General features: G+C 26.0%; 5 protein-coding genes and 1 long non-coding RNA gene across 7 annotated transcripts; 2 read left to right on the top strand and 4 right to left on the bottom strand.

Annotated features, from left to right (window-relative positions):
- Positions 1-4,273: 4,273 nt before the first annotated feature.
- Positions 4,274-5,217, top strand: LOC135925303 (ras-related protein Rap-2a-like). The gene is made up of 2 exons (XM_065460555.1): positions 4,274-4,376; positions 4,420-5,217. Exon 2 carries the CDS (start codon positions 4,476-4,478, stop codon positions 5,124-5,126), a length of 651 nt encoding a protein of 216 aa, XP_065316627.1. The 5' UTR covers positions 4,274-4,376; positions 4,420-4,475; the 3' UTR covers positions 5,127-5,217.
- A 6,015-nt stretch (positions 5,218-11,232) lies between these two features.
- Positions 11,233-15,139, top strand: LOC135923518 (uncharacterized). Its single transcript, XR_010571237.1, has 3 exons — positions 11,233-11,308; positions 11,361-11,405; positions 15,066-15,139. It is a non-coding gene; the product is annotated as an uncharacterized LOC135923518 (long non-coding RNA).
- A 2,957-nt stretch (positions 15,140-18,096) lies between these two features.
- Positions 18,097-19,013, bottom strand: LOC135924860 (large ribosomal subunit protein bL20-like). Of its 2 annotated transcripts, XM_065459986.1 has the most exons (6): positions 18,869-19,013; positions 18,717-18,827; positions 18,596-18,673; positions 18,491-18,556; positions 18,374-18,446; positions 18,097-18,220 (listed from the first exon to the last, which is right to left on the bottom strand). In XM_065459986.1, the coding sequence occupies exons 1-6, from the start codon at positions 18,989-18,991 to the stop codon at positions 18,198-18,200; spliced, it is 474 nt and encodes a 157-aa protein (XP_065316058.1). In that variant the 5' UTR covers positions 18,992-19,013; the 3' UTR covers positions 18,097-18,197. The 2 variants fall into 2 exon arrangements, with proteins under 2 accessions (XP_065316058.1, XP_065316057.1); XM_065459985.1 differs by lacking the exon at positions 18,097-18,220 and having other exon boundaries at positions 18,237-18,446.
- A 13,913-nt stretch (positions 19,014-32,926) lies between these two features.
- Positions 32,927-44,284, bottom strand: LOC135925421 (microfibrillar-associated protein 1-like). The gene is made up of 10 exons (XM_065460725.1): positions 44,150-44,284; positions 44,055-44,106; positions 43,752-43,997; positions 41,171-41,348; positions 40,669-40,967; positions 36,253-36,361; positions 34,626-34,840; positions 33,570-33,729; positions 33,407-33,496; positions 32,927-33,224 (listed from the first exon to the last, which is right to left on the bottom strand). Exons 1-10 carry the CDS (start codon positions 44,229-44,231, stop codon positions 33,051-33,053), a joined length of 1,605 nt encoding a protein of 534 aa, XP_065316797.1. The 5' UTR covers positions 44,232-44,284; the 3' UTR covers positions 32,927-33,050.
- A 14,607-nt stretch (positions 44,285-58,891) lies between these two features.
- On the bottom strand, positions 58,892-59,593 carry LOC135924371 (piggyBac transposable element-derived protein 3-like). Its single transcript, XM_065459427.1, has one exon. It carries the CDS (start codon positions 59,591-59,593, stop codon positions 58,892-58,894), a length of 702 nt encoding a protein of 233 aa, XP_065315499.1.
- Positions 59,594-59,685: 92 nt separating this feature from the next.
- Positions 59,686-60,612, bottom strand: LOC135924370 (piggyBac transposable element-derived protein 3-like). Its single transcript, XM_065459426.1, has one exon. It carries the CDS (start codon positions 60,610-60,612, stop codon positions 59,686-59,688), a length of 927 nt encoding a protein of 308 aa, XP_065315498.1.
- Between the last annotated feature and the right edge of the window lie 3,246 nt (positions 60,613-63,858).

Genomic DNA, 63,858 nt, shown 5'->3' with positions numbered 1-63,858 from the left:
AAGTAAGAGAATTACCATCTACCAGTTAAATAGAAAGTTAGCAAGTGTAATGATTCAAACTTACACCTTTTACGACAAATCAGAAGATATTTTGAAATGTTATTATATATGAATTTCATATTCGTTGAGATCCGTAAAATGCCGAATATTTTTTTAAAACTACGACCATAAAAAAATTTAAACAGCCTGGTCGATTAAAGAAATTATGACGGAAAATTTTTTTAAAAAATCTGGGTGTTTGGGCCTGAAAACATTAATCTTGCCAAGCCAAAAAAAGAATTTTTTTAATTTCGGGTTGGGCCATACAAATGATAGCAAGTCTCTTCATCTTTTGAGATTTAAAATTGTCGATTCTCAATATTAAATCTCCTGTTTTAAAGTTTTAAATATAAATTAAAACAATGTTTACATTTCCTTTTATTTTGGTTATTTATATTTCATTTTTATTTAGTTACATTTATTTTATATTTCTTTTTTCGTGTTTTCTATTTTATTTTATTATTTTCGCTTTTTATATATTTCATTCTATTTTTTTAAAAAAATCAACCTAAATTAATCGATATATACTACATTCAATTTATTTAAATAAGTCTATAACGGGAGGTAGTGTTGATGAAAAGCCCTATTTGTGTCAATTTTAAAAACTCGATTAAGATTTTAGCCAAAATAATTTTATGTGAACTGGGGATTTTCTCATATATGGACCTCTATTTGCCAAATCTCGAGACTTACATAATATTTTTTTGGTTAAAATCTTGATCAGGCAGTCTTTAAAAATCGACCCTAATTAAACCGTTTGACAGGCGCTTTGCATAAATAACATAATCGACGTGTTCTCAATCAAACGAATTTAAAATCCTCTTAACCCTTTATTATAATTCTCATTACTATTGAAAATACTTTAATTATAATCACTATTATTATATTATTTGAAAAGACACTAAGATTATTTAGATAATTGTTCCTATTTCCTTCTTTTTTTATATTGCATTTTATGCTTTTTTATATTATTGCATGAGTTTCTTGATCATCTTAATAATAAATATAAAAAATTTAGTATATAAATAAATATTATGTACAAATTATATATTCTTCCATATTAAAAGTTTGATTTCTATAAATAATATGCATATAATTTTTTATATATAATTATGGACTCTAATATATTACAAAGATTTTAATCAAACTAATATTAGATATATCTAAAAATGGGAAGTAAATTCAATGGCAAAAATTATAAACTAACAATAATTAGGGGATGTGCTACAAATTAAATATGAAATGTGCACTTTAAACTCTTCCTTCACCGATAAGAATTGCAATCGAATTAAATTATTTAATAAGTTTAATAATTATCTTTTGTTTTTACAATTCATATATATATAGTTTGAAATAAACTTATTTCAAATCAATACATAAATTATGTCCACTTAACATAATACAATATAAACCTAACGCCTTAAACAGTATAAATAAACATTAAAATAAATATTAAACCAGATAACATAACATGCTACCACAGAAAAAAATTTAATAAAAAAAAATCTCCAAAATCCAATACCATTCAAATCTAAATAATATATATGACAGTGATAACATAATTTATGATGAAGTAACTAAAATAATGCTAGTGGAGAGCTCGGTTGGCATGAGAGAAAAAATAATTGTATCTTTATAATATTGGAAAGGAGGGAAGTAAATCTAATGGGAAAGGGAAAAATTGCATAATTTATAATTTGTTGCTTCCTTATTTGGAATGCAATCATTAAAATTGGGGAAAGGAGAGGAAGAAATATATCTTTATAATATTGTTGTTTCCTTATTTTAGAATACAATCATAATAATTGGGAAAAGGAGGGAGGAGGGGAATAAATGTGTCTTTATAATATTGTTGTATCCTTAATATAGGAATACAATCAATGAATACATTATAATGGGAGGACTAAGGAATTTGTTGTTTACTTCTTTGGAATCCAATCATTAAAATGGGGGGGGGGGGGGGGATGTATCTTCATAATATTGTTGTTTCCTTATCATAATAATTGGGAAAAGGAGGGAAGAGGGGAATAAATGTGTCTTTCTAATATTGTTGTATCCTTAATATAGGAATACAATCTATGAATACATTATAATGGAAGGACTAAGGAATTTGTTGTTTACTTCTTTGGAATCCAATCATAAAATGGGGAAGGGGGGGGGGGGAATTTATCTTCTAATATTGTTGTTTCCTTTTGGAATACAATCATTAAAATTGGGGAAAGGAGGGGAAAAAATGTATTTTTATAATATTTTCTTTCCTTACTTTGGAATACAAACATTACAATGGGGATCTGAATAAATGTAATGGGAAAGGGAATTAATGCATTATTAGTTGTCTTCTTGTTTTTAGAATATAATCAATAGATACATTATAATATTGGAAAGAAGTGAAATAAATATAATGGGAAAGAGAATTATTGCAATTATATATAATTGTAAAATTAACAGGTACAAATGCATTATAAAATCTTGGTTAATACTTTCAACAACAAAAACAGCAACCGACAATTTATTGGTTAGTAATTGAACATTTAACAAGTTTATCAAATATCTCTTATTTGATTGGTGTGAGCAATCACAACCTTATGTTCTATCTTGATCTCCCATATGACATTACTGATCCTCCCAATGACAGTCCCCACAAGCCTATCTTGATATGAGCCCATACAAACAATGAGTTATCTAAAGTTAATTTTATACAATTTATTCTTTTAATATCCAATCTCACCCATTGTAATTTAGTTGAACATGTTTAAACTTTCACAAGTATTTAATATCCTTATATGAAAACAAATTTAAAAATTTTTTAAATTTAATTTATCACCTATCTCTTGCCTATTAAACTGTTAATATCAAAATTGCATTCGATTATATCAAATTCTTTAATCTAATCTTGACCACATAAGAGTGGTCCCTCCCCATCTAATACATAAAAATCTAACTATTTTATAATATTTAAGTATTTAGCTTTACTATTAATGACTTTCCCAACTACTGTGATGGGAGAACCTTAATAAGAGAATATTTCCTAGAACTTCTCAACTCAATATTTTCATGATTCGTAAACTTTTCCAAATTTTTCAACGGCAAGTAAGTCATCGGAGAACCAATATCTATCAAAAACAAAAAATTATGATTATTTAATTGCATACCAATGATAAAATCATTCATAAAATATATTTTATTTCTTGGCCTCAGATTATACGGTATCTGTATAATATTTTTTTTTATGTTGTTATTGTGTCGGTCCCCTTAAAAACATATTTATTTTCTTTCGATACCGAATTATTTTGCCATTTCACTCCATCATCTCTTCTCCGTAAATCTTTCTCTGCGCAGGTTTTATTATCAGTTATTCCCATTGATTGATATTTGACCACAATATCATCAATAATGTTTAGATCTGTCTTATTATCCTCTATCAATCTTACTTTAAGTTTTTTATTCAGAGAGATTCCGTATTCAGCCCCGAACCACAGCTTTTAAGTCGATCGGATATTCTCTGGAACTCCAACCTGTCAGGTTTTGATTAAAATTCAAAGATACGTGTATTTTTTTTTCAACCTTTTATTATACTATATCATTTATTTGATACGATAAATTGTCCATATTATCCATAATTCTAATAGCCATCTCTTTAATTGTTTTGAACAGTTTATATTTCTTGTGACTTCACAAACAATATTCACCGCTAAGAATTTCAGGTCCAATGTTTAGAACTTTGACTTTGATATAATTATTATCCTCCACCATGTTACACCGATAGAGATTATAATCGAATTAAAATTGCATTAAAATAAAATCTAATTTTATTTAATAAGTTTAATAATAATCTTTTATTTTTACAATTCATATATATATATTTAGTTTTTTGAAATAAACTTATGTCAGATCAATTTAACATAAACTAATGTCCAATTAACACAGTACAATATAAACATAACGCCATAGACAGTAATAAATAAACATTTAATTATATATTGACCATTACCAAATAATATAACACCATTTTTATTTATTAGTAGAAAACTACGCTCTTTATATTTTCCTTAGTTAACCTTAATATTATACCAAATAATTATTAGATTAGAAATATTAAGTTTATATACGTTATTAATAATTGTATTTAATATAATCTAAAATATTTAAATGAAAAATTTTAAATTATTTCTTCCAATATTATTGCAAATTTTTCAGTTTTTAAAAATTAAATTTAATTTGCATAATTGTAAAAGAATTTAGTTTGCTCGTGACAAACCTTTTATCATTTTTCATTTACCATATGTGCTTACTTTAACGGTCTAATACTCGATAACACCAAACTATGACACCCTTTGGTAAATATATTTATATTTTTATTAGTATAAATTTTTTATTAAGATATGATATTTCGAAGTTTTACCTATTTTCGGTCATAAAGATTTGGTAATTTAAATATGCGAGAATACAAAGTTGTAGTTTTAGGCAGTGGAGGTGTTGGAAAATCAGCCTTAACTGTTAAATTCGTAACAGGTACCTTTATGGAAAAATATGATCCTACTATTGAAGATTTTTATCGCAAAGAAATTGAAGTTGATAATGCACCATGTTTATTAGAAATTTTAGACACTGCTGGTACTGAACAATTTGCTTCGATGAGGGATTTATATATAAAAAATGGTCAGGGATTTGTTATAGTCTACAGTATTACCAGCTCACAAACTTTTCGTGATATCAAAAGTATGAGGGATCAAATTATTAGAGTAAAAGGTGGCAATGATGATACATTTGTACCAATTTTATTAGTTGGTAATAAGTCTGATATACCACATTTGAGAGAAGTACCATCAAGTGAAGGGGCTTACTTAGCTGAAACTTGGAATTGCCCATTTATTGAGGCTTCTGCTAAAACTACACATAATGTTAATGATGTATTTGCTGAAATTGTTCGAGAAATGAGTTTTAAACCCCCCAAAAGCCACAAAATTAGTGGATTCTTCTTATGCTGTCAAACTTGTGAGGAACAAATTTGCTGGAATTGTAATTATCATCATCAAACTAAATCCAAATATAAATCAACTAAAAACCATTGTTGTGCTATTACTTAGCATATTCTATCTAGTATATAATTGCCAATATTTTTAATGCTCAAAGATATTTAGAATTACAAGATAGAGTATGAAATTTGTATTATCCACATTGAATATGCATTTTCCGCATTTATAATTTTTTAATATATATTTTTATATATTATTTTTTATGATATTTTATTATTATTTATTTTAGATCATTTTAATTTTGTAAATATGACAAATAAATTTTTATTAAAATCACATATTGGATATCAATTTACCTTACCTTTATATTAAAATAATTAACCTAATATAGGCCTAATAAATTAAGGGCTGATGACTAATCTAAGGGGCATTTGACCAATGTTTTAACTTATCCTGGGATTGATTATTTTTTTTTATCTCCTTTGGTTTAATTAATTGTATTTGTAAGGACTTGCATACAGAAACTGAATTCACCTTATTCTTTACATATGGTGGTCTAAACAGAACTGATACTCACAAACTGGGCCAGACCTTGGTACTCAAAATTAGCCCAAACTTAGTAGCATTTAATACTGCACACGCCTTTTACGTTAAAAATAGATTATATTATTTTAAATGTTTATTAAGGCATGTGCTATATTGGATGATACTAAGTTAGGACTATTAAATCAAATACTAGATAATTAAGCAATTTATTTGAATATAGATAATATATATATAATTTTTAGGAAAAACGTAAATAGTTATATATAAATTTGTATCATTTAAAAATTTATTTAAATTTGACATTTTTAATATTACGTAAATAAGAATTCTATATATATATAAATGTGAGAGGAAGATTTTTTTCCAGTTCTGGGGATGCTCGTCTTAAGATCCCTCCATAAACGCTCAATACGTTAAATATGGGTCGATATATCATTTAGGTCTAAAGTTTCTTGTGATTGACCGAGTAATGATCATACCCATTTTCATTTTGTTATAACTTGAAAATATATTAAATTTTAAGATTTGTGCAATCGCATTATTATTTTTTAATAAAAAAAAATATTAAAAATTTTCCCGAGTTTCATTGAGTTACCGAATAATATATCAAAATAATCAAATATTTAATTTGAAATTAAAAAAGTGGTTATTAAATGTCTCAGGCCGTGCCCTGGTTCGACTTTTTTCTACTTAGCCTAGGCTAGATATTTAAATAGGACACCCTATTTTTTGTTAGTTTAAGTGTTTGGTGGCATTGTTATATTTATTTTTCTCATACTTTTTAGAATGTTAAATCGAAGCTATATAGCCGGTTATTTGGAAAGTCGAACCAAGACACAATCGAAGTACTTATAAAAATACAAATTCCTGGTTCTGATATATAGAATTCATATGTCAAATAAAGCTATTTGTCAAGGCCGTTGCAAATGGTGCAAGATAAATGTAGTGCTGTGAAGTAACATCACAATAGTAACGTGGTTACTAACGGCGTTACTTTTTTTGAAGAAAAGGAACGCCATTCGTTACCTTCTTGAGGTAACGGTAACGCGTTTCTTTTTTTTGAGTAACGGTAACGCAAAACGTTACTCGTTACTTTATATTTTTACTTAAAAAATATCAACATAAAGAAAAATATATTTTATTGTATTATAAAATTAGCTTTATTTATTTTTTAATTCTTAATATTAATAATTTAAGCTGAGTTTTAATTCATATCAACCACTTCCTTCATTTTTATTTTAAATTCTCGTTAAATTTTCTGTCGAAATTAACAATCAATCAAAATTCAAAGTAAATGTTAATAATGATATTGATATTCTTATAATTTATTTTATGAATATTATGTCCATAGTACTTATTTCTTCAGATGGTGATGATTTAACCTTTCCTTGGCCCCAATTTGATATATTTAAAACCAATAAAGAAAATTAATGGTACCAAGTCTACACTTTGTAAATGTAAATTATATCCCAACGTAAATATTTCAACCTCAATATCCAGCAGATCAAACTTTAAAAGCATAGGTAAAAAGATTAATTTAATAATAGAATAATATTCTTTCATAATATTTTGAAAAGTTTAATCATGGAATTAAAATATAAATAGGGCTGTGTCGATATTAAATATCGGATCGGGCCGATACCTGTAAAAAACCGATCCTATCTTATTACCTTTCTTTTTTTTGTTATTTTATATTATGTATATTTATTTTATGTTATTTTAATATTTTTTTAATAATTTTTTTTAAACAATGCAAATGCACAACACCCTCTAAATTTTATTCTTTTTAAAATAGATTTATAGTATTTTAAAAGTTTTTTTTATAAAAATAGAAAGGAACACCCAAAGTTTTATTTATCTTAAATATTTTTATAAATAACGCCTATTTAATTATACTTTAAATAAAAGAATTTTTTTAAATATGGTATCTGAATTTTGGAAATATTTTATAAAAGACATAGATTTTGCAAAATGCGTTTACACTGGAATCATATGAGTCTGCCTTCAGTACAGCAGGGGATATAGATAGTTCATATCGTAGAAGCTTATTGCCAGAAAATTTAGAGGCTCTCATATTTATTAAAAAAATCTAATATATTATAATTTTATATATCAAATATTACAATTTTATAATTTTACAAATAATACCAACATAAAATGATGTTTTTCTAGAAATAAAGAAATTAAATTAAATGCATAATTTAATTTTTTCCATAAAAAATATTGATTTCTTAATTACATTCGGTTCAAAGGGGGGTGGTGAAAATCAATATAAATATCGGATCAGTATCAGATCGGATCGGTGACAAATATGTGGATCGGCACAGCCCTAAATATAAGAAATTAAATAATACCATAGTATTGGGCCTAGAACTAACATTAAAAACCCAAGATTAGCAAAATATTGGTTTTGGTTCAAAATGTTATATTAAGTTTTTTAAACAATATCTTCTATTTCTTGTTTTAGTATTGCTATTGGTTTGACTATAATTGTTAATAAATTTAAAGAATAATTTAATAACTTTGTTTAAATAATATATATGGAATAGTGGCGTAGTCAGGATTTATCCAATAATAAAATTTTACAGAGAATTTCATTATAGATTTTATTTATTATTAAAATACTATATATATAACATTCCTATATTTAACGCTGTGTTGAGCACTAAGCGCTCTTGTTTGTCTGATCAAAATTTTGAAATCAATTGTTGCTTAAAATATAAAAAAAATTGATACATAAAAATGTTATATTAGAATATATTATTTTTGTATAATTTTATTTATATTATAATTATATATATGAAAAATTTTTTTCATAAAACGATCTTATATATTCTTTTTGTTTAGTTTTATTTTATTATAATTGTCGGAAAAAAATAAATAATATTTTTGTATATATTTAATTTTTTTAAGTAACGAGTAGCCCGTTACTTTTTGGAAAATCGGTAACGCGCGTTCCTTTTTTGAAAATGTAACGAGTACCGGTAACGCGTTTCTTTTTTGTAGTAACTTTTACAGCACTACATAAATGTGATATACTGATTCATATACAATGCTTAAAATTATTACAATAAAAAATGAACTTGATACCCTTACCATATTTTATTTTTGGAACATTCAAAAAATCATATAACCAATTATTTTTATTTGTATTAAATACGTTAGTAGTAATGTATTAATATAAATAAATGTTAACATAGGGGAATAATGCTTTCCATTATTGTATGAAGAACTATTAACTGTTCTATTGGTAGATTACATTAAGAACTGCACACCCTTTGAATAGATTCATTGTAAGGAGATTTAATGCAATATTTGTTGATAATATAAATTATCAAAAAGTTAAATATCTGATAGTGTCTAACATTGGAAAATAATGTATTCTTTTGATAAATAATTACTAATGGTTCTACTGGTAATACTCACCCTTTGAATAAGTTGATGGTATTGAGAGTTTTGCAATCTAATATATTATTTAAATAAAATATTGTATAATATAAATTATCAAAAAGTAAAATATTTTCTAAGGTTCAACATATGGGAATCAGAGTCGTAAAAACTTGACTCTTAAACAACACGATTTCTTACTACGTTAAAAAAAGATATTATTTTTACTTCGTTATTATTTTACTGCGTTATTATTTTACTAGTAAAAAAATTATGCGACAAGTAAATTTAAAATTGAGGTTCGGTTTTCCGGTGCAAGTGGATGTTACAAATGCAAATAATAGAACAAAAAGATTAAAAACCATGTTAATTCAAGTAGAATATTAAAATTGAGAATCTTATATAACCAGAAGTTAAATAATATATATTAAATTTTGTTCTTCAAGAATAAATCGAAATACAATAGATATTAACCATAGGCGTAGCCAGGTGGGCCCCCCCCCCTTCAGAAATTTATCACCTTTTGTGAATATCATTTCAAGCTAATAAAAAATATTTCCCTTAGTCCTCCCCTCACTCCCTGACCCCCAAAAATGTATGCATATATCTTAAACAATAATCTGAAAGAAGGAATGCAAAAGTTCATATATTTTATCAATTACAAGACAATCAAGTAATTTCTACCAATATAGCGAATTATATATTTTACAGGAAAATATAAAATATTGATAAGGACATCAGAAAATATCGTTAAAAGAAATTGTGGGAAGAATAATACAAAGATTAATTTTTAATATAACATGTTATTTAAAATAAATAGATGGCGTTAAATAATTAAACGCAAATTGTTGCAATATTTATTATTAAGAGCATTGTTAGTAAAATTTGTTAAAATATTAACTATAATATATTCTCTAACTGTTAAATATGTCTGTAAAAGTGGGATTTTACTAAGTATTTTGTAATTAATTCTATATAATAAAATAATATCAACTATATGTCTACTAACTTTTTATAAATAAATTTCTTATACTTGTTTGGAATAAATTATTACCATGCTTTTATATTAATGTATATACAATGAATTTATTATATATAAACAAATAAAAAAATAAAAATTTATTTCATATTTGTTCCAGGCTTATTTTTTTTTATTAAAATTAACCTCCTATCTTGTAACAATATTTTATGACTATATATAGCTAAGGCAACCCGGCCGAAGGCCTGGCAAAAGCGGGCCGAAGGCCCGCTCCAAATGTGGTCTTCCCCCTTATGAAATACGTTTATGATATTAATATAGTAATCATTTTAAGCTTGCACTAAGGAATCTAAACTTACAGCCACCTCCCACCCGTAATAAATTATACTTAAGTTCTCGGGTATAGGCTTTTGTTTTGTCAAACTCTTTTTTTTTAGCCTATGGTCGTTTAAATAATAGTTCTCGAACTGTTGTGCCTACAAGTACGTGCGGCTTGCCCACAAACATGTAGAAGGCTCTAAACTTTTAATTTTTCACTTAGCTTAATTTAATCCAGCTAGATAAAATGAGAAATACCTAGCATAGCTCTGTTGAATGTTCAACGACAGAGGGCATAAGCGTTATAAATCACGTATCACATAATTTGCATATTTTTTAAATTAAATGAAAGAAAAAAATTGCTTATGGTGTAATTTTATATTACTTTAAAAAAAATAAACATTGGGGAACGAAATATTTTTATTAAAAATCAGAAGATAAATGAAAATTGTGTAATCTTATATTTAAAAATAAGCGTTGGGGCAAATAGAAAAGCATTTTTTAATTAATAACTGAAAGATAAAGAAAAATCTTTATATTTTATTTTTAACCTTTTTAAAAAAAAAATCTTCTTTTTAAAACAATAATTGATTTCTTGAAAATTTATTAAAATTATCTTTTAGCTCGAAATATTTTGATATAAACTATAAAGAAACTGTCTAGAAAAAGGAACAACACCAACTTTACAAAACTTGAAAAAGAAATCAAAAATTTTTAACCTCTTTGTCTTCATCAACCGCAAGCTAAGATCCGGGATTTTATTATTTAAAAAGTATAAAATTTTTTATCGATTATCCAATATACTTCAATTGAAAAAAAAATTGAAATCTAACAATTTAAATCTTGTACTCAAAAACCAAGACGAGTTCCGCTCATTTATAATCTTAATATTTTGTATGGTTTGTTTAATAAAAATAAAAGGTCCATTGCTTCCCTAGTAATAAATTCCTCGCTTCTTCCCTGTACGAAGATAATATGGAGAGCAACCCGAATACCTATACTACCTATCAGAGTTGTTAAAAATACTTTTTTTAATGGAACTAGATACCGATACAGATACATCGTCTAAATACGTGTCTAGATATAGATACAATTTTTATTTTACTTATATACAGGGTTCGCTTTTGTTCTCGAATATAAACCCTTAGAGCACAAAATACGTAAACAACATTTTAATATTTTGTTCTCATTCAATTCGAACACCATATAAAAAAATGTCAATACCTCTATTTTTATGGTTCCACTACATTGCAGAGAATGTATTTTACAGAAAAACTTTTATAAGGAAAACTAAAATAGAGAATGCACTTATAGAGAAAACAATTATAGAGAATGTCGCTTATAGAGAAAATTTTATAGAAAAGTTTTATATAGAGAATGATGTTTATATTTTAGAGAGAACAATTATAGAGAATGTCGTTTATAGAAAATAATGTTATTGAGAATAATTTTATATAGAATGATTTTATAGAGAGAGAATGATTTATAGAGAATGTATTTTATAGAGAATGTATATAGAGAATAATTTTATAGAGATTGTATTTTATAGAGAATTATTTTATAAAGAATTTTATTTAAAGATAAAAAAATGTTATATCTATATAATATATAACATTTTTGTGTAATTAATACTTAGGCTCTTATATAGTCATAGGGAAAGAAAAATTACAGTATTTGAAATAATATTAAATATTAGAATTACCTTATATAAGCGAATAATTGGGTAGTTTTTATTGTAAGAAAATTATTGCAATCGGCGCAGTGTTTGATTATCTTTGCAAGGTTTTTCGATTATTAGAAGAATTAATGGTAGAACAAAATTTTGACATGATTTGTGAGGAATTAGCAAAATTTATTTTTAAAGATAAGAATAAAAAATAAAATAGATTGTTGTTAAAAGTTATTTTGGCAATGTAACTGTAACTAGTTAAGTTAGTAATTAAATTTGGGAAAATATAACTAATGTCAAAAGAAGCGGCAGATTAGGGAATTATGAGCATCATTTATGCTTAGGGCATGGACTTCATAATTTGGTTACAGTTGATGGCATAAAAAAGTTACCAAAATTGATATTCTCATTTAAAAAATTAGAGAAATATTTCAGCCCTTAGATATCGAGTAGATTTGGAATGTGAAATTGAGGCTGAACATCGTAAAGTCTGCAGTCAATTTATGAGACAAGTAATATCTTGGATATTAATTATTCTGATCCATACCTTGATGACCATTTTGATATGTCTGATGAATCGGATAATAGAAATGACATTACACCAACCAATCTAATTAATTCAAAAACTTAAAAATTAAATTGCCCTACTGGCATAGCATATATGCCAGAAAGTGTTCGCAGTGTAAACAAAATTCTATAAATAATGTTCTAAATAAAATAGGAAAACAATCTTTAAAAACCCTTTAATAATGAATGGGATATGATTGATGAGCTTTACGCAGTATTAAATCCCTTCCGAGAGTCGGTGGAATTTCTTTCCTCTTAAAAAGGATCGACAATAAACTTAGGGTTATTATTTCGCAGTGAAATAGAAGCTTATATACAAATCAATATATCTGATTGCTCAGATATTATATGCTTAAAAGAAAATATGGAAAAAAAGCTTGACCATAGTTTTCCCATTACTGAACTTCAAGTTATTTTATATTTTTATTAATAAAATTATATTTTAAATATTAACAACGCTACTTGATCCCAGATTTCTAAAACTTAAAGTTGTTTCAGAATATTTAAATTTAAATTCTACGACATCATTGCAATTTTTAATTCGACATTTAAAATTTTTAGAGCATGATAGAATTGCACAGAGTGAAATTCAAGTTGAGTGGTCAAACATCAAGCTCTTTATATAGCTAAATTAGCTTGTAAACATTCCCTTCCAAGTAAAGATTATAACAATATTAATAATCTAGAACAAGAATGCCATATTTGCTCAGCCAAAATAATATCCCAGAAGAGGGCATATTAATCTTTTGGAAGAAAAAGCGACTGAAACTTCCTATGCTTGCTTATGTAGATAGGAAGGTTCATTGTATACCTGCACAGCAAAAAATTCATTGCTGGATTAATACTCAATGCTAAAAAAACTTCTTTATGTCCCACAAATCTTGATAAAATACTGTTTATCAGAGTTGTTAAAGGATCTAGATCCTATATCAAGATATAAAAATGTGGTATCTGTATCTAGATAGATTTTTTATTAAAATATCTGTGATACATTTAAAAAGTATCTTTTAACAACTCTGCTGTTTATTCATGACAATTATAATTTTGCTAAATCTGAATTCTGACTTATTATATTTTGCTTGCAATCCAAATTTATTTTAATTATAATAAAAATCAATAGAATATTTCTTATATGTGTTGGATGTGACTCTGATATGAGTAATGCAATTCCTTAGTCTATTTCTGAGAATGAGAAAATACATAAATTTAAATTGGAGTGAGACAGGAAATAATTTAAGATCAACTAAACTATGTCCAAATAAATTATAAAAAATGTAATACATTAATTTATAAATTTATTAAAAAATAAATTGATTTATTAATTAAATTCATTAAAAAAATTTTAAAATAAATATTGTGCCGCCGCCGCCTATAATTTAGTAGACGGCGGCGAAATCGGCGCGCTGCCGAACGCCGATAAAAAAATTTTAAGAAACCGCCGCCGTTGATCGAGACATCGGCGCACAGGTCTTATTAAAGCATAGGGACCAGGAAGCTCTTTAGATAACTGGAAACTGGCTTAATTAATTTTTATAAATATCAATTGCAGATAAATTTTGTAATATATTATCAAATATTTTCAATTTCATATATTTACAAATTATTAAATTAATTGTATTTTATATTTTAATTATATAGGTAATCAATTTGAGTCAATTTAAATTTTCTATGCAAAAATAACTTTTATGCTATAGACAAAATAAGAAACGCTGAAATTTTCCGTTTATAATAAGGCGATGGTGCATTGTCATATATAATTAAGTGTATTTTGTTTTTTTATTAGCCCTAATTTAATCATCTCATATGGACAATTATCATGTGATTCATTAAATATTTTCTAATTTCTTGTTCTAAATAATATAATATAACAAAGAGAGCAACACATTTTAAAATAATTTGAAAACATTACAATAAATTAAATTTTGCTTTCTTTTATTTATTTTTAGTGTTGATAAAAGCCTTTTAAAAAATAATCAAATCAAGATTTTCGCCAAAAAATTATTACCCTTTCGATATTTTTTCAAGACAGTCATACCTTTCTCTTCTCGGTTATCTCAAGGCGTAGCTAATATTATAGCTAAAATCGAGATTTCAAGAAGCCATACCTTCTGGTTATATCAGAGTGTAGATAATATCGTTTGGGAGTATTAATTCAGCCGTTTTTAAGAATTGGGATTAAACACTATTAGACTAATACTTAAAATAAACAAAATTATTAGTGTTATTAAATGGCTCGATTTGAGCCTAATTTTAAAAACAACTTGTTTTAGTTAAAAAAATATTGCACTCAATATTTTATCCAAAAAAATATTATGCGAGCCTGAAGATTTTGCTGTATTTTTTTTAATTAAGAAAATATCAGATTAAATTTTTAAAAATAACAATTAAAACATTTGTTATTACTGATGCTCAGTTGTGATATAATTCATGAAAAAAAAAATTAAATTCTAAATTTTTTCCTAAAAAATTTTGGTTCTTAATTTGACAGGTTCCCTGATTCCAATCTTTGAATAATCTGTAACTTTATTATAATGTTAAAAATATATCAGGCTTATAAATTTTTTTAAAAATAAAATATTTACAGATTAAGAAAGGCCCTTTAATTACACTGTGTGACACGAAAAATGGGAGAAGAAAATAAAAACAAGTTTTGGTGCAGAATTTGACGCTGAGTTCTAATCCGTTTTCCAAATTTTCCCTACACGTCAGGTTTTAAAAATATTACTGTATAAAGACAACTTTTCGAAATCTCAAAAATGGTAAAATTTAGGTCTTTATACGGATATATTTTAAAAAGTATCGAAAAAATCCCTGATAATTGGTGATAGTGTTAAACTTATATTTCTTTATAAATTTACTAATTTTTTATCGATTGGTTTTTGAGAAAAATGGTAATTTCGTTTTGGGGGTCTTAAGTTTTCAATTTAAATTATATCAAAATTATTAACTTTAGAAGATAAATTTTATATAATTTTGCTTCAAATATGCTCAAGATTATATATTAATTCTAATTATGTTTCAACTCTATGCCATGAATATTCAATCAAAATCTATAAATTAAAAAAGTCGGTACAGATATTTTCGAACTTTTAATTTGTACACTTTTATTGAATTTTCTCTGCATAAAGCAACAAAAAGGTAATATTTATCTTTTTTAGTTGTATTTAGTAATATTTTATGCATTTATGATCAATTTATACCAAAATCAGATATATGTACCCACTTTTTTAATTTGTACTCTTTTTGAATTGAGCATTTTTGAAGCAAAATTCATTTAAAATGCAATAATTGGAAATTTTTCATATTTTTTTATTAATATTTATCTTTTTTAGATGTATTTAAGAATATTTGCTTTTTTAATCAATTTATATCAAAATATATGATTTTCCAATGGAGTACCGCCATAACAATTAGGAAGAAAGGAGAAGAATTATTCTTTTTCGCGCTTAATTTTTCATAAACATTTAATTTCTTTCATTAATTTTTTTTTAAAATTGATTTTAAATATTATTCAAATTCCCTCCTTATATAATATTCTACAAAAAATTAATGCCGAAGTCCCCTTGTTTAAAATGCGTCTCTAAATTTTGTTACATCTGTGCGGGCTATATATTGCCCGCATAAAAATGTCCAATTTCTCCAATCATTCAAAGGATTTATGAAATTTATTACAATATTCCACTCTGCTATTTGGATAAACCATTTGCCCCTAATTACATATGTAAAACATGTTATAATTCTTTTAATTCAAGGGTAAATGGAAAACGGTCATATTTGCCTTATTCGAAACCTGCATTTTACACACGTAGCAAGAAATCATTCGTGGGATTGATATTTTTGCTCGATTAGTACATTTGGGTTTAACAAAAAAAATAAGAAGAAAATTCGTTATCCTGAAATTTTGTCGGTTGTTTATCCAGTAAAATATAATATGCATACAACAGTTCCTTTTTTAATAGTTCGCAGCTGGAAAAATTACGTTGCCAGGACAATGACAATATTGATCTTGAGTATCATCCCGAAGAGGATTCGCCATTTATGTCACAAGAGCAACTAAATGACATAACCCAAAATGAAAGTCCGAATTTTTAGCCTCAAGGCTTAATGATTTTAAAATTTAAAAAAAATGGAGTTCGAACTTCATACCGATTCCGTGGAGCATCGTTTAAAAATTTATTCTCTTATAAAAAAATTTTATACTTTCCAACAAACTAAGTCAACTTTTTTTTACAACTTAATATTGAATTGGTGCCCGATGAATGGCGCTTGTTCATCGATTCAAGCAAAAACAGCTTGAAAGCAGTTTTGCTTCATAACGAAAATTCTAAGCCATCAATTCCCATCGCCTATTCCAACCAGTTTAATGAATCATATGAAATATTTATTGTCAAATATAAATTATTCCATTTACGAATTTAAGATATGCTGCGATCTCAAAATGATCGCAATCTTGACGAAAGTAAAATATGAGATAGGTCAGCTTAGCATAATATATTTATTTAAATATGAGAAATATAACTATTATATTTAAAATAAATTGTTTGGGAATCGTACCGTGTGCAGTGTAGCGAAGAGAACGAAAGCCACAATAAATAAATATATTAAATGTAAGTTATATTAAAAAAGATTTTATAAATAAAGGTAAATTTAAAAAATATAGGTTGTTTAAAAATTTAGTAAGGATTTTATAAAAAAAAATTATAATAATAAGGAAGGTTTGCTGCAAAAATTATATTTTTTAGCTTTTTTTCTTCATATTCCTTTTTATTTATCATAAAATAAGATTAAAAATATTTATACTATATACCCTGTATAAAAGATAATTACTGAACCTTTATGAAATTCCATTAAATGTTTTTCTATCTTTTAATTTCTTTACCTGAATCAACCCTTAAGAACTTCATTTTCTTGGAAACTAAGACAAACTTGAAGATCAAGAAGTTGAAAACTCAGCCTTTATAATTTAATCTAAGCAAATTTCGATTTCAAATAAAAACATATAACATAGAGGGCATTATATTATAATCAATACCATTATGTTTCATAAAAATATGCCTATAATATTGTAATAAATATTATATTTGCTTGTTTGAATAACAAGCTTAGACTATTTCCTTACTAATGATAAAATTTCAATTATTTTATTTTTCTTAAATATATAATTCTTCTTAATACTTACCAGATAAGACTTAGACCTTGGGAAAAAGTTGGATCAGATCAGTTGGACAAATATATTTTAAAAAAAATATGAATCAGAAACCTGAAAAATAGTTTGGATGCTGCCCAAAACCTGCCCTAGGATATTGAAGACTTTTTTGAGGGCTAAATAAACGAAGAGATGTGCATATAAAGCTCTGATTGGCACTAAAAAAATGGTAATACAAAATTTTTAAATATAGTGTTAAATTATAAATTTATATTTAAAATAAACAAAAATTGCTCTGGTAAGTGATTAGCTATTGAGATCTATAAGCCACTATAATTTTTTTCTTTTGTTGGATCCCCTGTAGGACTAATATTTTTTTAAAATAAACCTCTTTGGTTAGGGCTAAAAAGCCAGTAATCTGAGTTTGGATTAATAAACACTAGGAATTTTTTGATATTTTTAATTGCTACAAAATAATATATAATTTTAGAATCTAACATAAATATTTTTTAATAAATTGGATTAAATGAAATCATGAGTTGTTATTTCCAACTTTAAATGCATAAATCTTTAAATTCGATTGAGATAGCTCTCTAAAATATGTATTTTATTAAAATATACAACATAAATAGATATCATTTAAAGTTTCATTTATTTTAAAGAAGACCAGCTAGATTTTTTTAGGTTTTATTTGTAAAATTGAAGATAGTATAATGCATATTAATTCATATTTCTTATATATACACCTTCTGGTGGAGTCCATAAAGCACTTTTTAAGCCAGCATCTGCTACTACTCTTTGTGATAATTTAACTAAACTCTATTATATTTTTGAAAATATAAGAAAATTCTAATTAAATTTACTTTAAATGATAGTGGTTCATAGATTGCAAGTAATGATATTGCTTTGAAATTCAATAAAATATTGGACTTCAAAATTTATTATATTTAATATAGATAAATCAATACCTTTCTTAATCCAGCAGTAAATTCATATAAACTCATATTATAATCAAATAAAGCACCACTAACTCTAGCTTTATATAACTTTATTATAATTAATTTTTTATTAATAAAATTTAAATAATACCAAATTCAAATGCCTATGTAAAATTTGACGACCATTACTTTCTTGTCCTAATTGTCTACTAACTCTTCTTTTAGCAACCCCATAACAATTTCTTTCTCTACCATGATAACGCTAATTTACATATTTAAAAAAAATCAATTTTTAAAAATAACGTTTGAAATTCTCAAAATTTGTTGTTTTTTAAAGAATCTATGACCTAAGCATTTTCTTGATGGTCTATTAGGTTTAAACCGAACTCTTCTCCATCTGAAAAGAAAATTCCCCAAATGTACCATCTTACTTATACATATAAAGTGATTGGCATAGATAACAAGTTTAGTTTTACATATAGACTTGTATAATTAAATATTTGTAATGTCTTAGATTTATTAGAAAATTCTCATTGTAAGTAAATTTAATATGTAATAATATTTTCTTTAAATTTTTTAGAAAGATACCCCTAAATAAGGATATCTAAATAAAAAATATTTTTATTATATGTTTATCGAAACTTAATAGGTTATAAGATGAAAGACGATTTCAAAATACACCCTTATCGTTCATAAAAAATAGATATCATTAATTTCCTACCCAATTGCAATTAAGGAATTGTGTGAGAGCCATTAAAGAATGGATAAATATATAAATCAATCCGAAAGCTAAATTTCAAATATTATATCAAATTCTGGGTTGACACAGAGAAACTGTCCAAAATTTATCAAATTTTAAAAATAATTTGAATTACCTAAATCACTAACAGTAACAAGCACATAGTTCTAAAATTATATTCAATGATATAATTTTAAAAACTTGTTCACTTTCACTTAATATTGTTAAAATTATATTTATAGTCATATATATATTATATACATTTTAGGGGAAGGGAGGAATTAGGGGGGGGGGGATTATTAGCTTAAGATAATATTTACGAAAAGAACAACAAAATAATTAAAAGGGGATTTCCTTTGCGCCCTCTATCATCTATATATTTATTACTTGTTACGAAAATACACATCACACATTATTATAAAAATATATTTTTCTAAAAAATTTTAAACAAATATAAGCAACTAGTTAAAATCACTTAAATTTTACTATTTCAATACAGAATATAAAAGTGATAAAGCGTCCATGGAAACTAGGAAAGCATTGCTTCCCTTAGAATTTTTCTTAAGATTCTTAATTAGAATTAATATAATCTTTATACTATAAAAAAAATGATACTAATCTGACAATTAAAAAAGTGAATATTATTTTTACAATGTTAAAAAAATTGGTAAGATTATATTTTGTGAGTCATTACCATTGGCTCTCTTTTGTTTATTTATCTGTATGATTGATCGAATTCTATTTATTTATTTTTTTAAATATTTTTTGTTGAATGATATTTTCATTATGGAAAACCATTGATTGTTAATTTTAAAATATTTTTTTTTGAATTTTTTATAATTTTTTAAATTTTTTATAATTTTTTAAATTTTAATAATTTTATTAATAGTGAGAATAAATGTTTAAAATATTTATTTGAAATAAATATTTTTTTGTGGACCCCGTTAATAGAAACATAAATTCCCAGTCCATAGAGCGTCTTTGGCACGACCTCAAAACAAAATATATTGATTCTGGGAGGTCCCAGTTTATAGAAGATTTATTTAAAGAAGATAGAAAATATAAATCTTTTGAATTTCTTTAAAAATATTTTAGAAGATATTATCCAAACATTTCCTATTACAAATATATAGAATATATACTTTGTTTTACATTTTTATATTCTAAATTTGAAAAAAAAACATTTTAAATAAAGAGTCAAATATTTAATATATGTAATTAGAAATAAATAAATAATGATATTGTTGTAATTGTTAAACCAAATGACAAAGCCGAAGGATATTCAAATCTACTCAAGAAAAAAGAATTAAATTTCGAATGCAAATGATTTAAAGAAAGAGGAATAAAAAAGAATGATTATTCAAATTAAAGAAAGTTCAAGATTTTTTTCAGTTTGTTTGTAAAACATTATGTAAATTAATTATAGAAAAGTATATATATATTCGAGGATATTTGTATAAGGAGAGATGATGATTTTACGAACTTAATTATAATTTTTAATTTTTGATTATTTTAATTTTTTTTAATTAAATTAGTTTGATTATATTTTTAACTTATTATTTAATAAAGATTTAGTATCATTTTAGTTCTAACTTTTCTGATTTGACGAATATTATAGAAAAATATATATAATCGAGGATATTAGTCTGATTTAGTATCATGTTATTTTAACCTTTCTTATTTGACAACGATTTTAATCTCTCAATCCTTTCAAAAACTCATAAAATGTTACAGATATTAATGACTATTGAGTCAGAATCAAATGAATCTAAATTACAAATCGGCATGGCATCCTTATAATCCATTAAGATTTTTGACCCATTTGCCCTTCCCTTTACTCAAATTTAATCCTGTCCTTTCTTTTCATTTTAATTTATCTTTTTACAAAAAAGGGCTAAATAATTTTCTATAAAAAAAAATATCATTCAACAAAAAAATATTTAAATAATTAAATAAATAAATAAAATTCAACCAAACATATGACAGATAAATAAATAAAACATATCCAATGGTAAGCTCACAAACCATAATCTTATCAAAAAATTAACTTTATCTTTACTATACTAAAAAATTTACTATTATTTTAACTACGTTAAAAAATGAATATTATTAAGGGAAGCAAATTTATTTTTTAAAATAAATAAAAGAAAAAAATCATCATAAAAATTGGAAAATGTATAAAATACCTTATTTTTTAATAAATGAAGAAAAAATTATGTGAATGTTGTGAAATTTAGCATTCAAAAAATGAGCGTTATGGAAGCAAATAAAAAAATGTTTATTTTTAAATAAAAAAAGAAAAAATTATTTACGTTATATTTTTATCACTTCTTTTTTTAAATAAAAAATTTCTTCTCTTTTAAGAGAATTAATTAATTTAAAATGTCTCAATTGCAATAGGAAAAATATGTTTGGAATGAAGGATTTTCGGATATGAATAATTTTTTAAAGGTAATCGGATGAAGAATTAATAGCTCATTTGCATTCAGTCAATGATTCAATTAAAATCTTTTGGCAAAAATCGAATTGAAAATATGCTAGATTCGATGTGCAAAATAATCAAAACATTACTCAAAAACAAAGACGAATTCCGCTTATTTATAAATCTTAATTTTTGTAAGGTTTGACTAATAAAAATCTTTTTTAATTGCTCTCCTATTAGTCAACTTGTCACGATTGTACTGTGTCACAAATGACAGTCCAAAATCCAAATTGTTGATCAGTTGACTATAACATATTTTATTCATCCCATAAAATATAATGAAGATTATTTTTGTTGTGATGGATGCCTAGATTTTAAAACATATTTTAGTAATAATATTATTTTTGAGGTATATTATAATTGGAGAATGTAAGTGACATCATTATTGACTGGCATAATTAAAAAGATTATTCATGTTTTTTTTTATTTATCTTATATTATTGAAATTATTTTTTATTGAAACTATTTTTTATTGTATATATTTTATTACATATAAAATGTGAGAAAAATTAGAAAATTTAAGTAATATTTTTACTCTCTGATATAAAATTTTAAATAAAGGACAAGAAAAGTGATTCTATTTTTCCTTACAAATAAAGGGATTGAAATAAACTTAGCAAATTAATAATTTTTTTATGAAAAAAACGACCATCCAATGAAGTTAAAAGCTACCATTGTGGCAGAACGCAATAAATTCTAGGAAGTTTGACTCACTTTAATTTTAATACAATTATTCATATGAATGAATACGCATAACAAATCATAAAATTATAGTTATCTAATACAACAGTAAATTTGAAATATCAAAAAATAAAATATATGTATAAAATGTAAAAAAAAGGAAAAACCACAAAATTAATGCAAAAATCCCATATAAAAATAACAGCTATCTAAACAACATTCTGTTTATTATGGTTGTCAGTCAGGCGCATGTGGCTCATTTCGACCTCAAGCTCTAAACCTTTTAAAACAATAGGGCAATGGCTATGAGTAATTACAGGCGATCCAAGGAACTGGTTTTACCAATGGAAAGAATAACCAGCGCAATTTGCCGAGCCAACTGTATTTAGTCATATTGACTTAAATTAATAGTATTTGTTTTTTTTTTAATTTTTTTTATAGGGATAAACTTTTTAGATATTTTTCATAATTAATATTATACCTTTCATGATTAAATTTTTAGCTAAAATAAATACAGAAGAAAAAAAATGTCAAAATGATTTTTACATTTTTTATCATATCATATTAAGAATGTCAAAAAGATATAAAGTACACTTGTATCATGGGCACAAACATTAGCGGTTGCTAAATTAAGGTGATAAGTATAGACCCGCATGAACTGTCCAAACCCAATCTGATCTGAATCTTGGGTCGGGTGGGGACATTTAATACGTTTTCTTCGGGCTCGAATCGAGATGTAAGAGGCAGCTTGACCCGAGGCCCGAAAATTTAATATTGGAAATCCTCTATAATCATTTTATTTTATCGAAATACCCATCAGAATGACATGTCATTTTTCATCTAACACATTACAATTTGCGCAATTTCTATTTTCCAAATTAACAATTTCCTGTGATTGTGATTTGCATTGGAGATAGTTAAAAAGCTTATACTTACATGCATCATATTCTACCAGGTTATCACCTAAATTAAAGAGAAGGAATAAATTGTGGGATAATTACTTGCTTCCTAAACCTTCTCTTATCGAAATTATACATATACCCCCTAACAAAATTAAAATATAAAACACATAAAGTAAAAGAAACAATGGTTCCTTGAAAATATAATGTTGCTAAACCAAATAGGTTACAAATAACAATTAATCCCACACGTATTAGATAAAAAAAATAGAAAGCACCAATGTCGTCTACACCTCTATCCCCTAGGCCAATGGTAATACCCCCCCCCCTCCCCATGACATATATAATACCTCCTACAATTAGCAAAAAACGATGAAAACAAAATAAGAATTAACAAAAATAATCTTACTCTACTCTTTTCTAACCACCCTTCAATTTCAATGACGCTCTTACGAGGTAAGTATTGTCTGGGAGCAATAGCTGATATGCCATAATAAACTTCTGAAGGAGGCAAGTTACTACTACTCCACCCCCTTCACTCCTCTTTTGCCTTTGATCTTTCAGTTTTCATGAACGAGTAGTAGATATATATATATATATAATAATCGTTAATAATTTTACAGGCTCTCACCCAGGTCGCAATAGAGGCTCTAGGCTGGGAGGCAGAGAACAACGTCTACATAACAGAAAATTTGTTAGGTGCAAACTCCCCTCAAAGTCTATACTTACTTTGCTAAAAAGCTTTTCCACCTTTGGCGTCAATATTCTATTAATTACTAGTTTTACAAATAATATCTTAAATTATCAATACTATACTAAAGACAATCTAGAAAGGGAAAGAAAAATTAGTAAAAGTTAATTATTCATAATTTTTAGAAAAAAAATTTTTATGTATAAAAATAGTGAAAAATTGTTTTTATAAAAATCTATTAAAAGAAAGGCCTGCATTATATAGACCTAAAGACTCCAAAAATTTATGGGGAAGAGCCCCACCTAATAGTCATAGCAAAATACTGGTTACTATGCAGCAATTTATAGATTTAGGCAATGTTTAGTTATCTATGTATGTACAATAAGTCTATTCGTATTAAATAAATTTTTTACAGCAATATATTTTCCCTTATTTTATCTAATCATTGGCGTACGCAGCGGGGGGGGGGCAGGGGGACAAATCCCCCCCCCCCCAAGCCAAAAAATGCAGATGCCGGATATATTTTTCAAAAATATTATTGTTAATATTAATTTATATTTGTTAATATTTATTCGTATCTCATATTAAATATATATTTAATTACATTTATTATCACATTTTTCTACTAAGTTATTTTATCAATTAAATTCGATTTTAAGTTTTCCGGCGTAATATTTACTTATTATTTTCAAATTTTTAGTGGCGTAATATTTATCCATTTTCAAATTTCTAGTCAAATAATAATTATTTCTGAAACTTCTTGTCCAACAGGGAAAAAGAAATTGCAAGTCCAACGAGATAGAGTCTCTGCCATCAAGCAGTAACAGCTTTTAAGGAGTTAGAAGAGCCAATTATTTGCTATTACTGAAATATCACATGGCCTGAAAGAAATATTTCCTCAGAAGTAAGAAAATTATTGGATACAATGCTTATTCCAAATTTTATTTCTCATTAGAATGTATTATTTAATTATACAACTATTTTAAGTATTACTTTTCAAAAACATGACATTGAATTGATTAAGAAAATGAGAAGAGCGGAGAGCATTTTATCAGAACTCAAGGAAATTAGGGCTAATGTTGATGAAGAATTTTATATTTTTATTGTTGAGTCAAAAGCAGAGCTATACGTGTTTAATATTTGTCTCCCTCGAATTGTAGCAAGGCAAGCTCATCGTTAAAACATTAATATAGGATCAGTAGAAGAGTATATCTTAAATCAGATACATTTATAACCCAAATAAATGAATTTTTAATTCATCATGCAAGCACTTACTAATCTGCAAATAACTTCCACAAAAGCCTTCCCAACCTTTTTCAGGTGGTGATAGAAAAAAAAATATTTGTTAGATTTATTATGTATATGTTAAAGTAGCTTATGATGCCTAACTAGCTGAATAACTATGTTTATAAGATTAACTATGGTTAATATAGTCCCAAAAAATGTTATGGATGCTCTACATTATTTTAAACACATTTTAGATTAAATTCCCAATGTATTAAAAGGGTTTATAAACTCTTCCCATTAGTAAACTAATGAGAGAACATTCTCTTTTTTAAGAAGAATAACAGAGGCCTGGAGAAGTACCATTTGCAGGGCACGGCCCGGATTTTTTTAAAGATTTTTTACGGCCCGGCCTGTATTTTTTTTAAAAAAAATTCAGGCCCGGCCCGGCTTTTTTTTAAAAAAATATTTAGGCCCGACTCGGCTTTTTTTAAAAAATTTTTAGGCCCGGACCGGATTTTTTTAAAATAAATTATATTTATTTTTGATTTTTATAGCTAATAATAACGATTTCAAATATAGGCTGTTTTAAAAAATACAGTCCGGATCGGGTGTTTTTTTAAAAATAATTTAGGCCCAGCTTGGGTGTTTTTTTTTAAAAATTTTGGGCCCGGCCCGGGTATATTAAAAAAAAATAAAATACTGTCCGGCCCGGGGGCTGGGCCTGCAGGTCTCTGAAAAACATACCAAGAAGTACAACATCTGAAAGCAGATTGAAAGGTTTGGATCTTTAGAATATTCATAGGCATTTGACGTCGACAAGCAAGGATGAGATAATTAAAAAATTAGCTCAATCACAACGAAGATTGGATTTTACATTGTAAATGTATAACATACAAAATGCGATTATTCCTAAGAAAGTTTTTGTGTAAAGGCTCAAAAAATTCAAATTTCTATTTTGGGTCATTTAAGTGATTCTTTACATATAATTTTTTTATAATTCACATTAATTTAAATTGTGTATTAGAAATAGTTATTAGTCCTAATAAATTTATGCTTGATATTTTTAAAAAACAATAATATTTCTTAAAAAATTTTATTACCCCCCCCCCCCCCATACCAAATTCCTGCGTACGCGCCTGCATCTAATAATTTAATATCTCCCTCAAAAAATTTGGAAGCAAACTGTTCCTAACGCCCCCCCCCCACCACAAGCTTACGATTTAGACGCTGGAAGAGGGGCTCAAACCTCTTAAAATTTTGAATAAACCTCTAAAATTTTAAAAAATATTTTTAGATATGGATCATATTTTTGGTACCAGATAGATTTAGCTCTTTGCAAATTTTAGAGAGAATTTCTATTTTTGTTCATTTTAGGAAAAATTTATTTGGAAGATCTAATTTGACCGGAAATTTATTTCAGCTTATGTAAAATACCTACCCTATAAATTCCAGGCAATTTTTATATTAAACTTTTTGTATATTTTTAATTTATATGAAAAACCGATACAAAAATAAATTAAAATAAACTAAAAATACTTCAAAAGTTATACACAAAATTGTCAATTATGCTGAAATACATTTCCAGTTAAATCAGACTTTTCAAATTTAAAAATCTCTCTCAGTAAATGATTAAAAATTAATAAAATGGTAAAAGCAACTATTTTTTGACACTTTGAGTTATCTAATTTTTTAAAAATTAAAAATATGATATTTATATTTTAATTAATAATAAAAAAAATTATTATTATATTTTGATAGATCTTTGCAAGATTTGGCAAACAGTTATGTCATTAAAATTATAAGCCTTTCTGATACTTTTAATTTTGAAAGGATGCATGTATAAAGATTTGTTCAAATTATTAATTAGAGCAGTTACGTCAGATCTTTTCTCGTTCCAAAAATGATTATAATGAATGTATGTCATATAATCTTTATCAGTATTCGAAGACTCCTTTAAAAGTTTAATATTGGCATTCGCAGTAATAATCGGCACTACTGATCTATCGATACAATTTAAAGCTGTGGCTACACCTATTTCTAACATTACATTGTGATAGCGAAAAAGTTTTAAAATGGGCAATATACTTGAAGACAATCGATGCGGGATGTAATATATATCCGCCTCGCCATAAAATACTCTACCTGGTTTATGCGTGCGATGGATTAATGTTTCGTAACAGGATGATAATATTGGTAAGTTATTTTTAATTTGTAGGACCTGATTTAATTCACCTTTTCTCGGGACAATTAATTTATTATATCCATAGCTTAAAGAGTTGACAGTTATATTGTTTTTTCTTTTAACTGAATGCATAATTTTGTACATATCATTGGCACTTTTTAGAATATTTAGCGTTTTCAATAAACGTTGTCTATTTTGATTTAAACGATCAATAAATAGATTTAAAGAATCTTGACAAGTTAATTTACCTTTATAATTGAAAGTTAAACATCGTTTCATCGAAGATAAATCGGCAATTTTATTTCTCTTAATAAGACCGATTAAGTCTTTAATCATGGGTTGTGATTTGCGCTCAAATGGATTGAAGCCTAAAAAAGCCATTTGAGAGATGTCAAAATCATTTAACATAGCAATATTTAACAATATATCATCACTTATGTAAAAATATCCTGGAATATCCTTTTCATTTATATTCTTGAAGATTGTCATGACTTTGATCATACACTCATAACTATAAAAACCTCTATTTGTATCCTCCACAGTTATAAAATTAACGTATTCCTCATTCAAGATGGAATTGGAATTATTAAATGAATATTGACTGGCTTCCTCACCGCAAAAATATATACTTCTAAATATATCACTATATAAATAATGGATAGTTGGTATTAAATCATAATAAGGATAATTAAATGTGACTAATAAAATTACGCGGGAGAATTCTTCCACTTTTTGTCGATTTAAAAGGTGCCTTAATTTACATTTTGTGTTATTGTAAGATTCCCGTATTTCGTTTTTAGAAAAATTATAATTTTGTATTTTTATATTTGAAATCTCTAACCCTTTACATAAGGTTCCGCTCAAATAATATTTAAATTTGTAATCATATTCATCAATAAATTGATTCCTCATCACATTATTATGCGTGGTTATAATTTTATCAAAATTTTTATCGGTTGATACTATAGTAAGATCTTTAAACCAGGAATTATACAAATATGAATAGTTGGCTAAACGTTTCTCTAATGACGGCAGCAACACAATTAAACATTTCATATTGAATAAACCTGGGCAGCTACGTATTATAGAGGTCCAATGTAAAGATACAAAATACCCGAGGTTTATATACCTCGGATTTGTTTCATTGATATCATCATCATAATATTTTGAAATAATATCCGTATTAATTTCACTATTCTTTCTTCGAGTTTTATCGTACAAAAGGATAAATGAATAATAAGAATCTTCAACTATATTTTTTGGATCCTCTAGATGGGAATAAATTGTTATTAATGGATTGACTATTTTATAATCACGAGGAAATTTTAATAGCATCCAAAAACTATCGTGTCTATATATAACAATTTGGTGATGAACATTGAAAATATCTTTGTAACTCGAAAATGAGGCTAGACGCCAATCGTTAAAAAACAAATTGGATATTGGAGGAGTAGGGTAATAAGTATTTATAATTTGCACAAAAGGAGGATTTTCCAAACACACGTAGTTATAATGGGTAGCTTAAAATATCATTTAAAAAATAATTATGTTATTTAAAAAAAAGGTTTAGTTCAAATGGCTCTCCCACCACATACTTATAAAAGAAAGTTTTACAAAATTTCTTAAATTTAGGAAAAAGATAGAACCGTTCCTTAAAAAAACATAATTAGTCTTGTAAATTGGTTATGATGGCGCTAGTTTAATTTTAAATTCATTATAAATCGTTTTTGATAAAAAAATTTTTTAGTATTTCTTTATTTACTTACATTTTATAAAATCTGAATTTGCAATGGCTAAAATGATTACTTATCGATGAAGTAAATTATCAATAAAGACATTGAAATTATAATTTTATATAAAAGTTTTATGGATAAATAGAAAATTTTAAAAAGAGTGTAATAAAATATAAATATAATAGGTATTATCTGTAAGATATGATGATTTCTATAAATATTACAAGATCTATTTTCTTGAATTAATAAGCCATCATAAAATCCTGAGTATTTAAATGTTGAATCAACTTCTTTTTCCAGCACTTTTTGAAAGATATCACTAAATCCATATGAGTCAATAATGTATTTAGCGCCATTCTAAATTATTGATAATAAATTATCTATATAATGCAATTGATTTATAATTTTTAGATAATGTCCATAAAAATCATAAAATAAATATTTTAAATAAAGAAGTAAAAGAAAAATATTATATTTAACTTGAATAGCGTATAAATAGCCAATATTCCTTTGAAATTCACCTTCATACTCTGACATAGATTGGTTAAATAGGTTCAAAATTTCATAATTGAGGTGTTGCTGAACATTTTTGGATAAATAACGAGACTTATCGCAACTTAAGACATATTTTTTTTAAAAATTCTGATTATTAAAAGTAAACTTTATCTTGAATTCTTTCCTCATATTATTAACTAAATGTTTATATGGTTTTTCAAGATTAATGATTAAATCATTTAAAGAGTTGGAATATTCTTCGATTATCACAAGACACCCAAAAATTTGATTCCAAAGTTGATTTTTAACTTTCAAAGTAAATTCAGCATAATCGTAGTTCAATATTTGGTATAATATTAGGAAATTTTTTATGAGATCTAATTCAGTTGATACAATCCATTTGTCACAAGTTAATTCATATTTAAAACAATAAAATTCGTCAATTTGATCGTTATAATTATAATTTATTTCGGAGTGAATAGAAGGATATGGTATATTGCGGCGAAGTATTTTGCAAGTTTTGTATGCCTGTAATTAGATTTGATTTTATAATAATTAAGAATAACAATTATAAAGTTATTTTTGTGACCTACATGATCCAATATGGTGATATTGCAAAAGAAATCGATTTTATGATACATACATAAGACACTCATTAAAAATATAACTCCTATGATCGCAAGTATCATCGGCTTGCGCCTAATATATCTATAAATTCAATTAAATGCAAAAGTTAAATATATTTGAACAACTTAATATTATAAATTTTGGATAATTTTTTTACTTAATCAATCTTTTTATATTCTGGATGATATAAGTTAAAGGTGTATTCATTTTTATAATAATTTTATATAAAATTTTTAAGCATATTATACAAATAAAATCTAATTTTTTTATATATATAATTGTGTTATAAAATAATTAAATTTTGGGGTAATGATCCTATGATAAAATACAAAATATACCTTACGGCAATAATTATTCATCATTATCGTGAAATTATATTTAATAAATCTGAAGGAAAAAGTTGAGCTGATATTATATTATTAGGAAAATTGGTGTTCGGTAGAATCTTGAATATATTAAATAATAAAAATGGTAGAATCTTGAATATATTAAATAATAAAAAATTAATTACATTTTCTATAAAAATCCAAATTTTTCGTGCTTTCATTAAACAATTTTTCTCTTCAAAAAACACATAGGTATGCCTATTTTTAATCTATCAAATAGAGAACTATCTTTTTCTATAATTTTCATAATATTTAGCTAAAAAACTATTTATGAAATCTATACTAAATACCTATATTTCGTTTGCATATTCGTTCAGCCCCTTAATATGCTGATTAGTTTGAAATTTAGAGTGTTGAATATTCTCTTAAAGCACCTATTTTTCTTTCCTATAATCTCAGGGATTCCAGCTCTCAATCAACATTTTATGGGATGTTTATGCTCCTATTCTTTTTTTCACTTGCAGAAAGTTAAGTTATCATAAATGCGTTCACTAATTCCCCAGTTCCTTATACAAATGCATACTTACATAAGCCTTTGAAAATTACATCTATTTTAATGTCATCAAAACTAAATGACTGGGAAGAAAATATGAATTTAAGTGCATTATTCACACTCTATTTAAAAATTTCAAATTAAATTAACTATTTTCATATGAATATTAGGATCACTATCGCCTGAAATGGACCTTTTTGCAAAATGACAACTTCACAGGGATTATTGGAATCTTTTGTGGATACAAAATTGCACTGCTGCTTTTTGGGGTTACCTATCCAAAAAGACCATATTAAGCTTTTTCCGATAAAAATAGCTCATTCTCTATCTATCTAAAGTGGCCATTTTAAGCATATCAATTTTTGCCCATAAAAAAGTGACAACTTGTAGCCGCTAAAGTATGTTTTCTAAATTCTTTTTATAAGACTCACCTTTTGCTCTTTAAGCTTAAATATTTCTATTCTTTTCACTACTAACCCCGTTGCAGAATAAAATCAGTGAAACAGAAAACCAAATATCCATGTGAATTATTCACAACTGATTCCAACAATGCAAACGACAATTAACATACACCCCAACTGCTGTATAAATAGATTGAAACATACATAGCTCTAACCTCCTACTATTATTTACCAATGAAGAATTTCTAATCATTGTTGTTGTCGATTAGGTTGCAAAATTGTTACACCAACGATAATCTCTGTAAAACCCATATCGAAGGTCTAGGCCACTACCCCCTACATTGTAGCTTTTTAAAAGGCAACATCAATAGAACGTTGAGTGGTGAATAATTTTTCGAGTCCGGACAACCAAACTAGACCCAAATCTCTTGGAACCAAGATATAACCATCGCTTTGTACTGCACCTGTGTAGACCGTCTGATGTCATTTACTTACAACTCCTCACTGGGGGCAGAAAATCAATACCATAACCTAAACAACTTTTATTTTTCTACAATAGTTTCCGACATGATTTGTTCAATTGGCAGAAGGCTTGGGGAAGGGGGGGGGAGGCGAAGCCTTAAGTTTATTTTTTTTAAATCCCGTTAACATCTTATATATCTTAATATTGTATAAATGTTATTTTTAAATAGTACCTGTAAATTTTTAATTAGATATTTATTTTAAAAAGATAGGTTAACAATAAATAATTAAATATCATACAAAATGGTTATTATTATATTTAAAAAATAGTTGTTTCTATGAGCATAAATTATTAAATATTTCTTCATAAAAACATTAAACAAGCTGAATGTAGGTGGTAGATAATGACATGAAAAAGATAAGTTTGACTAGTGGGGATGCCCAAGACCGCCGAATATGGAAAGGGAATTACAAGGGAAATGGTCTAATTTTGAACCTAGAAAAGGGCCACGAAACAAAAAAAAATATCTAGTATATTTATATAAATTTAAAAGGACAATATAAAAAGGAAAAGTCGAGAAAAAAAGATCGTGAATCAGGAATAAAGTTCTAACCCTTTGATAGAATAAATGAATACGAAGTGAATATATTAACTAAATAACACTGGAAAAAAAGGTTAATTTTTTTATATTAGTCTACCAAACCATTATCAACTTATTGTTTTAATTTTTTCTTCCTATTTCATTTTGATTTAGACCTAATTTTCAAGATTATCAAAAATAATTTCTTAATCAAAATCTTTGCAATCAATTTTACAATTTATATAAAAAAGTTAAATAGTTTTATTTCATATAATTTAAGTATAATAAAGTGATGATGGTACAATATATTTATAATTACATAGCTATATAAAAGTGTCAAATTCATTCCTATCATATTCCAAATCACTTATGGCTAGCTAACAATCACGATTATTTCGCATTTTAATTATAATTTCTTCTTAGAAGGCCTGTTGAAGATTTGCTTCATACCCCCAGATTGATTGTTGATAAATTTGATATTTTGAGGATTGTGACTTGTCCAAGGGGAATCGAATAAGGTTGTATCTTGATCCACCAAATGAGTGTATTTCGTACGCCCAGCTTTACCGAAATTTTTGACCTATAGATATATTTATTAGTTTAAAAAAAAATTAATAAACCATTTTAAAATAATATTTTAACAATATTTTCATTTTGATTCCCTCGAAATATTTTATGAGTAGGTTTCGATATTAGTATAGTATTTTTAGTAAGGTATAAATGTATATAAATATATACAAAACATAAAAAACTACTAATAACCTGCATAATCTTAGGCATAACAGTTTTATCGAAATGATCTTCGAGTGTGGGTGCGCTAACATCTCGTTTCAAAACGTCTTCTTCTTCATCCTGTTATCAATTTTAGAGTTACCCAATGTATATTAATTTCATTAAAACATAAATTACAAAAAAAATTTGTTACCAAATAGAAGGCACCCCTATGATAATATTTTTGCAAGAATCGGTATTTTCCTTTTTGAGGCCTATTGGTTACCAACTTGGGATTAAGTCTCAAGATTTCAGCTCTTTCTTCTTCCGTCATACTGTGCCATCTTTCTATCTCCATTTTCTCTCTCACCATTCTTTTGAGTTCATTTTTTCAAATAAAAATATTAATAAATTTGTCACCTAAGAAAAGTCAACGATGGAAAGAAAATGATTTGATTTCGTATTTGCATTCGGTGATATTCATTACCATAAAAAATAACCAGTATACAATTAAAGAACTTTCAAGATTCCATTAAATTTTTTAGAATCATTTTATATTGAAATGACAAAATTATGAATTGGCCACATTTACAGATTTAGTCCAAATTCTAATGACCATGTCATGGGTCATTTTACGACCCAATCTGGCTTTGTAATTTTTTTAAATGATTTATAATCCCGGTCTGGATCTCTTACATTCGATTAGTACCAGCCTGAAATTACAATCTCTAATATAAAAAAATAAACATTATGAAATTATTATATCAGACCATTTTTCTAAGCTTCTTTTCCTATATTTAATGACAATAGTCAAATCATGGTGATTGAAAATTTAGTTAATAAATGAGAACAAATTTTACAATGTTTATGAGCATGGGAGAAGGACGAGTGTATCATTCATCTATGATTTGTATATAGTATTTGACAATGATTTGGACAATTTAATCAATTTATGAAAAATAATAGCCCAATTATTATATATTTAAAAAATATGTGATTAATTGTATATATCAAAAATAGTATCACTTTTTTTTATCAATTTTAAAAAATCATGCATTCATTAAAATGCTTAAATTAATCGAAAAAAAGTAACAATAAATATTTTTTTAAAGTAATGAGATAGATTTACACATAACATAAAATTAATATGGATATACAACTATACATGTCCATAAATTTTAATTTTAATGAAATAAATATAATTCATTTAGGAGATTTGAAAAATAAGAAAAACTTCAACAGTGGCAATGATTTTAGAAAAAAAGTTAACCTTTCTTTCTCTTCTTTGTCCCTCTTAAGTCTTTCAGCTTCTCTGGATTTCCAGCTTTCGTAACTGGTTTCCTCGTCAATTTCATCATCCGTATCTATATCTTCGAGCTTGGACGTTATAGCCGGATTTTCCGGGGGTAATAAATTGTTGGATGCAATCACGTCCGTCTTTTCCGGAGGGTTGTAGTGTTCTCTTTTAATCTCTTCTTCGACTATCTGAATGAGAATGTTTTGAGGAGAATAAATAAAATTGGTTATATCATAGATTCGATTTATTTAGTTAAGAAGCTTCCAAAGGTGATCACCTTATTTTGAGGTCGGTACCTCTCACCTACCAATGCTTATCAGATAACATTGATTACCTCTCTAAGTTGATGAATATGTAACTGCTCTTGAGGTCACTTTATTAAAACGGAATTTAAGGTACAAAAATTTATCTTTTTTACCCTTTGCCGCTATTAAATAATTAGTTATTAATTAAAAACGAAGTCAATTCGAATATTAAGTATTATTATATAATTTCTTTGCGAGTAATATCATGCATAGTTTATTTTAGTCATATTTTAAGATAAAAAATATAAAGATATTACTTTTTATTGCATCAATTTGTTTAATAATATATAAAAAAATGTTTAATTACATTAAAAAGTTCATTTATAGCAACATTTATATATATATTATTCACGATATTTTTTGAGGAAATTGAGCAGTCATGCTAATTAATAAAGAACTTATTCAAAAAATCGTAAGTGAGCAATAGAGGAAAAAATATGAGTTCCTAGTCGTTTTAAAAATATAATTTTAAACTCTCAAATGGAAATAAGATTAGGGCTGTTTGGGGGATTAGATTTCGATGAGTAAAGCTAGTCTATCAATCAATTTTAAGATGTTATACTTTTGATTTGATATTGGTTATCTCTCTCATCTAAAAATCCAGATTCGGATAGTTTTTTAAAAACGATCCGATTAAGATCTTGTATTATAAGCCTCGAGATTTGGCAAATAGAGGTTCAATCCTTTCTGCCATCTTTGAGCAAAATCTCCAAGCTTAAATAATATTATTTTGGCTACCTTGAAGGAAGTGGGATCAAGGACTGGTAAAAGCTTAAGATGACGTGAATAAGAATAGGAGTAAAATGGATTTCACAAATAGTGATAATCAGGACTGGCAAAAATGGAGAAGGGGAATCAGAAGGGAAACTGGTGTACCCAGGTAAACCTAGAAATCGTTATTAAACGTAGAAGGTGATAAATATATTAACTACCGAAAACAAGTATATTATGGAATTTGGTTTGTTATTTTTAATAATATAAATCGTATTTATATTATATGATCTCTAAAATTTAAAAAATGACACTTAAATACATCAAACCAATATTCAAATTGAGGTTGACGATATTATGTCTTACTTTATGTTTATGAAACTATAATATTAAATATATATAATTTAAGTGTGGGAGAGTTTTTTTTAGCAGGAAAAAAATGATGAATCATGATTGTAAATTGAGTGGTCATAGTATTTTTAAAAAATATTAAAATTGTTTCAAACTATATGACAATTTATGATTTAATTAAATGGGGTGAATTATGTAGAAAGTAAAGCCTAAATGATAAATATATAATATACCTTTAAAGTTTCCCTACGCCGTTCCTCTGCTACCTTTTTAGCTTTGATTTCCGAAAGCCTTTGCTTTTCTTCGTCATCCTCCTTTTCTTTGATAGTAACTCTATCTTTCCTATACAAAAACAGGATTATTAAAGTATTATTTTGGCCATAGTTGAATCTCATTTATTCAATTGTTAGTAGAGGTGTGAATTAGTGTTGTTAATCGGCTTAGCCGAGCCGGCTCGAACAGAGCTGACTCAAATTTTGGGTCTCTTTCAACCTAGACCCGAGTTCAAGCCGAGAAAAACGACCTCGACTCAAAATATGGGTCGTTTTTTTCGACCTCGACCCGAGTCCAAGCCGAAAAAACGACCTCGACCCAAAATATGGGTCGTTTTTTTCGACTCAGACTTGAAGTTTGGGTCGTTTTTTTCGACTCAGACTTGAAGTTAAAATGTTTTTTCGACTCAGACTTGAAGCTTGGTTGTTTTTTTCGACTCAGACTTAAAGTTTATTTTTTTAAGGCCAATGTGTAAGAATATATTTTGCAAACATGTTAAATTAAAATTTCAGTGAAGATGTACCATAGAAAAGTGACAATTGTCTTAATCGTCATTTTTGTACATTTTAAATTTTTTTTAGACAAATACAAATGGGTAGCAAACATTTTAAAATAAAATTTCATTGAAGATGTACCATAGGAAAGTGACAATTGTCATAATCGTCATTCTTGAACTTTTTTGAATTTTTTTAAGGCAAATGGGTAAAAATATATTTTGTAAACATGTTAAATTAAAATTTCATTGAAGATGTACCTTAGAAAAGGACAATTGTCATAATCGTCATTTTTAAACTTTTTTCAATTTTTTTTAGACAAATGGGTAAAAATATATTTTGTAAACATGTTAAATTTAAATTTCAGTGAAGATGTACCATAGGAAAGTGACAATTGTCATAATCGTCATTTTTGAACTTTTTTAAATTTTTTTAAGGCAAATGAGTAAAAATATATTTTGTAAACATGTTAAATTAAAAATTGAGGATGTACCATAGGAAAGTGACAATTGTCATGATCGTCTTTTTTGAATTTTTTTAAGGCAAATGGGTAAAAATATATTTTGTAAACATGTTAAATTAAAATTTCATTGAAGATGTACCTTGAAAGTGACAATTGTCATAATCGTCATTTTTGAACTTTTTCCAATTTTTTTCAGACAAATGGGTAAAAATAACATGTTAAATTTAAATAGTGAAGATGTACCATAGAAAAGTGACAATTGTCATAATCGTCATTTTTGAACTTTTTTAAGGCAAATGGGTAAAAATATTTGTAAACATGTTAAATTAAAATTTCATTGAGGATGTACCATAGAAAAGTGATAAAAGTCATAATTATTTTTAAACTCTATTTAAACAAATAGTAAAAATCTTATTTGTAAAACATGTTATATTAATATTTTAGTGTAGAAGAACCCGAGAAAAAGATTCATGGTGGCAAACTATCTCATATAAATACTTATTTATTTTTGGAAAACTGATTTTATTTATAATTAGTATTTCAAAGCCTGTTTTTATAAGAGTGTCAGCTATTTTTTTTAATAAGGTAGCGTCTTATTATCCACTTTTTACAATACTTCCAAATTTTTTTTAAATATCTCTATTTCCACAAATAAAATAGATATGATTAAAATATTAAATATATATATATTTTTTATTATCTTAATAATAATATAGTGTTATCCCCAACTTTAGCGATGCGAAAGTATAATCCGAATAAATAAACATTCTTATTTAATTTAAACTTTTATCACTTTTCTATGGCTTTTATTGAAATTCTAATTAACTAATTTATATTTTAACCATTTTCTTCAAAATATTCCAAAAAAATATCAAGATGGCTATTTTAATTTTTTCAAGGTTTTTCATCACTGAAAAATTGATTTAACATGTTTACAGTATATATTTTTATCTATCTGCTTCAATTAAATTAAAAAAAGTTCAAAAATGACGATTATGACAATTGTCACTTTCAAGGTACATCTTCAATGAAATTTTAATTTAACATGCTTACAAGATATATTTTTATCCATTTGCCTTAAAAAAATTGAAAAATGTTCAAAAATGACGATTATGACAATTGTCACTTTCAAGGTACATCTTCAACGAAATTTTAATTTAACATATTTACAAAATATATTTTTACCCATTTGCCTTAAAAAAATTGAAAAAAGTTCAAAAATGATGATTGTGACAATTGTCACTTTCCTATGGTACATCTTCACTGAAATTTAAATTTAACATGCTTACAAAATATATTTTTACCCATTTGTCTAAAAAAAATTCATAAATGACGATTATGACAATTGTCACTTTCAAGGTACATCTTCAATGAAATTTTAATTTAACATGTTTACAAAATATATTTTTACCCATTTGCCTTAAAAAAATTCAAAAAAGTTCAAAAATGACGATTATGACAATTGTCACTTTCCTATGGTACATTTTTACTGAAATTTAAATTTAACATGTTTACAAAATATATTTTTACCCATTTGTCTAAAAAAAATTCAAAAAAGTTTGAAAATGACGATTATGACAATTGTCACTTTCAAGGTACATCTTCAACGAAATTTTAATTTAACATATTTACAAAATATATTTTTACCCATTTGCCTTAAAAAAATTGAAAAAAGTTCAAAAATGATGATTGTGACAATTGTCACTTTCCTATGGTACATTTTTACTGAAATTTAAATTTAACATGTTTACAAAATATATTTTTACCCATTTGTCTAAAAAAAATTCAAAAAAGTTTGAAAATGACGATTATGACAATTGTCACTTTCAAGGTACATCTTCAACGAAATTTTAATTTAACATATTTACAAAATATATTTTTACCCATTTGCCTTAAAAAAATTGAAAAAAGTTCAAAAATGATGATTGTGACAATTGTCACTTTCCTATGGTACATCTTCACTGAAATTTAAATTTAACATGCTTACAAAATATATTTTTACCCATTTGTCTAAAAAAAATTCATAAATGACGATTATGACAATTGTCACTTTCCTAAGGTACATCTTCAATGAAATTTTAATTTAACATGTTTACAAAATATATTTTTACCCATTTGCCTTAAAAAAATTCAAAAAAGTTCAAAAATGACGATTATGACAATTGTCACTTTCCTATGGTACAATTTTACTGAAATTTAAATTTAACATGTTTACAAAATATATTTTTACCCATTTGTCTAAAAAAAATTCAAAAAAGTTTGAAAATGACGATTATGACAATTGTCACTTTCAAGGTACATCTTCAACGAAATTTTAATTTAACATATTTACAAAATATATTTTTACCCATTTGCCTTAAAAAAATTGAAAAAAGTTCAAAAATGATGATTGTGACAATTGTCACTTTCCTATGGTACATCTTCACTGAAATTTAAATTTAACATGCTTACAAAATATATTTTTACCCATTTGTCTAAAAAAAATTCATAAATGACGATTATGACAATTGTCACTTTCCTAAGGTACATCTTCACTGAAATTTTATTTTAACATGTTTGCAAAATATATTTTTACATATTTGCCTTAAAAAAATTCAAAAAAGTTCAAAAATGACGATTATGACAATTGTCACTTTCCTATGGTAAATCTTCACTGAAATTTTAATTTAACATGTTTGCAAAATATATTTTTACATATTTGCTTTAAAAAATAAACTTCAAGTCTGAGTCGAAAAAAAACGACCAAACTTCAAGTCTGAGTCGTAAAAAACGACCCATATTTTGGGTCGAGGTCGTTTTTTCGGCTTGAACTCGAGTCAAGGTCGAAAAAACGACCCGAACTTTGAGACGGGATCGCGACTCGAGGCGTATTAACAACAATAGTGTGAATGAATTTTGGCAAAATTATAAAACTCTATCTGAACAATATTTCCAGAAACGTTCCATAAAAATATTAAAATTCTATTTTAAATTATAAGTATATAATTAGGTATACTGGTTAGTTTTTTTCTTTAATTCCAAATTAGTGTTGAGAATTTTTTTTACATTAAAATTTATATTAATACAACCGCACAAAATAAATAATAAACTATCAGAGAATGTCTTAATCAATGCTTAGATCTAATAAATCTATATTTTAAAGATTAGTGAATAAAATTAGATAAATTTTTAATAAAAAGTTCTGGAACGTTTCTAAAACGTAGAATAAACGGTACATAATTTTTTGGCGGGATGGAACAGAAACGCAAAAATATTTTTGTCCGGGTTCCCTGTCAATTTTTAGAATTTGAGTCGGTTTCGATATGTAACACGTCTGTTAATTATCTTTAAAAAAATGCGATGTATGCTATTACATTTCTAAACATTCAATATTATGTAAAAACATATATAATAATAATAATATTAATATTGGGTTCTACTTCTGAACAAATACGGGCTTAATATGTTGGTGTCTACTGAACACGTCGAATCCTTCATCTTCACTCTCTTCCTCTTCTTCATCACTTTCTTCTTCGCTTTCCTCCTCCTCAACTCCTTCATCTAAATTTTCGTCCAAATATTTGTCGCTTTTATGTTCATCCCCGCGAGACGCTTTAGTAATTTTGCTTGATGGTGGAGCTTTACGAGATAATTTTTCTTTCTCTTTCTCCCTTTCCTTAGCCTTTCTTATTTTTTCAAGTATCTTTTGCCGCAGGGCCAGCCTCCTCTTTTGTATTTCCTTTTTAAAATTAAACATTATAATTTTTATCAAAAATTGAATGTCCAGGTTATAAATTGAGCTAGCTATTATTAAAATTTGTAATTTAAGGATAATCTCTCTCGAGGGGACAATTTAAAATACATTTAATATTTTGTGGGAGGATTAAAATTTTATAAACTAAAAATGATTATTTAATTATAGTTCTAAATTTTTTTTATAACTTCTTCGTTTTCATCACTATCTTCCTTATCGCTTCCGCTTTCACTACTAATTTCTTTATGTCTGGACTTATGGTCGTCCCTCATTACGTTATTATAGTTTTTAACTCTGGATGTCTCGGTTTCCGATTCTGACTCCTTAGCATTATTTTCTTTATGCATTTGCTTGTGACGTGCCAACCTAGTAACATTAATCAAAAAATGATAAAATAACATTAAAAAAAATTAAGCATAAAGTGGCATTTTTACCTGGATTATAAACAATATATTCTAAAAATAGCATTTATATAGAAAAAAAATATGTCAATTTTTTCAAAATCAATTTTATTCCCTAAAACAGGGAATGTGATTTTAAATTTTTTTTTACCCTTTATTCAAAATTTTAAAAAATCTAGTGATTTTATCTTGAAAGATTTTCTATGCATGAAAATTACAAAATATATACTTTTAAAAAAGTTGACGTTTTTAGATAAAATTTTGTCAAAAATCTTTCTTCTTTAAAAAAAATCCTCCTAAATTTTTTTAAATATTTTTTTTTAATTCCCCAGAACTGGAAGATAATCTCTTCTCATTTATATATACGTAAATATTCTTATTTTCGTAATATTAAAAATATGTCAAATTTAAGTAAATTAATAAATTTTAATTTTTAAATGATAATATAGAACTATTTGTTTTTCCTTAAAATTATATAGTTTATTTTTATTCAAATAAATTGTTTAATTATCTAGTATTTGATTTAATAGTCCTAACTTAGTAAAATTCAATATAGCACATGCCTTTTTAAAATTTTTAAATAATATACACCATTGTTAATGTAAAATTAAAGAATTGTGAAATTTTTAGAATAAAAATTAGTCCTAACTTAATAGCATTTAATATAGCACACACCTTTTCCATTTTTAATGTAAAATTAAAGAATTGTGAAAATTTTCACAAGAAAAAATATGGAATTCTTAAAATTTTTGAGTTATGAAACTTTTAATTATTATTACATCAAAAAAATTCCATCCATATCCACATGTCGCATATTTATTATTTTTAAATAAAAATAATATTTAAAAAATAATAATATTAAAATATTTTAAAAAAAAAATATTAAAATTTTGCCCAAGTTTCAGTGAGTTACCTTAAATTTTTATAAACATTAAATAACTTTAAAGGTCTACCATTAGGCTACATAAAGAAATTTAAATAACTTTTCTAGCACAATTATTAATAAAGAAATCTAAAATTAAAGGGAGTTCATTTTGCACAAAATGCCCTATTTTTTTGACCTTTAGAAGCCAATATCCCAGCCCCTGTTTGGAGTTGGAGGTTAAAATTTTTTTTCTTAATTATATAATATATGCAAATAAAATTTTTAAAAAAATCTGAAGGGGTCAGATTGAAAATCGTTTTGTTGATTTGTCATGAAATCTGCATTTATTTTTTAAAAAATATGGTTTATAATGACATGGTTTTTGTTTAGGGAGAGGAGGATGGGAAGAGGTTATGGGAAATTTTTATTAAATGATATTTATAAATTTTACAAATTAAAGGAATAGAATTATCCCCCCCCCCATGGTTATACTGAGCCTAAGAATGTGCATAAATATCATACAATTTTGTCCAGTTTAATTTAAATTTTTACCGAGTTTCTTTTTTTAATTTTAGCATGAAGGCAGAAAATACCTTAAGGGCTTTTTTTTTATAAATCTAATATAAAAGAATATTTAATTAATTAATAAATATTTATAATTTCACTGTTATTGAATTATTTTTAATATAAATCTTATATGAAAGTATATTTATTTAATTAATTAATATTTATAATTTTACTGTATTTAATAGTAATTTTATCTATATAAAAGCTAATTTTATTATCATCACTTTTGCAAAAATTATAGAATTTAATGTTATACTCTTAAGATTGTGATATGTTTTAAAATTTACTTAAAATTTGCAAAACTTGTTGAGATATATTAAAATTTAGTAGTAAGAAAGATCCCAAATTACCTTTCTGTTTATGGTACCTCTTAAGGGTTAAAATTTAATTTTATCATAAATATCTCAGAGATCTTTGCCAAATGAAAATTGAATTTTTAAAAACATAGTTTATTAGCTAGAAAAATTGTAAATTACTAAAAAAAATCCAAATAAACCAATATCAAATGAAATGTAAGGTATAATTTACTGTAAATCAGATACCTACAATCTGGCCCATATATCAAGTATACAGGCTTGGCCAAATTTTTTTTAAAATATACCTAAGCCAGGCTTAAAATTATATATATATATATAACTAATAAATGAAATAAAATATAACATATTTAAAAATTGATGAATAATTGAATAATATATCACATTCACTCACTTTACATATTTCCAATATCATTATAATTTTATAGAAAAAATTCATACATCTGGATTGAAACAAAAATTTAAATTAAAAAAAATCTAGGTCAAGCTGATTTAAAAAATGTGGACCAAGCCTAAAAAAAAATTTTTTTTTAATCTGGGCCAGATCATATATTGATAGTCTGAAGGTTCCTGCCATACATATCCAATCATTACATATAAAATGATGAAAATTATATTCTACTTTTCCAAAATTTGTGCTTGCTTAATTTTGTTAATATCTTCTGTTCTTGTTGAACTTTTTTTATGATTTCGAGTAGTCTCCTTGCTTTGATTTTTTCTTTCAGGTCGATCTAAATCGTGAACTGATTCTGGGCTTGAATATTTATGTTGATATTCTCTAACTATATGAGTTTGAACTTTTTGAGCTTGTTCATGATTATCTTCATTACCCTCACTTTCATCGGATGAGGATGGTGCAAAATCTGGCCTAAATAAAGTAATATGTTAAAAAAATTATATAAAATAATTTATATTTAGATAAAACCTTTTCCCAGATACATATCGTTGAACTTTAACTTTCTTCATCGATATCTCGCCTAAATAATATCTGTTAATAATAACAAATAAATATCGATTTACCTTTTTCATTCAAAAATGGTATTGCTCCTGCAGTACACTGTATAGGCAGCGGCTTAGCCACATTGATATCGATTGCAGACATCAAGATATTTTTTCTAACAGAATGTGATAGCTGCAATAAAATGTTCGTACATGTGCGTCATGAAAAAACAAAATTTGATTAATACTTTCAATACTTTGCATTTTGTTGTGAACTACCTATATAATATATAAAATAGAATTTGGAATAAAAATTTATTAACTTAGGATTACTTTTTATATTAAGTAAATTTAAGGAATATAAGAAAATTTTTCTATTGGCATTCTTATCATTGGTCAGAAGTAGTATTATTAAATCCCACTATTTAGGTCGATTTTTTAAAACGGCCCGATCAAGATTTTAGCCTAAATAATACTGTGTAAGCCTGAATATTTTTTTCTATAATATGGCAGAAAAGAATAAGACCTCTATTTGCCAAATCTAGAGACTGCATTTGGCGAAAATCTTAATAAGGTCTTTTTAAAAATCGATCCAATAACAACACTTATATGAAGAAACATCGCCAAATTTAGCACATTAACTAGTAGGTTATCACGATATTTTTAAAAGTCAAAATTTTAGAAATATTTGAAATATAAATCCATAACTAGATTTTTTATGTCAGAAATTTGTTTACTTTGCAACCAGCCCATAGGCCAGGAAAAGGAAGTGTGGGAAGGAGGAGGGTTGGGAACAAAGTATCAGAAATATTTTTTTTAAATCTACAAAACTAGATTTTACTAGCAGCTAGTGTTGTTAAACGGCCCGATTTGAATCGATTTTTTTGAAAACGAACAGTTTAAAACTTTAGCTAAAATAATATGATGCAAGCCTCAAGATTTGGCAAATAAAAATTCAAATCTTTCTGCCACCTATGAGAGAAATCTCCAGGTTTGCCTACTTTGGCTAAAGTCTTAATCAGGCTGTTTTTTAAAATAGATAAAATCGAAATATTTAACAACACTACTGATAACCCAGGTCAGAGGAAAATTAAAGTACGGGCAGATTGCCAAATATTCTTTACTCAAAGGCCTGATTTTTTTTGTAGGAGAGCCAGGGTTTGCCACCATACCTCTTTCCGAGATCGCACCAATAAATCAATCTCGTTTTGGAAACAGGAAATTACAATTGTAGACCCCAATACTAACTATATTATTCATCACCCTAGATTTAATACCCTCCCACCTACCTCAGCAAAAGATTTTAATATTTCTTAAAAATCTTCACTAACAAGTAATCGCGTATTTTACGAAGAGGAGCCTATTTTAGTGAAAGGCAAAGTAGTTTGGAAAAGTTGTTGAAATATTATTTTGAATATTATTATCTTCAGGGACGGACTGGTGACGCTACGGCCTCGTGGGCATTTTTTTATACCGGTACATGATTATATTACATCTTATTTTTTGAAAATAAGTTCAAATGTTTTTCATTTTTAGTAAAAAAAAGAATAGTATTATACGATAATCATATATTTATTTTAAAAAAATGCACATCTAAAATCATATTCATTACCTATAAAAAATAATATTCATTGAAAATATATATTTTATATTAGATTTACAACGATATTGCACTATAAAATTAAATCATACATCACATGTTAAATATAAAAAAATGCATACTCAATTGATTAAATCAATTAATTATAAATATAAAATTATTGCAGTTATACAATATTACAGAGAATAAAATTGCTGCACTTTTATAAAATCAAGCACCGATCATATTGTAAATAATATTAATAAGATTCTAATAAAAGAATTAAGAAAATATATAATTTTTACGTTAATAAATCTCTCATTAACTTTGAACCTTTGCGCAAATATGCAGGAATATCTTCTAGTTCAATCTATGCTAATAGTTCTCGTTTAACTGACATCATTAAAAACGCTGCTTCTAATTTTTTTTGATCAATATTAGCTCTCAGCATATTTTTATAATTTTTAATTTACTAAATGCTTTCTCGCAATTAACCTGCGTAAATGATAAAGTTAAAATGTATTCATATGCCAAAAATAAATTAGTGTCACATGTATGTATATTGTATCTTTTAAGAATTTCATACACGCATATTAAACACTTGTTACATTTATTATCACATTCTGATTTATTGATATTGTAATATTCCACCTTCTTCATTTGACTTCTCACTTGTGCATGCGATATCATCGTCCGTTTCATTTAATTCTGCTACCAAATCTTTGAATATACTGGAATGAACATAATTTGTTATGAAATTTAACACTCAATATGCAATTGTGCCAGTTTTTCCAATGTCTTTTCAGAAATAGTTTTACTTTTTATTTCATCAAAATGTCGGATGCAAATATTGCACATTCAAGATAAGCTCTCAATTCGCAAAAAGTAGTTCTGACAAGCTGCTTATAATTTGATCAATTATAGGACGAAATAGTTCGAACCTATAAAGGTCAATCGATTCTTGAGGACGTTCATCTTGGCATTTGTCACTATATATTCTTTTCGCTCGTCCTATTCGATTTTTTTAGAGAGCATTTTATACTCAGATACTATCCGAGAGCTATATGAAAATGTTTAATTTAAATTAGCAGCCATTTTATTGCTTTATTTTGAATCGATGTAATAATCGATGACACAGAAGATCTGATTGACATTTCTTGATAATAAAAACATTTTCTTTACTCTTTAATTAAACATCTGCAACACATAGGATGTTCAATCAGGGGGTTTCAATTAGTGTTGCGTAATCGGCTAAAAACTACGCCTAAGCCTAATAAGGCTAAGCCTAAAAATCGGCTAAGCCTAATTAGGCTAAGCCTAAAAATCGGCTAAGCCTAAAAATCGGCTAAGCCTAAAAATCGGCTAAGCCTAATTAGGTAAGCCTAAAAATCGGCTAAAACTAAAAATCGGCTAAGCCTAATTAGGTTAAGCCTAAAAATCGGCTAAGCCTATATAGCTAAAATTAAATTAGTCAAAATTCTGCATCGATGCTTAGTATTAATTATTATTTATTTATTTTAGTAAAATAATTTATTTTATTTATATTTAATGTAAATATTTTATTATTATCAACAAATAAACATGATATGATTTAATATTTTTTATTTATATTATTATATTTTGAAATGAAAATAAATTTATTTATTTGATGTCATTTTAATAAAAAAAATAATATGCTGCTATATTGTAAAATTGTAATATTCTTTTTAATATAATTTATTAGTGATTTTCACAATCTTCTTTATAAATACATCTTTTATTGAGGAATTATATTGTAAATTTTATTAGATAAATAAACAATCTTTTAGGTGAAATCTTTTATAATTTTTTTATCATTTTTTTAAAATTATCTATTTTTTATTAAATGAGGTGGATTTTATGAAACTTTTTTGATGATTTTATATGATCTTTTTAAGGATAATATTTTAATGTGACAATTGTCATAATCGTTATTTTATAAGTTTTTTGAATTTTTTTGAAGAAAATAGGTTAAAATAAGTATTAATAACATGTGTAAATATAAATTTAGTGAAGATGTATTAAAGAAAAGTGACAATTGTCATAATCGCTATTTTTAAAGTTTTTTGATTTTTTTTGACGACAATATGTTAAAATAAGTATTAATAACATGTTTAAATAAAAATTTAGTGAAGGTGTACCATAGAAAATTGACAATTGTCATAATAGTTATTTTTAAAGTTTTTTGTATTTTTTTGAAGAAAATATGTTAAAATAAGTATTAAAAACATGTTTAAATAAAAATTTAGTGAAGATGTACCATAGAAAAGTGACAATTGTCATAATCGTTATTTTATACGTTTTTTGAATTTTTTTGAAGAAAATTTGTTAAAATAAGTATTAAAAACATGTTTAAATAAAAATTTAGTGAAGATGTACCATAGAAAAGTGACAATTGTTATAATCGTTATTTTATACGTTTTTTGAATTTTTTTGAAGAAAATAGGTTAAAATAAGTATTAATAACATGTGTAAATATAAATTTAGTGAAGATGTACCAACGAAAAGTGACATTTGTCATAATCGTTATTTTATAAGTATTTTGAATTTTTTGAAAAAAATATGTTAAAATAAGTAGTAAAAACATGTTTAAATAAAAATTTAGTGAAGATGTACCATAGAAAAGTGACAATTATCATAATCGTTATTTTATGAGTTTTTGGAATTTTTTTGAAGAAAATTTGTTAAAATAAGTATTAATAACATGTGTAAATATAAATTTAGTGAAGATGTACCATAGAAAAATGACAATTGTCATAATCGTTATTTTATAAGTTTTTTGAATTTTTTTGAAGAAAATATGTTAAAATAAGTATTGATAACATGTTTAAATAAAATTTAGTGAAGATGTACCATATAAAATTGACATTGTCATAATGGTTATTTTTAAAGTTTTTTGAATTTTTTGACGAAAATATGTTAAAATAAGTATTAATAACATGTGTAAATATAAATTTAGTGAAGACAATGAAAAGTGACAATTGTCATAATCGTTATTTTTAAAGTTTTTTGAATTTTTTTGACGAAAATATGTTAAAATAAGTATTAATAACATGTGTAAATATAAATTTAGTGAAGATGTACTCTAGATAAGCGACAATTGTCATAATCATTATTTTTTAAATTTTTTGATTTTTGTTGACGAAATAATAACATGTTTAAATAAAAATTTAGTGAAGATGTACTATAGAAAAGTGACAATTGTCATAATCGTTATTTTTAAAATTTCTTTGATGTAAATGGGTAAAAATATAGATTGTAAAATTAAAATTGCCTGAGTATATGCCATAGAAACACATATGGTAATAATAGATTCTTCCCCAAAAACAGGAGCAAATTGGCATTTTATTACATTTGTTCATCGGGTCAGAAATTAATATGCAAAATTTATATCATAATATCTAATCCTAAGTTAGAAATTATTATTTTTTTTTACCATTTTTCATCAGACAATCTTGTTTAAAATTTGGGTAAACTTTTTTTTCTATTTTAAAATCAATATCGATGCAAGTTAACTATTTTCGTCAAAAAAAATCAAAAAACTTTAAAAATAACGATTATGACAATTGTCGCTTATCTAGAGTACATATTCACTAAATTTTTATTTACACATGTTATCAATACTTATTTTAACATATTTTCTTCAAAAAAATTCAAAAAACTTTAAAATTAACGATTATGACAAATGTCACTTTTCATTGGTACATCTTCACTAAATTTTTATTTAAACATGTTTTTAATACTTATTTTTGTAGTATTATGTAAATTTAAGATGGTACGAAATTTAACATTTTTATAATTTTGTTATTATGTATATTTAACATTGTACGAAATTTAAGATTTTTATATTTGAATAATAATAGTTTAATATTTATATGTTTATTCTTCGAAAATTGGTAATATTTGTACTAGATTTAAGATTTACATATTTGAATAATGAGATTTTAATGTTTATATAGTTGATTCTTCGAAAATTGTTTAATTATATATATATATATATATATTTTTAATTCTTGGAAGTTTTTTGATAATTTGGATTCTTCGAAAATTATTTTATTATTTTTTAAATTGGATGACATTTTGAAGATAAAATTAATAAAAAAGGAAAGAGTTAATAAAGAAAAGGTAAATATACAATTTGATAAATTAGAATTATTATTATATATAATTAAGGTACTCAAGGGTAAGTAATTAAACATCATTATTATTAGAATTAATCTTTTATTTTAATAAAGAAAGATTTAACAAACTTTGAATTCTTAATTGCTCTCCCACTACTGAGTAAACACCCTGAGGTAAGTTCGGATTTATAACAATTTGGACCGAAGTAAATCAGGGCCTGTTAGATATTCACGTAGGAATTCAAAGGTAAAAACAAATCTATTTTATGTTATGTAAATTATTATTACTTTTATTTATTATAGTAGTAATTTTATATTTATACAATTTTTTTAAATTATTTAAAATTATTTTAATCAAGTGGTTATTGAGTACACTTTAATGTATATTACGCAAATAAATTTATTAAGTTTAATACTTGAAAATATAAGTATAATTATATTTTTGGTGCTAATTTTAAGTTTCACGTTAGGTTTAATTATAGGAAGAAATACGACTTACGTTAAGATAGAGATTAAAGAGTTAGAAAATATTAAGAATATATTAAGAGAGGAAGATAAGAAAAGAAATATAAACAACTTCATACGAACGGATAATTACAGACAGATAATTTGCTATAGTTGTGGTCAGCCGGGCCACATGTCGCGCCAGTGTGAGATAACGAAGAATCTAAGATGCGCGAGGTGTGGCAAGAATGGCCATGTGGCTATAAGTTGCAGAGTAAACAATTCAATTGTAAGGTGCAATAATTGTGCCCAAGAAGGACACACACAAGAAAATTGCAATAAATGACTAAGAGAGAAATATTTTAATTTTAATGATAAATTTTGTAATGATAATAATTTTTCTAATGTTAATAGTTTTAATTCAGGTAAGAATAAATATTTTAATTTTAATTTTAATGATAAATTTTGTAATGATAATAATTTTTCTAAGGATGATAATTTTAATTCAGGTAAGAATAAATATTTTAATTTTAATGATAAATTTTGTAATGATAATAATTTTTCTAAGGATGATAATTTTAATTCAGGTAAGAATAAATATTTTAATTTTAATGATAAATTTTGTAATGATAATAATTTTTCTAAGGTTGATAATTTTAATTCAGTTAAGAATAAATATTTTAATTTTAAGGATAAATTTTGTAATGATAATAATTTTTCTAATGTTAATAGTTTTAATTCAGGTAAGAATAAATATATTAATTATAATGATAAATTTGGTAATGATAATAATTTTGGTAACGTTGATAATTTAGTAGAAAATAAGAATAAAGATTTTAATTTTAATAATGATAATTTGGATAATGTTGATAATGCTAGTGCAAGTAAGAATAATTATGGTAATAAGAACGAGAAATTTTGCGATGATAAAAAGTGCTTTAACGTTGATAATTATAATTCAAGCGATATTAATAGAAGTGATATAAAGATAAAAAGTAGAGATTTTGAAATATATAGAATTAAAAAGGCAACTAGGGTAGACGTACTAAAGATGGAATTAGAGAATTTTTTAATGAAAAATAGATGCCCTAGAGTAAAGATAAACATGGAGGAAGCAGAAATTTGTTTTTTATTAGATACAGGAGCAGAAATTAGTTTAATAAGTATAAAGGATTTTATGAGATTTTGGCCAGAGAAAGAGTTTGTTACTAAAAAGATAAGAGCCAAACAATTGGATGGTAGCATGGTGAAAATTTTAGGGTATTATAGGGTAAGGTTACCAAGAGTTAATAAAAGTATAAATTTGTAAATAACGACGTTGAAGATTGAACCGATTTTAGGATGGGATGATATAAGAACGTTAGGTCCAGTTTATAATTGGTGGAAATTTTTCGATACTATCCCTGTAAGTAATGATGAAAATAGTGAAAGGATAGATTTCGATAGATTTAAGTTACCTATTATAGAGGATAAACAAGAATTAGTTCTCGATAAACTTAGAAATCGAACACCAGAATTTTTGATCAAATATAGAAGTAACTTAGAAAAATAAGAAAACAAGAGATACAAAGACAATAGAGGTAAATTCAGTCGAAATTAAACAAGAAATTAATAATATGGTAGACCAGAATGTTGTTGAAGATATTGTTGAAAAAGAAATAAAGATTATTTTGAATAGGTATAATGAAGTCTTTAAAGAAGAATTAGGTACTCTGAAAAATTTTGAAGTAGATATACGATTAGAAGAAAATTATAGGCCTAAGTTTTGCGGCATAAGAAGATTACCGTTTTCCTGGATAGAAGAGATAGATAAAGAATTAGATAAATGGTTAAAAGACGGAATAATAAAACCAATAGTGCATAGTGAATGGGCAACACCTTTAGTGCCCATAAGAAAACCAGATAACAGTTTAAGATTGTGTATAGACTATAGAGTAACAGTTAATAAGTGCGTAATAAATGAAAAGTATCCACTACCTAGAATAGAACAACTGCTAGCGAATTTAAGAGGAGACACCCTGTTTTCAAAGATTGATTTTTCGAATGCTTATTTGCAAATTAAGGTGAGTGAAAAGACAAGTAAGATACTAACGATTACAACTCATAGAGGTTTGTTTGCATTCTGCCGATTACCTTTTGGTTTGAAAATATCAGCGCCAATATTTCAAAGAACGATGACGGCGTTATTTCAAGGAATAAAAGGAATAATGTATTATTTAGATGATGTTTTGATATCTGGTAGAACAGAAGAAGAACACAATTCGAGATTAGTTAAAGTGTTAGATATTATATTAGAAAATGGTTTAAAAGCTAATTTGAAGAAGAGCGTTTTTGGAGTAAAAGAAATAAAGTATTTAGGACATGTTATAAAGGGAAATGAGATTACGCCAATTGGAAAGAATATAGATAAGATCATGAATATGAGAGCCCCGAATAATAAAGCGGAGGTACAAGCGTTTTTAGGAGCAACAAATTATTATCATCGGTTTGTTCAAAATTTTGCAGAAATTGCTACACCGTTGTATGATTTATTAAAGAAAAATAAAAAGTTTGAATGGGGAGAAGCACAGGAGAAAAGTTTCGAAAAGTTGAAAATAAAGATGGTAGAGAAGCCGATTTTAAGTTGTTTTAATGAGAAATTAAATATTATTTTAGCAGTAGATGCTTCTAATGAAGGTATAGGAGGAGTTTTGTTGCAGATGATAGATAATGTGGAGAAACCTGTTTTATTTTTATCGAGACGATTTAATAGCACTGAGAAAAATTACTCAACGATAGAAAGAGAGGCTCTAGCAGTGAAATTCGGGCTTACGAAATGTAAGGAATATCTGATAGGAAAAAGGTTTTTATTGTATACGGACCATAGGCCGTTGGTAGATTTATTTAAAAAAGAGAATAAGGAACTTATGATTTCACCCAGGTTGCAAAAATGGCTAATTTTAGTTGGTAATTTCGATTTTGAAATAAAATTCAGAGAAGGTAAACAAAATTGCTTACCGGACATTTTATCAAGATTGTTTAATAAAGACATTGAAGACAAAGAACCAGTAATCAATAGTTTAGAATATATAGAAGAAGAAGAAAATGTAAATGGTAATATTATAAGAGCGGTGAGAATAGATACAAGAGAAAAACCTATAACATTTGATATAGTAGATAAGATATCCCAAAAAGATGAAGAATTAATAAGAATTAAAGCTTGTTTAAAAGGAGATATAGAATGGAAAAATGAAGATAAAGCGTTTAAAAAAGTTAAGAGTGAATTAAATATAGAAGACAATTGTTTATTGAGAGGATATAGATTAGTGATACCGAATAAATTAAGAAAGGAAACCTTAAATGTAATACATTCAGGTCATCAAGGCATAGAAAGAATGAAAAATAAAGCAAGAGAATATATGTGGTGGCCTAAGATGAATAAGGAAATAGAAGAGTTAGCAAGGAGCTGTGAAACCTGTAACATGTGGGCTAATGTTCCAGCAAAGAATAAGGAAGATAAATGGCCAAAGACAGACATTCCATGCGAAAGAATACATGTAGATTTTTTAGAATATGAGAAGAAAAGATTTTTTATCATGGTAGATGCAGGTTCAAAATGGATAGATTGTCAGCAAGTTTCAGGTTTATCAACAAGAATAGCTTTAGACAAGATAAAGGATTTTGTAGGCAAATATGGTTTGATGAAGACGATAGTATCAGATGGAGGTCCAGCGTTTAAAGGTAGAGCATTTGATAAATTTTGTGATAGGTGGAATATTAGACATTTATTATCACCACCTTATTACCCAAGAAGCAATGGACAAGCTGAACGAATGGTAGCGTTAGTAAAGAGTTGGTTGAAAAAGGCAAAATATGGAGAAGGTCAATGGTGGTTATCATTGTTAGCATACAACAGTACGGAAACAGCAAAAGGAAAGTCACCAGCTGAAATATTTTTAGGAAGAAAGACGAGATCAGAATTAGATTTTTTAAAGGAAAAAGTGATAAGGAGAGAACAAGCAGAGAGTGAAAGATTTCCAGTAGGAAGTTTGGTGTGGGTATTGTTGTTTGATGGGCCTATTAAATGGGGGAAGGGTGTAATAAGCAAAAATATAGGAAAGAAAAAAGTAGAAGTAAAGATTGAAGGACAAGAAGGAACCTTTACAAGGCACCTGAAGCAAGTAAGGTGTAGAAGCTTAAGGCCTTAGAGAGAAATGAGAAATATACGAAGAATTAGAAAGGAATAAATTGATGATAGACATAGTAGGAGAATCATAATTTGGAAAGGAATAACGTGATGATAGACATAGTAGGAGAATCATACGTTGTAGGAAATAAAAGGGATGTTAGACTTAATTAGGAGAGTTATATTTTATAAAGAGTTAGAGAAGAAAGTCGAAGAATATATATTTATATGTGTATAAAGTATTTTATTTAGATGGCCTCCTATGTTAGAGTGGGTAACAAGGTAATGAAGATAGAGATAAGAGAGGTTGATGGTTCAGAAGAATCCAACAGATGGGTAGAAGCCGCTAGGAACGAAGCGAAACAAAGATACGGAGATTGGCTACAAGAAACGCCAACGAGAGGGGGTCGCAGAATAGCGCCGTATACCACAAGAAGGAGAGTGGAATGCTGGGCGTGCGGGGGTGAACACAAACTTAGGTTTTGCCCAAGTATAGAGTTGACAACGAATAGTAATGCGAATGCACCAGGGAGGAACATGGTAACCGCGGCAAACTCGATGGAGTTAAGGGAGAATTAAAGGGGGAGATGTAGTATTATGTAAATTTAAGATGGTACGAAATTTAACATTTTTATAATTTTGTTATTATGTATATTTAACATTGTACGAAATTTAAGATTTTTATATTTGAATAATAATAGGTTAATATTTATATGTTTATTCTTCGAAAATTGGTAATATTTGTACTAGATTTAAGATTTACATATTTGAATAATGAGATTTTAATGTTTATATAGTTGATTCTTCGAAAATTGTTTAATTTTATATATATATATATATTTTTAATTCTTGGAAGTTTTTTGATAATTTGGATTCTTCGAAAATTATTTTATTATTTTTTAAATTGGATGACATTTTGAAAATAAAATTAATAAAAAAGGAAAGAGTTAATAAAGAAAAGGTAAATATACAATTTGATAAATTAGAATTATTATTATATATAATTAAGGTACTCAAGGGTAAGTAATTAAACATCATTATTATTAGAATTAATCTTTTATTTTAATAAAGAAAGATTTAACAAACTTTGAATTCTTAATTGCTCTCCCACTACTGAGTAAACACCCTGAGGTAAGTTCGGATTTATAACAATTTTAACAAATTTTCTTCAAAAAAATTCAAAAAACTTTAAAATTAACCATTATGACAATTGTCACTTTTCATTGATACATCTTCACTAAATTTATATTTACACAAGTTATTAATTCTTATTTTAACATATTTTCGTCAAAAAAAATCGAAAAACTTTAAAAATAACGATTATGACAATTGTCACTTTTCTATGGTACATCTTCACTAAATTTATATTTACACATGTTATTAATACTTATTTTAACAAATTTTCGTCAAAAAAATTCAAAAAACTTTAAAATTAACCATTATGACAATTGTCACTTTTCATTGGTACATCTTCACTAAATTTATATTTACACATGTTATTAATTCTTATTTTAACATATTTTCGTCAAAAAAATTTGAAAAACTTTAAAAATAACGATTATGACAATTGTCACTTTTCTATGGTACATCTTCACTAAATTTATATTTACACATGTTATTAATACTTATTTTAACAAATTTTCGTCAAAAAAATTCAAAAAACTTTAAAATTAACCATTATGACAATTGTCACTTTTCATTGGCACATCTTCACTAAATTTATATTTACACATGTTATTAATTCTTATTTTAACATATTTTCGTCAAAAAAATTCGAAAAACTTTAAAAATAACGATTATGACAATTGTCACTTTTCATTGGTACATCTTCACTAAATTTGTATTTACACATGTTATTAATACTTATTTTAACATACTTTCTTCAAAAAAATTCAAAAAACTTATAAAAGAACGATTATGACAATTTTCACATTTAAATATTATCCTTATAAAAAGATCATATAAAATAACATCAAAAAAGTTTCATAAAATCCACCTCATTTAATAATAAATAGATAATTTTAAAAAAATGATATAAGATTTCACCTAAAAGATTGTTTATTTATCTAATAAAATTTACAATATAATTCCTCAATAAAAGATGTATTTACAAAGAAGATTGTGAAAATCACTAATAAATTATATTTAAAGAATATTACATTTTTACAATATAGCAGCATATTATTTTTTTTTATTAAAAAAACATCAAATAAATAAATTTATTTTCATTTCAAAATATAATAATATAAATAAAAAATATTAAATCATATCATGTTTATTTGTTGATAATAATAAAATATTTACATTAAATATAAATAAAATAAATTATTTTACTCAAATAAATAAATAATAATTAATGCTAAGCATCATGCAGAATTTTGAATAATTTATTTTAGCCAATTTTTAGGCTTAGCCCATTTTTAGGCTTAGCCAATTTTTAGGCTTAGCCGATTTTTAGGCTTAGCCTAATTAGGTTTAGCCGATTTTTAGGCTTAGCCTAATTAGGTTTAGCCGATTTTTAGGCTATACCTAATTAGGCTTAGCCGATTTTTCCACCTAAAATCTCGGCTAAGCCGTTTTTAGTCGGCTAAAATTAGCCGATTACGCAACACTAGTTTCAATCATTGTGAATATAAAGCTGAGATGATTGCACTTTATTATGTTTGGAGCTAAACTTTGACGTTAGTAGAATCCCTCTTTGGGATCCTCGGTTCTTTCAGAGATCCGGTTTCCCAGCTCTTTAAAGAAGGCCAGGGCATGAGAGCCGAAAGATGTGAGTCATGGCGATTAGTGATAGGAATGTATAGTTGGCAGGTAGCGATGGTAAATATAAAAAAGTTTTATCATAGCCTGAACCAAAATTTTTCAAAAAACAGGCTTATTCCACACCAAAATAAATTCCAATGGGTTGGGGGGGGGGGTGGGCTTTGCACCTTACTACTTTATACACCTATTAGATATCTAACGGAAGAATACAATATGTATAAAATAAATAATAATTTTAATTTAGATTAATTAAACACAGAATAAACACAGGAATAGATTTTTTGATAAAATACATCAGGTTGAAGAAAGTTATAGTCATAAAAATAGCTTAGAAAAAGGCATGACTAAGCGTTTCTACTGTTTCAAATCCCCTAGACAGATGATAATTACATCAAAAAAATATCTAATATTATTAAAAAATTTAGATTAAAATTCCAACATTCTCAATATGCGATGAAAGATTTTCAAAATAAAAATTTTAATAACTATATCAAAATTTTTCATTTTCATTTTTTATCTTATTCTCAGTATTTTGAATCTTCCTTTAAAAAAAAGATTCCGATTCAAATCTCGAATGTTGATGTGTAATCTTGTTGAACCAACAATGCTTCCTGGTTCATATTTATTCATAAATACAATTAATGTATTTTTTAATTGAATATTTTATATCTTTTCATTTATTAATAATTTAAATTTAGACCATATTATATACCAATATAAACCAGTATAAACCACACCAAAACAAGAAATAGAAAATATTGTTTAAATCAACTATTATTTTAGAACTAATACCTATGCCATTACCATTACAATATTTTGTTAATCGTTTTTAATATTGGTTACCAGCCTTATCTAGTGTTGTTAAGTTACTTTTAAAACGTAACTAGTTACTTTTATGTTAAATATGATTTCTTATTTTATTTTTGTTAATCAATCAAGTTTTTGTCACTTATTCAAAAATTTAGTTTTTATATTTTTCTTTAAAATGTTTAGTTTTAATTTTAAGAATTCAAAATTTTTTATTTTTTTTTTTAAACAGTTAATTTTAAACTGTTAAAAACAATTGTTTAACTTTTTAAGTTTCATTTTACTCTGAAAGGTCATTCTAAATTGAAGTTTTTTTATTTTACTTTTAAAAACAATTTAAATCAGAATATTTTATTCTAATTATATTATTTTTATTTTGTATATAAAAAACGTTATTTTTGTATTAGAGGATCATTTTTGATCATTACGATTTATTTTTATTTTACCAATAAACTTATTGTGTTCATGAATATTCTTCATTGTTTATTGTTTTTATATAGTGCTTCATCAAGAATATTATTGTGTAACAAAACTCTTCTAAATATTCTTCATGTCCCAATCTCAACCAAATAATAATTTTAAACTAGTTCTTTTTTATCCCTCTTTTGTAAATACATATAAATTAAAAATAGTATTTTTATCCCTCTTTTGTTTCGTCTTAACCCATTAATGGTCAAGATTTTTCTAGTGGATAAAAATGCTCAATTTTTTCAAATTATATTGATTAATGCTCAAATATGATATTCTAAAAAAATCAGCCAAAAAAAATAATCCTAAATAGAAAATCTAGCCTGGTGCATATATGCACCGTTAACCATTAAGAGGTTAAAAAAGATAAAAATTATATAAAATACTATAAGATCAAAAAAACAACAAATATCTTTATTCTTTTTTTGTAATTTATAATAAAAACGAGAAAATGTTTATATATTATGAAAATCCTTGAAACATTTAATATGGAGTGCGATTTGACATGTTTGGCACATATATCTTGAGTGCGTATGGCAATATCTGCATCTTCGTCTTTTTCCATCTATAATTTTGGATAAATAATGTCCAGATGAATCAATAGGGTTTTCACACTGTAATGCAAACTGGCTGGCGTGACCTGTACTTGAATTTTTTTCAATTTTTACTGGCGTTCGAAGGAGGTAGTTAGTAACTTCTCGTCTAAATGCAAGCAAACTCTTCTTGTCATCTCGATTCACGAATTTCCAGATTTTCCATGAATTTACCAAAGCTACATCAATAAAATTGGTGAATATTGGCCACCACCATTTTTTTCCTCTTATTTTTATTCTATATGTAGATATTAGATTATCACATAGATCAACTCCACCCATGTGTTTGTTATAAGCAGTTACCATATTTGGCTGAGGAATTTTTATTTTAGAAGATATTTTCTTAGAATACCTTGAAACATTAGAAAGCAAAGAGATAGTGTGGCATGTCGATGCAACGGTCACCACCGAATTATCATTCCAACGAACTACAAATATTTCGTTTAATTTTTCAAACCTATAATCATAATATCCTCTTTCTTTTTTTGCTACAACCTTTATAGATTCAACTGGGCAATGCTCTATTCTATTGTCCCTCACAGTTCCAGTTGCAAAATATCCCATTTGTTTTAAGTATGACAAGAGTTTAAATGATGTAAAGAAATTATCAAAATATATTTTATGATAATTTGGTTTTTGCAATGCCTTTAATAATTTTATGATACATTTCCACCTAATCCATATTCATATTTATTTTCGCTTTTTCCTTGATATATATCAAATGAGAATACGTAACCGTCGGAAGAGGCCAATATCCAAGACTTGTATCCGAATCTAATTGGTTTTCCTTTTATGAACATTTTGCAAGAATGTCTTCCTCGATATGGTATCATCTGTTCATCTATTGATAAATGATGTTTAAAAATTCCGAATTGCTGAAATTTATTATTCAATATATTAATGTAAGGCCTAACTTTATAAAATCTATCATGTATATCTATTTTAGTATTGTCTGCCAAATGGATATTATATTTCAAATTTCGAAATTGTAATTGGGTCATTGTATCCCGGATTATTGGAATAGAAATATCGCTGTCATTAGACCAGTACATTCTTTCTTGTGGGAGAGAATGATATCCAGTAAATAATAGAATTCCAATAAATCTCTGAATATCTTGGATGGTTATGCATATGTTAGGTCTATTCATTTGTTTAGCATAAATATTACTTTGTTCTACAATTAGGGAATATAAGTCTTCGTCGAAAATTAAACAAAATATATCTGATGGACTTTTACCATGTAAATCATTTTCAAGTTTTATTACATCTTCCTTTTCTCCATTGAAAGGGCTTGAAGAATATATTGCATCCGTTTTTCTCCATTTTAAATTGTGAGAAATTCGAGAATAGCTTCTTGTAGAATATGGTTCTGGAAGGTCGTCATCAACTGAATTATGAATCTCCAATTCTCCAGCTGTATCTGAAGGCAAAACTCCGACATTTGTTAAGTCATTTTCATCGAAATCTTCTTCATCACTAACTGCAGAGGGGTTTGGCGGAATTATAACCATATCTCTTTCTTCAATTGGTTCCTCTTCAAAAAGTTGAGCAAGCGCTTGTTCAATTGTTAGAAAACGTTTCATTAAAAAAATTTATTAAAAATTAAATATCTAGACAAATTATTTTCGTAGAATCTTGATTTTTTTATTAGTCATCTATTATTTTGATAATTTTGATTGAATTGACAAAACAGGTGCATAATATTTTATATAAATAAAATAAAATCTTCAGAAAGGAAGAGGCTAAAAATAATTTTAAACTTTTGAATATTTATGAACCTAATAATTTCATATAATTTGATCGGGATAAAAAATTATAATAGGAACAATATATTATTCGATTTAATCTCAGGGGAAAAAAAATTTTTTAAATTATTTTCAAAAGGTCTTTTTTGGGTATAAAATTTTTTTTAAAAATTCTTAAGGGGCTCGAGCCACCCACCCCTCCCTTTCCCACCCTTAGTGACGGTAGTGGTTTTAAGTATAATATAAAAAATTATAATTCATTATGTTAAATTTCATTTTTTTGAATTTTTTTAAATAATATATACTGCTAGATGGTTAACGGTGCATATATGCACCAGTCAACTTTATGTGGTTACCTACTAAAATATTAATTATTTAAAAATTCAAAAATGATTGATAAATATTGATATATCTATAAAGAATATATACACACTAGTTTTCATCGAAATAATTTTATAATATGCTCGTGAGATCACTTAGAAAATTTTGCATTTTAGACCTCATAAATTCGCAAAGTTTGAGGGTTTCTTAGGGGCATAAAAAAATATTTTTTTCATATTTTTCTTTTCCACTTTTGAAGTACAATGTCTGAACTATATAAAAATCTTTTTTATTATTTTTAAAAAAAAAACTACTATGTTAAAATAAGGTATATAGGAGGTGGTGCATATATGCACCGTTAACCAGTAACGGGTATACATAAAAATAAATATAGTTTTTTTTTTAAAGTCTCTCTTTTGTTTGATTTAATTATATAAAAAGTAAAACATATGGTTTTTATGTTTTCTTTTAAAGGTGTTTTTTATATTTTTGGATTCCTTAGTAAAGTTTTCATAAGAAAGTTAGGTCCCGGAATAAATCGGAGGTATAATTAGAGTTCCGAAAAATATGGAGGGGGAGGGGGAGTTGGTTTTGTTTCCAATTATGCAAGATAAAACTAACACTACTCCTCGCAAAAACGTTCCCTTTTCATTTTACGCCAATTTTATTTTAATTTATAATTTTATTATTGCGCTTTTTTTCCCTATAAAAGGGGCTAATATTTATGTTTATCACTATCTTATATTTTAGTTTACAAATTTTTATAATAAATTAATTGCGTTTTATTAAAGTCTATTATTTTTACCAATTTAATAAAATATTGAGTTTTAAAATATTTATATTTGTAATTATGTTTCATAAAAGTATTTTTAGTTTAATAAAATTAATATCTAGTTAATCATGACCCTTACGAGATTTAAAGGGTTAGATGATCCTTCAACGACTGTTCCCATGAATGATACTACGACCAATGTACCTGTATCTGAAGCACTATTACTTTATTTTTCTAGTTACATTCTTAAACGGTAACTAGTTATAGTTACTATTCACATTTTAAAATATTTTTTAAAAAACAAATTAAATGACCATATATTGTTATTGGAACAGAATATAGCGGGGAATGAGTTAATAAAGCAAAAAAAATTTGATATATTGACCTGGATAATATTTTTGACGAAGATAAAATCCTCTTTTTGGATCCTCTGTTATGTAAATTCCCATTGATTAGGTCTTGAGCTTGAAGACAAAATGGTAAGAGTGATCATGATAATTGATACGAAACTATTGACCAGAGATATCCATGTATTTATCAGATTTCATTTTTTCTTATTAAATCTTTGTTTAGGTTTGATGAAGCGGGATCGAAAAATCCCAAGCTGGGCACTTGTCATTTTTCCAAGGTAACTGAGTGATTGCATCCGGCCATCTATTGTCAGGAAATATGTTTAACAATGGTAGGAATTCTAGTTGAATTTAAAGCAGGTTTGCATAGAGTTGCCGGGGAACTAGCCCGCTACTTCTAATGCATTGAAGTCAATGTTTACTGAATCTACCTGATTGTAACATCTTGCACATTTGTGTAAACCGAGTTGTTTCAACGAGTAGCAAGAAGCAAAACTGAATTCCTGGTCATTGAGCTCAAGGCCTAGATTTTTAGAAGGATTTAACGCTAAAATTAATGACCTCAAATGATGTTCAAAGCTGCAAAGGAGGAATGGTTGACAGATTGCAAGTTTGTGTAAAGATAATCAGAAAGGGCGCATCCCAAACTTTCTATTTGGTTGTACTGGGGTCATATAAAGGCCATTTGTATTACTCTATAAGGAGAAGGTCTTAATTAGTAAATCGTGTGTTGAAAAGAATGAGGGCCAAGAATAGCAGCATTCGCAAGTCTAGAAAAGATACTTCTTAAAAGGCTAAGCAAATTTGATCATAGATTTCCAATCGGTCTTTATATTATTTTAAAATTTTGAAATGAATGTTTTTTGTATACATTTCCTTTGTTAACTATTTTATTCCACTCAGTTATTAGTAATAGATATTAGCTATAAACCATTTATCAATTTACCTCTAAGTAACGAGACAATTTGACTAGATTAAAAAAGTATGTTTATTTTTGCCTCATGCATTAGAGATAAAGAACATGGGTTAAATTTTTAAAAAATAGAAAGATTGGATTAGCAAATTATCGATGTTAGTAAATAAATTCTGTGTGATTCAGTTAAAATCACAGCCTTCGAGTCTGCTCTATTTAGCTGAGATTTATATGAACCCCCCCGAGGATTCTTTTATGCCCTTCATATCCAAATAAAATAATTTTTATATACGATTGAATTTATAATTTTAATAACATTAATATAGATACAAATATAACAAATTTGGATGGAAAAAATTTATTTCAAAAAAGTGCTTTACTATTTAAATAAATTGTTAAAAAAAAATATTCAATGTGCCATCAATTTCCATGATAACATGAAATTTGATACTCCGCCTCTATTTTTTAATGAAGAGTCATTACCGATTAAGCGACAGTGGAGAAATCTATTTATACCTTTAAGAACATTTTTTTTTAAATATCCTACTCAGTAGTTATGAAAATAATATGGGCGATTTATCTAAAATTTAGAATTTCTTATAATTTCCTATTTTAGCGTCAAATATATTAATTTCTTAAATTCAATTACAGGGTCATTGTTTTACAATGCGCCATTTTTAAAAAACGAATATGAATAATGAATTATTCGAATTCGATTCTTATAAATA

This window comes from Gordionus sp. m RMFG-2023, chromosome 2 (assembly GCF_954871325.1).
Source record: "Gordionus sp. m RMFG-2023 chromosome 2, tfGorSpeb1-WG-v2, whole genome shotgun sequence".
NCBI lineage: Eukaryota > Metazoa > Nematomorpha > Gordioida > Chordodea > Parachordodidae > Gordionus > Gordionus sp. m RMFG-2023.
The sequence above is the reverse complement of the archived record's forward strand: the minus strand, read 5'-3'. Positions and strand labels throughout refer to the sequence as shown.

Bases quoted from the DNA above. Each gene is read 5' to 3' on its own strand.
- LOC135925303 (XM_065460555.1), top strand. From the start codon at position 4,476: ATGCGAGAATACAAAGTTGTAGTTTTAGGCAGTGGAGGTGTTGGAAAA.
- LOC135924860 (XM_065459985.1), bottom strand. From the start codon at position 18,991: ATGGTACATTTGGGGAATTTTCTTTTCAGATGGAGAAGAGTTCGGTTT. The intron at 18,674-18,716 runs GTATTATTTAAA...ATTATAATAAAG, and splicing joins TACATAGGCATTTGAATTTG to TTATATAAAGCTAGAGTTAG. The intron at 18,557-18,595 runs GTATTGATTTAT...TAAATTTTGAAG, and splicing joins TTACTGCTGGATTAAGAAAG to TCCAATATTTTATTGAATTT.
- LOC135925421 (XM_065460725.1), bottom strand. From the start codon at position 44,231: ATGTCTGCAATCGATATCAATGTGGCTAAGCCGCTGCCTATACAGTGT. The intron at 40,968-41,170 runs GTTATAAAAAAA...AATTTTAAAAAG, and splicing joins ATAGTGATGAAAACGAAGAA to GAAATACAAAAGAGGAGGCT. The intron at 33,730-34,625 runs GTTAACTTTTTT...TGAACTCAAAAG, and splicing joins GACAAAGAAGAGAAAGAAAG to AATGGTGAGAGAGAAAATGG.
- LOC135924371 (XM_065459427.1), bottom strand. From the start codon at position 59,593: ATGGGATATTTTGCAACTGGAACTGTGAGGGACAATAGAATAGAGCAT.
- LOC135924370 (XM_065459426.1), bottom strand. From the start codon at position 60,612: ATGAAACGTTTTCTAACAATTGAACAAGCGCTTGCTCAACTTTTTGAA.